Below are 72,089 nucleotides of genomic sequence, written 5' to 3'. Positions count from 1 at the left end.
TTTTAGAATTTTTCTCTCCGTAAGAACCATCCTCGTACTTCAAGGAATATGTTAAAAAAAGAATTAGCGAAATCGGTCCAACCGTTCTCGAGTTTTGCGCTTAGCAACACATTCAGCGACTCATTTTTATATTATAGATGTTCCCCGATATTTATGTATTCGAATTAAATTAGTCTTTTCTTTTAATCCAATCAACTTTTTTGGAATGTAAGCAATTTGATGTAGTACTTACTTCTCCTCGGATGCCTCTTTCGGAGTAGTTTCATCAAAGTTCTTTATCTCCGTATCATAATTGATACTATTTGGATCAAACTTGACATATTCTTTCGAATCGCTCTGGAACAACTTGACCCTCTGAGGTGGTAGAATAGATCTAAAATGGACCAACAAACTTAGAATTGTAGTTCAATTCAACATTTATTAAATTCATCAAAAGAAACCTTTCTAATATCAACTTACGATCTGCGTTCTTCCGATTTAATTTTTATATCTTTTGATTCGATGAACCAATTCGATTTTCGTTGTCTAAAAATGTTAGAAAGTATACAAAATATGATTTCTAAGTTATAAATGACAATTAACTGATCTCTTGCCTTTCCTTTTACAAAATGAATGTCTAAGCTTAAATTTTAAGACAAAAAATAAACATAAAAAAAACTTACAACTACTTTTTAGTATAATTTTTTTGGAATATTTTAATTTTGTTTTTATTTCTATGAACGAACGAGTTTGTCTCATATTCTGTTTTGTTTGCTCTCTTTTCCAAAGAAAATTATTAGTCGATTAATCCTGGATGACTCAAACTCGAGAGATATCGTAATTTCACTTTAATTTTATGGTCGCATCGTAAACTATGTGCATGTGATATTTTAATAACCGTACTGAAAGTTTTACGACTTAATTCAATGTCCAATCATTGGTTTCTTATAACTTTAAAATGTATACAAATATATGTTACTGAATAAGTAATAATTAGTAGACAGACTGCTAAAATTTTCTAAATACAGTTTTTGTTTTTCGTGTTTTTTTTTTGTGACTAACTATTATTAAATGTTCCAAAACCATGTAACTTATTTTATTATTATTCGTGGTCGAAAGAATACTAAAAGTAACCATTATTACCAGACAAATGTAATCGTATTTTTCAACTAATCAATTTTAATTTAAGTGAAAACTTTTGGCGCACTGCACACACATTATTGTCGTAGGTAGTTAGGCTGATCCGTCACGCTCTAAGGTAAAAGCCTCGATCGGGTGAACTCGGGACTTGTTGCGTTATTTGCTTGATTGTGATTGCCAATAAATTTTTCACTTCTGCCGTGCGGTCTTAGGCACACTATTTTTTTATTTTTGTATTTCATTAAAAAGAAGAAGCAAATTTAACTAACGTAGCGTGAGTTGGTGAAGACTCTGGAGTGCCCCATGATTGATAGGTCTTATCAATCGACGACTTCCCAGATGAGATGTATTCGTCGGAAGATGGATGTACCGTACGCTAGAAAAAATTGTGAATAATGTAAAACAACAAATATATACAGATTGAAGAATTGTTTTTATGTATAATTTTGAACTAAGTGTTTTGTGTCAATTTACCGGCACTAAATATTTCTTGGTACCTATTGTATGTTAAGCTACAAAATGAAAAAGATGTATTTATAACAAAAAAAATAAATAAAATTAAGTTGGTAACTTTGCAATTATGGTGGTAAATCAACATAATTTGTCATTGTCAAGCCTAAATAATAGCTTATTACTTAATTTAATATTATGTTTACACGGTGCAAAAAAAATAGTTTTAGTGATAATTGACCTATATACAAAGTTGCTTGCTTTTTTACAACCTTGTTAATGCTTCAAAGAGCAACAAGAAACAGTCCAATATCAATTTTTCTACAAGATTCAGAACCTCTAGCAATATCAAAATATGTTCCATATAGCTCAATGATACACCTAAATATACACCAAAATATGCATCTACACCTAAATATACCTAATACTTTATAAGTACATGTTTTGCGCAGACCATTTTATTAGGCGGTTAATCTAACATGAAATTTAAGGCGTGTAGATCAATCGTGAATTTATGACAACAACAAAAAGATAATAAAACATGTAAGAGGTCTTTTCATAGCACATGGATGATATAACACTTTGACTAAGAATATACTTATAGCTTAGGACGTAGTATAGGACGTAAGTCGTTTATACCGATCTCTTCCTGGCTACTTTATACTGACATTATTTTAAAAGACAGTGCCGAGAAATGTTCGAAAATAACGCAATGAAAACATACGACTTTGATAATTGATACTTATGTTTCATTTATTATTTAATTAAAATTTATTTAAAGCGAAATGATAAATGTGATAAGAGCTATTTTTAAAAGTAAACGTGTAGAAATTGTTTTCCCTTGCAGTTGTTAACACCAATTGAACAACATAAATATATAAGTTTAGGTCCATTCGTCTTTCCTTAATACGATAGTGGTAAATTTTTTGTCATCATCGTCATCATTACAGCCTATACAGTCCACTGCTGCACATAGGCCTCCACAAGTTTACGCCAAAAACAACGTGAACTCATGTGTTTTGCTGTCATAGTCACCCACCACGCTGGGCAGGCGGGTTGGTGACCGTAGGGCTGGCTTTGTCGCACCGAAGACGCTGCTGCCCGTCTTCGGCCTGTGTATTTCAAAGCCAGAAGTTGGATGGTTATCCCGCCACCGGTCGGCTTTTTAAGTTCCAAGGTGGTAGCGGAACTGTGTTATACCTTAATCGCCTCTTACGACACCCACGGGAAGAGAGGGGGTGGCTATATTCTTTAGTACCATAGCCACACAGTACAATTTTTGTGCTGGTTCAAAAAAAAAATTATTTCACTTACACAAGATTTCATATTTTATTTGTGTATTTATGAGACTCGAGACTAAAATCTTATTTAACTTTTTTAATTGTCTATATTTTTATTTTAAATTCAATTATGAGCCGGACAAATCATTTAGGCGAGCCGGAGCTAGCTACTCACCGGTGTAAGAGAAAAGTTGGGAACATAGTTGTCTTTACAACAAAATAGTTAATAATTATATTATTTATACGTAATATTTCTTAAAGTTCGAAGTTTAAAAAACCTTTCCTCGGATGAAATATCCTTGTTTCATATAGACCAGTAAACATAGTCTTTTCTAGTTAAAGGTTCTACTTACTTTAAGTAGTCAGATTATTTTTTTATGCAAAATAAAAAATAATAATAATAATCATAATACATATTTCGACCGAACCGTACCATAGTTTTCACTGTGTAAACTAGGTATTATTTCTACCTATGACGTTTAATATAATATCAAATCTTATGAAAAAAAAGAATTAATTATTTTACATACAACAGAATGACTTATAATAATTGTGTTAGCTCGCAAACGAAAAAACCGACTTCAATTACATTGACAAGTAATACAACAGAAGTAGACGAAAAAAATTAACAAACGCATTAGTCGTCACTACGATTTTCGAGGGTTTTCCTCGATTTCTCTGGGATTCCATCATCAGATCCTGGTTACCTTATCATGACACTTGGGATATCTCCTTGTTTTTCTTCATGCATCGTTAATGCTCTACGTAGCGTACATAGCGATTTATATTGTGTCCCCAAAAAAAATTTCCAAGGTTTATTTCGTGGTATCGAACTTCACTAGAAGTAATTTACGACCTATATGTCTACCGGCAATACGAAATGGTGTTTACACCGCAATAGGAAAGTACAGGCGTAGTTACGTATTCAAATCACACGATGACGGAGGTTAATGGGCCGTCCTTGTTCGTACCTGCCTCGTTGGATCAGATATCTCAATTACTGATTTGAATATTATGATTTTTTTCAAATTTAAATGTATTTTTGTATGCAAAAAAGTACGATAATGTTTTATACATTTTAAAATATTTTAAAGCTTAACCTTATTAAGTACGATTAATTATAGAGTACGTTTATCTCAATTTCGTTGTTAAATTTATAGGTTTGTTATTAAAATATATGCATTTATGTTATTATAGTAATCAAATTAGTGACATTACACGAATATTACATTTTGTAATAGATACGATATTGGGTATCTATTTCGCTAACAGGTACTCCTATGTGTCGTAGGACCCGCCCTGCCCTGCTGCCATGTAAGCGTAGGTAAGTAATTAATTTACTTATCATCTACTAACAGTAAAACAGAACCTTCAAAACTATGTACTATATCTAATTCTGTATTTCCAGTATTAAAAGTTGCTGGCATATTATAGTGTCACAGGAAAATCCAAAAAAACTTAAATCAAATATAATATATAAACATATATTAAAATACATGCCATGATAGGTACTTAAAACTATGAAATAAATTCTCTTTTTGAAATACAATCATTATTCCTTTGCTATTATCAGTATCGGTATAAAAAATTAAAACAAATTAAAAATAATACAAAATTATTTTTGTTAAAGACTTTTTTTTCATAATAATGAAAGAGAATAATTCCAATCTTTTTACTAAAGGACCGCACCTACCGTAATTAGGACAATATATCACCCAATTTTTAAAGCTTAATAAAATTCCTATATAAATTACTGCATAAAATTATTTGTATGTTTAATTTAAAGGTAATCCAATTGAATACAAAAGTCCCTAATTAGTGTTGCGAGACCACTATAGTATTAATGTTGCGTGCCACAGTCGTATAAAACAATAGAGCTTAATTGCGAAGCTAGGCCGCAGATTAGACAATGATTGTTTTTTTTTTTTTCTTTTTAAATTCATAGGAAAACTGTGTAATAAATAAAAAACTAGGAAAACTAGGAAAACTATTTTAGCCTTGAAATTATTAAACTGAGTTTGCATGAGTTTTGATAAATCTGAAAGAGATGTTTTCTATTTTTAGTAAATATTTTTTTAAGTTCCAGATTCATTTCCTATCTACCTTAAGGAATTTCTCTTAACTCCTCCGACTGAAAATCTATACCATATTAAACTTAACTCTTACCTGCCTTTATAATTAAAAAAATAAAAACAAATACATAATGAATATAAAGTCCGACAATTAAGATGCAAACTCAATTGAAATTAGCGTCATTGATTTCAGTCTTTAAAATTCTACGCGTATTAAATACTCATTCGAATAAATGACTTAACCCTTTTAATTATAAATTATATATATTTTAATTAGAGCTTACCACTTCTACTTCTATTTCCATATTAAATAATATATCTACACGGAACTAAAATTTTAAAATGAAAACGTAGGCCGATGGGAAAACAATCGTAATTTTCCGAACGCGTGCGGTCGGCGCGTGCCAACCACTTGACTGTCCCGTAAAGAAAAACTTAAATGCACACAATAGCTTATACTAGGGGTGTCACTCGCAAGGTCTTGTGTAGACAAGACACGTTTAATTACATTTATTTACTAGCTCATCCGGCGAACTTCGTACCACGATGTTGTGTGTTTCTAGTTTTTTTTTTATTTTTTTTTTCATACAAACCTTGATGAAAAGAATGATAATATAATTGAGTTTATTCGCTCGAAAGCTATGCACATAAATAGATGTCGGCGATTCATATTTATTTATATTGATGAGTTCTTTTTTTCATAAAAATTCAGTAACGTTAATTTGTCTCGGCAGAGATAACGTTATTTATGAAATATTACTTATTTACAGTAACGGCACATATCTATACTGTTTATATATAATGTATATCTATACCGTTTCCGTATTACCTGCTGAAATTTCCAAACAAAAAAAGATGATTGTATGGGAAGTTATTGTAAACTATTGTGTGTTTGAAACAGGGATTCCAAAATGTTCATATAATTTTTACTTGTTTTCATCTGGGCTATCTGGTATCCAGATTTTATTTGGAACTTTCAGCTGGGCGTAATTGCTATCGTTACCTATAAAGGTAACGAAATTATTGATTGATTGATTGGTTTAATTATTACGACCGTACAATGTATGAAATTGACAGATTCAATTTATAATTAAGTACCGTTTTTATTAGTTTTTAAATTACTTCTGAATAGTTAGTGTACACATTTGTATTCTATTTTGGAAAACAATAATTAATATGAAATCATCAAAATGAATCAAATATGAATGATCGAACAATAGCTTACTACTGTCCGATGATTACCATTATTTATTTTATTGAAACAATCCTTTTGAATAAATTTTTTTATTACCAACTGAATTAAAGTATTATAATAATTTATTGATGAAAAAATGACGTGTATATTATGTATTATTTTCTTATCAGGGGTCGAATCGGCCCGTCAAATACGTTTGTAAATAAAAGGGAGGGAGGGGGGATCTTGCTAAGTACGATGATATAATTATGATAATTCGAGGAATATTTTTTTTCACTTTTTCCAAACATTACAATTCTTAAAACTTTTTCATGACAACGGAAAGTCATTCTCACGTACTTAAGAAGTCTACTATGTAAATATTTATGAATCATTATCAAAATGGTAAATACAATACTAATGTATAGAAATACATACACTAAGAAACATAAATTTTATTTGATATAAGCGCATATTGTTTTATCTTGTATGTTAAATAAATTATAAAATGACTATTATAACCAGAGTCACTCGCCCAATATTTTATGAGCTCGGCATTAGGCTAGTTAAAATATTGATGATTGTTAATTCTAATTTTATTTATGTTTATTTGTTCGCATATATGTCCTGAAGTGGAGACCGCGTCTTGGCAAACGGAGTGTGGGACTCCCTCCGACTCACTGGACCGACGATCTACGTAAGGTTGCCGACGTAGGCTAGATGAAGGTTGCAGAAAACCGGGATGTCTGGCGTGAACTTGAGGAAGTCTATGTTCAGCAGTGGATTGCGATAAGCTCAAAGAGTATATAAAGGGATAGGCTGAAGTGATGAGTGATGATCGGATAACGCTAAAGTAATGTAATTTAATGTCACGCGCTGTTGCCGCTTTTATCATTCCCCAGCGAGGCGTAGGGCGGTACGGGAATACCCGCACGTCGAGTTAAACAATTTGCACGTAGCGGCAACGCCGAAGAAGTATCGGTCAAAATATCGTTACTTGCTACTTAGTGACATCAGAGGTAACGTTATCGGTATTTTTATAATTCTATTGATCGTTAAAAACGTTTCCGTTGCCTAATTACTGTTAAATATTTTAACGATATAAAAAGTATCAGAAAAAATTAACGCTGTTTAACGGTACTTTATAATGTTAATTGGTAACCTATACCTATGCATAATATACATAATATACATGGGTATACGTTACAATACTTAACTCTACGCTTATACTGATAATAATGCAAATACAAAGTAATGTAGTTAAATGTAGACAGTAAATTACATACAAAGTGGCAAACTAATAATTATAGAGTGTACATTAAAACAATGTATTTTAATAGGTATACGAATTGACGATCGCTTTGGCGTGCATGCCGTGTCGGCGACGACGCCAAAACACCGACGATCGCAGGTTCGATTCCCGCTCGGAGTAGATATTTGTTCATAAAAATATTTATATACTGGTTGTTAGTTCTTGTAAATAAATGAATTTTTATTTTTCATTTTTTTATTTTATTTTATTTCTTGTTGGTCTCCCCAACGTTCGGAGAACACGTTAAGCTGTCTGTCCCGGTTGCTATCATGTACACCTGATAGTGATTACGCTACTCATAGTAGGGAATATATCTGCCAACCCGTAGTAGAGCACTGCTCTAAGAGCAGCGTGATGGATTAAGCTCCAATCTACTACATGGAGAAAGAGGCCTATGCCCAGCTGTAGGAAATTACAGGCTGAAGCGTAGGTATACGAAAACTCCTTGAAATGGTCTTTTTATAACACTGGACTGCGATTCACTTAAGAGTGACTTGAAATATTTTAAAATAGTTGAATAATAATATATTAATATATTATAAAACAATAAGCTATAGATTATAGTTCTATAAAATAATACATAGACAGTTGATATTGTGATAAATTTATTATTGACTAGCGATCCGCCCCGGCTTCGCACGGGTGCAATGCTGATACTAAATATACTACAGAATGTCTTTGTTTATAGTGTGAAGCTAGCTTATAGCATGGTTATTAAGATAAAAACAACAACATTCAAATATGCGTCGTTAGATTACACGTTCCCCGTAGGTGATTGCGTGATATTATGTAGCCTATAGTTGACCCGACTTCTTAATAATATTCGTGCCAAATTTGAAGTAAATCCATGCAGTACTTTTTGAGTTTATCCCGGACATACATACAGACAAACAGACAAAAATTCTAAAAACTATATTTTTGGCTTCGATATCGATTGTAGATAACACCCCGAGTATTCTTTAAAAAAAATATTCAATGTACAGTTTTGACTTTCCTACCATTTTATTATATGTATATTATTTAGATAGGTATACGTATTAGATTTCTTTGGTGCATTTGTGGTAAGAATAAAAAGATTAAGATAAGTGAAAGCCCTAGATATTATATTCTCAGCTGGTGGTTAGAAGAAGGCTTCGTCGCTCGAAAATTGAAGAATAAATCTTTTGGACCGATACGAAACAAAACAATTTCACAGTTTATAGCGCCATTAGATGTTTCAATGCCGAAATACGAGAGCTTTAATTGGAGTAAAGAAAAGCTCTCACCCATTTTCTTATGCCTAGTACTAATAAGTAGGTAGACTAACTTAGAATGTGACGCTGTACTTAAGAGGTGAGAGATTATTTTTTAATAAACTAAACAAAATCGTAAATAACATATGAATGGAAAAAATATTTGAATTATACACAAATTAAAAATTACCTTTCTAAATCTTAACATGTTGTGAAAGTATTTTCGCAATCTGGATAAGGATTTTACTGTCGCAATATATCTCCACCCTTTTTAATCACGACCGACAACACTACATAAACAAACGATATATCAGTAAGAAACATCAATATCACTGCGCTACATGTTCATGTACAAAAACGATTATAACACTTACACGTCTGAAAACACTATTTCACAGTTTCAACGCGAACTTTCCTTGAACATTTCACGTAGTCGTATTATAAGCTAAGGCTGTAAGGGTTCATGTAAATATTTGCTGTGATACCTGTATATAATCAGTGCAGTGATTATATTGGAAGCGACTGGGCTTTAAAGCGGCGAAAGCGCTTACGCTAACTTCATGTCGAGCTATTATACATTTTATAATTTATGATGTTTTGCTGTAAATAGTGTTCTAAAAAGATTACTCCTATATTTTTACTTCATTATATGTAAATTAATTCTTGTTCTTAAAAATAGAATGACGAAAAATACAAACATTCATTAAACAAAATTAAAGCGCTGAAAGAAAAGCGTAAAATGGACAAAATAACCCAGATTTGTGACAATTTTGTATTGCGCGCGCACTAGCAAAAAAGCGTCAACCTTCGATCTAAAACAAAGCCCATTATATTAGATATGCAGTATATTAAAAAAGAACTATTTGATACTGTATGACATTGCATGTTGCTTTTTCTTGTTTTCCCTTTATAACATTAATTATATTTAGTTTTTTATTAGGTTCGCTTTGACATCACAAAGACGACATTCATCAACATATTAAAGCTTTAGCTTATCTGTGGATCTCGCAAGATCTACCCGCCGATTTTGACATAATAAATGGTTTTTGTTTGCGCGGGCCCAGAAGTGGAGTTTGTAATTTGTATTTGGTAAACAAAAAAAGACGGTGCCAATAATAATTATAATAAGTTAATAAAAAGAAATTGATTAAAAATAAAATAAAAATGTATTTAAAGTACAAAAACTCATAATAAAATAAATTTGGTTAACGTTACATATACCTACTAAGTATTTAATAAATTCTATTTAATAGACAAATATCGAAAATGGATTCAGGTGAGATTTAAAACTGGATTATAAGGGTTTGATTGACTTTTGTGATCACACCTAACCCTTTTTGGTTTAAAATATTCTAAAATTCACGACTTATAATACTTAAACAAAAAATAAAGTAATACGTTGTTTCGATACTAATTTATTATGTTATTAGATTTAAAATTAAAAAGGCAAGTTAGTTCGGAACAACTCGACGCATTGGTGCAGTTTCTAAAGGAATACCCGGAGCTAGCGAAGGGTTTGACCAGAGGTCGGCGCGGAAAACTGAACACGTTTAAGTTATGGAATTTGTGCGCTAAAAAACTTAACGTGCTTAAAGATGGCGCTACAAAAGATGGAAAGATGTGGTCAAAGGTAAATCATTTAATACATGTTCAATGAAAATATATTATAAAATTTAAAACAAAAATAATATTATTAAAAAGTCAAACTTAATTGTAAATTTGTAACATGTAAACAGTACTTTGAGTAACTGTTTATCTGATTGTTAGAACAAAAAACTGAAGTTTGAGTAAGATTAAATTATAATAGGTATATAATACTTAAAGTAAAGAAGATAAAGAGTTGGAGCAGGAGCAATAATCATCTAAAAAAATAACGGAAAAAATTTATAATTAATTTTACAAAAATAAGAATCTAGGCTTTCAAAAACTAAAAGAATATTCTTTTCAGTATTGGTGTGATTTGAAGTATAGAGTGCGTCGAAGAGCTCTGGAGCTAAGAGCAGCCGAACAAAGCAACACTCTTCCAGAAAACACTACACCCTTAACAGCATTAGAAGAAGAAATTCTAAGCATAATCGGACAGGGTGCTTTAGACAGCATTATCATAAGAACGGACCCTTTAGCAGATGCAGTAGGTATTGCCTTAGTAATGTATTTAAGGAAATTTTTCTTTTAATTTATTTATTTCAGTTTATTACAAAATATATTGAGGAAATTCGAACTGAGAGCCGTTTTGTCCTGTTAATACTTTAATAAATTTGTATTGAAATACTAATAAAATAGAGTTAAATGTTATACTACAACTGTATCAATATGTTGCTTAATAATGGTATCCTATTTTTTCAGGATATGAATAATATTGAGAATAATGTTGAAAAAAATTCTGAAGCTATATATTCAGGTATATATTATCGCTTATTGTTAATAATTAGTATTTTGTGTCTTAAGATCCCTATAAAAATATAATTGGAATCCCTTCTTTTTGATGTCTTCTTTCTCTGATTTGTGCTTTATTTTTTTGCTTTTAATTTCTACATCATTAAAAATCGAAATAGAAAGAACAAAGCAAGCCACAAGGGCAAAATTTACCTTTTCAGAGGGTAGACTCATACACTTTTTGTCAGTAATTTACTCTTATGTAAATCAAATATAATTACTGACAAATTATTTATAATAGCTCGATTTTTGCTCTAGAGGCCCGTAGCACACATTTGCAATAATGCCTACGTAAAAAATATAATCATACAAAATTTTCATACAAAATTGATACTTGGTACCCATTACCCATTGGTGCAGTTTGTAGTGGCCCTGCTCTCTGTTCCACGGCTTGCAGGTTCGATATACGCCTGAGTCTGGGTGTAATATTTGTATTTATAATTTCAATGTATATTTATCGAAAAAATTGGTTGTCTGTAAAGTTGATTTAGGGACGATATTTTAACGTAACAACGTCATAACAAAACATCGAGTGGAAGAGAGATAGATGCGGCGCAAGCGTACAATGAGCGTAACGCTACAGTGAGTCGTCCTTTTTTGTGCGTTCGCTGGTGTTCATCGATTTATTAGACATTGTAACGTCAAAAAAAAGTTATAACAGTCGGCTGTTTCATATAACACAGGCATTAAGTTGCGTTATAAGATATTTATTTATTTATTAACGCGACGTGGTGTGAGGGGCCAAATTGATTTCATCGCGGTCACGCAACGTCACGTCATGTATGGCAAAAATTTTGTAAGGGGACATAATATTTAAGTTTACAATCGAGTTTGAAAATATATAGTAACAATATAAAGTCTTTACTATAATTAAAATATTTCAGAAACACAGACAAAGATAAAGGCTGGTAAGAAAAGATGTAACATTTCAACTGAAATTGATGATGTGGACAGCCAAGGGGTGAGCTCTTGTGACAAGAAACCTAAACTTACTTATGAGGATGATCCAGGTTCACTTTAATTTTAATATATTTATATAGAGTTACTTCTATCCCTAATAACTACTACTCCGGTGTAGTGGTGCGTGAGCCACCTCCGCGCCTAAACATGACGATGTTTGGTTTGATTTGTGGTTTCCGAGTTCGATTCCCACTCGGGATGGATATTTGTATCTGTACAAATATTTCTTTCCGGTTTCATTGTCGGTCCTTGTGGGTCTCCCCGCCGTACCCCGGAGAGTGGTCCCGGCTGTTATCATAATAATATACATCTGATAGCGATCGTTACTTGTAGTAGGAAATATATTAGTCAACCCGCAGTGGAGAGGTGGTTTAAGTTCCGATTCTTCTCCAACACAGAGAAAGAGTAATCGTGACATAGTGACCGTAACTAATAACAAATAAAATAAACTATAAATGGAAAGACATTACATTACATAAAATAATAATTACATTAATATATAATAATAATTACATTACATAAAATATTTCACTTCAAACCGATCACGTATCCTTAAGTTTTGAATTTTTTGATATTCTTCTTATTTAGCTCTTGTACAAAGTCCTACTTTATGATTAGACTATGTAGCTCAATGATGTGAGTAAATATTTTAGAATACTAAAAACATTCTTAAAGTTATTTTAAGAGAATATTTTTAACGGTTTTTTTTTTAATTTCATCGCAATAAGAAAAACTTCTTTGTAATGAAATGGAATTTTTTTTTTAAACAACTCCAAATAATAGTGTTTGCTCGCAGACGAAAAAAAAAACCGACTTCAATTACATCAACAAGTAATACAACGTACGTCCAACGTAGACAAAATAATAGTCAAGTAAATACTCGTTATCTAAGATGACTTAAAAACTGCTTATCAGATCTCGATCAAATTTAAATCGGACCACAAGACAAGCGCCAGTTTTCGATTAAAATAATAATCATCAAAATCTGTTCATCCAGTGAAAAGTTTTGCGATATAATACAACGTAGATCGACGAAAAAATATCCAAGTAAATACGCATTATTAGATATAATTTGAAAATTACTTGTCAGATTTCAATTAAATTTAAATGGGACCACATGACATGCACCACTTTTCGATTAAAAACGAATTATCAAAATCGGTCCATCCAGTCAAAAGTTCTGGGATAATATACATAAAAAAAGAAAAAATTATACAATCGAATTGAGAACCTCCTCCTGTTTTGGAAGTCGGTTAAAAAAGAGGAGGCTCAATTACTGCTTTTTTTGTTTCATACTCGTAACTATACTGGTCGGACTGATTTTGATGATTATTTTTTTTTTTCTTATTACTATGTTATGTGGTCCTATTTTAATTTAACATAGATAAAAATATAAAATGACACTACATGACAAGCACTAGCCGAAGATATGAGATGACTATCTCCAATCGTATTTAAGACTGTGTTACTTTTCAATGTCAATTGAAGTCGTATTTTTTTTCGTTTGCGAACAAACAATTCTTTAAGATACCTATTTTAACAATTATTTAAGACAAAGGGTTATATTTCAGGACGCGATGAAGCAACGGAGTTTCTCTGTTTGGAAAGAGAAAAATTAGAATATATTAAGAAATCATCAGAATCCTTAGAATTAATTGCACCAGCAATAACGAGGCTAGTTGATGTCATGAGTCATATAAGAGATGTATTAATTAATAATAGAATAAATATGTAGCCACTATTTTTATATGTAAAGATAAAAAATATAAAAATAAAACCTTCGGATTCAGAGCCTGGTCTACCGCATGACAGTAGGGATACAGTGGTAACTGTACTATCGAGGATTTATGTATCGTAACTTGAAATCAAGCATCTAGATTAGATTTATTCCGTTGAAAGCTTTGAAAAAAACTGACTAGCATACTATCTACACCGCTACTAGTTTAGAAGAAAAAAAAGATTAAGAGGTTGGAGAATTTTTATCAAAAATATAAAATAAAAACAAACAGTATTTATTCTTTGTTTTATTTTTCCATTCCATTTGATTTTTTCTGTAAAAAATGTTGGTTTTAAATTGCTAACTAACCCATAACATTTTATAAAACTTTTAAATAAAAGTAAGAAAATATATATATTTATAATAAAACTTTACAATTCTTTAAGTGATGAGTTACATTATTAACCGACTTCCAAAAAAGGAGGAGGTTCTCAATTCGACTGTATTTTTTTTTATGTATGTTACATCAGAACTTTTGACCGGGTAGACCGATTTCGACAAATTTTGTTTTAATCGAAAGGTGGTGTGTGCCAATTGGTCCCATTTAAGTTTATTTGAGATCTAACAACTACTTTTCGAGTTATATCTAATAATGCGTTTTTACTCGACGCTTTTTTCGTCGACCTACGTTGTATTATACCGCATAACTTTCTACTGGATGTACCGATTTTGATAATTCTTTTTTTTTTTTTTTTTTTTTTTTTTTTTACCGTCATAAGGAAACCAGGATCTGATGATGGGATCCTAGAGAAATCGAGGGAAACTCTCGAAAATCCGTAATAACTTTTTACTGGGTGTACTGATTTTGATAATTTTTAATTTAATCGAAAGCTGATGTTTATCATGTGGTGACATATAAATTTTATCGAGATCTGATAATTACTTTTTGAGTAATCTTTGATAACGCGTAGTTGCTTGACTATTTTTTCGTCAATCTACGTTGTATTACTTGTCGATGTAATTGAAGTCGGTTTTTTTTTTCGTTTGCGAGCAAACACAATTATGTCATTGCACTTCAGCCTATCGCAATCCACTGCTAGACTTTGGCCTCCCAAAGTTCGAGCTAAATATCGCCGTTTTCCGCTATCTTCATACACTTACACACTTCAGCATATCGCAGTCCACTGCTGGACATAGACCTCCCCAAGTTTGCGTCAAAAATGACATGAACTCATGTGTTTTTTCCATAGTCACCACGCTGGGCAGGCGGGTTGGTGACTGCAGGGCTGGCTTTGTCGCACCGAAGACGCTGTTGCACTGTGCATTTGAAAGCCAGCAGTTTGTGGTTATCCCGTGACCCGCCATCGGTCGGCTTCACCAGTTCCAAGACGATAATGAAACTGTTATCCCTTAGTCACCTCTTACGACAACCACGGAAAGAGAGGGTGTGGCAATATCCTAAACTGCCGTAGTCACACAGCAAGCCATCCTCATCCAGGCAATATCAGCAATCTAATCGTCGGTCCATCGAACCGGAGGGCGTCCCACACTGTTTGTGCCAACACGTGTTCCCCATTCAGTTACGTCTACTCCAGCGGCCATCGGTCCTGCTACATAGGTGACCAGCCCACTGCCACTTCAAGTTGTTTATTTTACAGGCTATGTCGGTTACTTTCGTTCTCTCGCGGATAGTCTCATTTCTGATCACATCTCTGAGAGAGGCACCTCAATCATAGCCCGTTCCATTGCACGTTGGACGACTCTGAACTTGTGAACTAGTCCTTTCGTCGGTGTCCACGTCTCGGCACCGTATGTGAAAACAGGCTGGACGAATTGTTCAAAGACTGGTTTTCTAGCATTGCGGAATCTTCGAAAGTGAATACTCGATTTTGCTATTACAGTGCTTAGAATTTTGAAAAGGTAGTTACTAAATTATTGGAATCTTTCTTAATATCCTCAATCGCTTCTATAGGTAAGGTTTTTTTTCTGTTACACTGTCACGTTCTTCATCATCATCATCATAATTCCAGCCTATTGCAGTCCACTGCTGAACATAGGCCTCCACAAGTTCGCGCCAAAAATGCGCGAACTCATGTGTTTTGCCTATAGTCACCACGCTGGGCAGGCGGGTTGGTGACCGCAGGGCTGGCTTTGTCGTACCGAAGACGCTGCTTCCCGTCTTCGGCCTGTGTGTTTCAAAGCCAGCAGTTGGATGGTTATCCCGACATCGGTCGGCTTCTTAAGATCCAAGGTGGTAGTGGAACCTTGTTATCCGTTAGTCGCCTCTTACGACACCCACGGGAAGAGAGGGGGTGGCTATATTCTTTGGTGCCGTAGCCACACAGCCACGTTCTTAAAGGCGTTAAAATATACGTATATAAATCATAAATTCGTATATACATAGATGATGTAGAAGTGTGTAACACAACCGAAACATTAACCTAAAACCACACGTTTTGGCTAGTTATATAGGTACATATTAAATAAGGAGTGATTTATACCTCTATATCATATTATTTATATGTTATATTTTCTGGGTATCAAAGGTTGTATCATATCACTGCAGGTTCAATGTAAAATCGGAGTTCGAGTAAGATACCGGTTGTGATAAACCTATTTGACCTTTTATTTATATATTCTATTTTCTAGGAATCAAAGGTTGTTCTAGGTATCAAATCTAATTTCGGATGGGATCTCTCGCTGCCGAGTGTCGTAAAGGCCACGCTTGACAGCGAGAGATCATGGCAGGCGGCGGTCTCTTGCGAAGAGGTAATGACGCAGGAGATCGCAGAGCGGGCCAGAGATGAAGACGCCTCTGCTGGCTCACTCCGGCGCAGACGTACGGGGGCAAGGAGCAGACGGTTTGCTCACCTCCCCCCCCCCTCGTACCGACGACAGTCGGGGGTAGGGACACGATATCGCAACGATAAGTATCGATATCGATATAGTATCGGTATCGAAACAAAAGTATCAAATTAGTAATAGCATCGAAACTCAAGTATCGATATGAGTAAGTATCGAATAAATTTTGAGTTTCCCTATTACTTTAAATTAATTCACATCCACAACAGAGGCGCGCAGACCATGAATGAGACCTGTTGTGATTCATTAATGGACCACAATGAAAATAAAAATAAACAACTTAGATACAAAAAAAGGTTTTATTTCTACTAAACACATTATGGAGAAGAGATAAACATAATAATTGTGTTTGCGGACAAACGAAAAAAAATCGATTTCAATTACATCGACAAGTAATACAACGTAGATCGACGAACAATTAGTCAAATAACTACGCGTTATCAATGATTACTCAAAAAGTAGTTATCAGATCTCGATAAAATTTAAATGTGACCACATGATAAACGTCAGGTTTTGATTAAATTAAAAATTATCAAAATCGGTACATCCAGTAAAAAGTTATTGCGGATTTTCGAGAGTTTCCCTCGATTTCTCAGGGATTCCATCATCAGGGTTTCCTTATCATGGTACTAAACTATGGATATCCCCTTTCCAACAAAAGAAGAATTATCAAAATCGTCAAATCCAGTAGAAAGTATGATGATGTTGATGATGACTGATATATTGACAAATGACAATCGAAAAACAAAATGTCTACCACAGAATGTAAACAGCGCAGCCAAAAGGTCCATGTCCATTCCGTTTCATCGTTTGCCGTCATATTGGCAGTAGTGGAGTGCGTTTATTTATTTTTATGTTTTATTAAATTACGTTCAGTTCAGAAAACCTATTAAGCAGAGGCGTTAAATTGGTATTTACGAGTTAGTTGCTCGTTTATTTTTTCTTTTTATGGAATCGATACTTGATGCTAAGTACTGATATTAGTACTAAGTATCGAAAGGAAGTATCGAATTTCTGAATACTAGTATCGAATCAAAAGGTAGCGATATGAGTAAAGTATCGGATTCGATATCGTGTCCCTAGTCGGGGGACTTCGGTCGGCCGGACGACACGACCCTACACGTCTGAATGCTAGCGCGACCCCATCTCGCCCCGCCGAAGTGGACTGCTCACACGTGGTGGTCTTTAGTCAGTAGGAGTCTGACATAACCCTCTGGCGCCCCCGCGCTGGATCCATGATGGATATTTCCCACGTAAAAAAAACGTATCAAATATAAAATCGGATTTCGAAGTTCAAATAGAGATAACTAAAGATACTATTTGTGATAAATCTATTTGACCCTTTATTAGTCCATTGAAATGTTACATTTTTTTGGGCTTAGCGTGCGTTTGTCAGATAACGCAATTTTATTTTTTAAATATGAAGGGAGGGTTAGTGTAAAATTTAATCCAAGTTTGTGGGGTTGCATCCCTTGTCCCAAGGCCGCCATCTTGGAAAAAAGAGATTTAAATGATTTTTATGGTTTTTCTGCCAAACAATAAGTTTCATAAAAAAAATATTTACCACTTTTTGTTGCAAATAAAATTATCTACAACTTTTGTTCAGTAACTTTTAGTCGTAGAATCATAAATAATAAAGTTATAAGCGAAAATCTATAAAAATTTGAGGAAAAAAATCAATTTGTCGATAAAACTTTTATTCTAATCATTTTACAAAAAAATATTATCAGACCATTTTCATAATCGGTGTTTTAAGGAACAATTTTTATTATATACATTTTTATATTTATTTATTGTGTCGCTGTGCCTGCGACTTAGTCCGCGTAAAATTTAACAAAAAAGTTATTGTTCAGTTCGCAGAGTTATAAAATAAATAAATTTCTAAAATAAAAGTAGCCTAAGTTACTCCTAATTACATCAGCTATCTGCCAGTGAAAGTCTCGTCAAAATCGGTCCAGCTGTTTCAGAGATTAGCCGGAACAAACAGACAGACACAGACAGACAAAAATTGTAAAAAATTACAGCGTTTAGTAATTTTGTAAAGATAGTTACTAAATTATTCGAATATATCTTAATATTCTATCGCTTATAGGTAATAAGAATTTTTTTTTTCGGTTTATTTCCTATAACAAATAAAAAATATACACGGTCACATTCTTAATGGCGTTAAAATATACGTATATACATAGATGACGTAAGTATATATATATAACATAACATTGTGTTATAACACAACCAGAACATAAACCATCGCGCGTATAACCACACGTGTTGGCTAGTTAAATATGTACATATTAAAGAGAGAAAGATTTATATCTCTATATCATATTATTTAAATGTTATATTTTCTGGGTATCAAAGGTTGTATCATATCACTGCAGGTTCAATGTAAAATCGGAGTTCGAATAAGATGCTATTTGTGATTTAACCCCCCGGGAAAAAACGATCAGATCTGATCGATCTAATCATGCCTATTTAACGCCTTTATCTCTATATTAAATTTAAACAATATATAGGTAATGGTAATTTTAATTTTCCTGAAAGTTGCAGTTTCAAATAATTTTATATATCTATAAAATCGGGCATTTTGAATTTCATTAAATATACCATACCATATAATATGTGTTTACCTTTCTGCTATGTGGTTACGGCAGTAGAGAATATAGCCACCCCCTTTCTTCCCGTGGGTGTAGTAAGAGGCGACTAAGTGATAACATAGTTCCACTACCACCTTGGAACTTAAAAAGCCGACTGATGGCGGAATAACCATCCAACTACTGGCTTTGAAATACACTGGCCAAAGACGGGCAGCAGCGTCTGCTGTGTGACAAAGCCAGCTCTGCGGTCGCCAACCCGCCTGCCCAGCGTGGTGACTATGGGCAAAACACATGAGTTCACATGGGACGTACAGATATATTCGTTTTATCCATTTTAGGCTGTTTTGCATGGCACCCGTAACACTACCATTTATTTTTTTTGAACGATTCCCATAGTCGGGAAACGTTTTTTAGTTAGGTTAGTACGTGTAAGATTATATTTGAATTTACGAAATGCGCAGCTCAAGAAATATTTGTTAATTATTTTATTCCGACACCCAGCACATAAAAGCGTATCAGCCATACTTGTGGATATCTATACAAATAAATAAAATTGGAGTGTCTGTTTGTAATATTAAAATAACCGCTTTTTACTAAATGCATATGGAAGTATACACGGTACATATACGAATTTTTTTTTTTTAATTTTTAACTGTCTGTCTGTCTTTTTGGTCCGGCTAATATCTGAAACGGCTGGACTGATTTTGACGGGACTTTCACTGACAAATAGCTGATATAGTAAGGAGTAACTCAGGCTACTTTTGTTTTAAAAAATTATTAATTTTATAACTTTGGGAACTAATAAACTAATAACTTTATTGTTAAATTCTACGCGGACGAAGTCGCGGGTACAGCTAGTTGAATAATAAAAAAACTAGATAGGAAAAATTGTAAGCGGCTAATATCTAATAGGCGGCAAACCTGTATGCAACGATAAAGCAGTGCAAGCGCTTATTTGTACAGTACAATGCGTGTGCGTCTTTTAAAGCGGGCGAGATACGAGTTGATGATTTTAAATTCACTTCATTAATATGTAGTATTCATAAATTTTCGTGCTTTTTATGAATGTGAAAATCGCTTATCGGCCTAGCGGGCCACGGGATGCCCCACGCTGCGTTTCTCAAACACAGTCTCCACACCAGAACATGCCCATTCTTGGGGCAATCGAACCTGCGACACAAGTGAATCAGTCCACTGTCACTTCAAATGTCTTATTCTACGATTTGAGTGTATAAGCTTGTTTCGCTCGCGGATAATGGGCTCCACCACGTTCATTGGCTTCAAATTTGTAGACCATATAGACATCCATCAATCCACAGTCGAGTAGCGTGATGGATTAAGCTCCGACCCTTTCCCTACTCGGGGAAAGAGTCCTATGCCCGGCATTAGGATTTTACAGGCTAAATCGTGATAGACGTGAGTAATAAACATTAGTTTTAGATATATACCAATGCATCCTACATTTTGCTTTACCATAAATCCTGTGTACTATGGCAAAGATTATTGTAACCTCAAGACTAACGATGAAAAATATTCCCTTTGGTATACCGAACCAAAAAAAAACGTGTCAATATATTATGAATAATCGTAATAATAAGAAAACGTGTTAGGTTCAACTAGTTCAAACTGATAATAATATAAATATGTTTATATAATACTGCCATTTAGTCAAGAACGGGGATCGTAATAATAACTACCAAATAAGTACAACGTCAGTATATTGCGTGTAATTACAATAGATTAGTCGGTTACATTAAATTATATTTATATAAATAAATGACCAAATTCATAGGGTGTAAAAATGTTCAAAGCTGTGGTTTTATTTTTAGTTTTAATATACAGGTACGTTATGTTTTTATACTATTTCGTGATCTACTTAAAATTAACATTACATTTTTTGCGTAGTTATAAATTACTAGCTGTGCCAGCGACATGGTCCACGTGGAATTTAACAAAAAAGTTATTGTTCAGTTCGCAGAGTTATACAATAAATAAATTAAAAAAAATTAAAGTAGTCTAAGTTACTCCTTATTACATCAGCTATCTGCCAGTGAAAGTCCCGTCAAAATCAGTCCAGCCGTTTCAGAGATTTTTTTTAATATTACAAACACTCCAATTTTATTTATTTGTATAGATAACTGATTGTTGAATCTGTTCAAATCTAGTGACTAAATTATTTGAAGTTAGCTAGAATCTATCTATCCATACTAATAAATGGAGAGCCGGTTTTTTTTTTGTTTGGTTATACTGCGAAAAACTACTGAACCGATCGGAATAATACTTATGCCATAAGATGTGTTTCGGAGAATTTTTTAGTATATGATATTTTGGTGATAGAGGTCGATAGTAACATATTATTATCAATTTTTCTGTAAACAAAATAAAAAATACCTACTTGTCATGGTCAGCTGAGTGAGATACTCAATTATTATTTGTTGAAAGAGGATGCTTGTAAGAAAAGATAAGTTCAAAATTATTTCTATCTTGACCTATTTAGGAAAATTTTGAAATAAATTTCAGTGTCTATGGAAAAGTTGTTTTGACTGAAGAAGACGTGAAATCGATATCGGATAATTTAATCGTTAAAAATCCAAAACCTATTAACATACACATAGAGTTACCGATTGTTAAAGATGTTTCGAGTATAGTGGCTCCTACAAAAGAAGTCGAATCAAAACCTGAAAAGACAACAATAAATGCTAACGATAGTATAATTGTTGAAAATGAAGGTAAAGTAGAAATTAATACCGAAATCGAAGCAGGCAATATGAAAAAATGTCAATCAGATATAAACGAAAATGTGATCAGTTCAGACGAAAGTATACCCTGCGAAGTTCCTGTCAAGGAAGACAATGGAACTGCACTTATATTAACACCTTTTATAGAAAAAGGCCAAATAGATAAGGCTCGCGATGCCAGTAAAGTAAACTCAAAAGTATTTTTAGGATTTGATAGTTATTCTGGTTTTATAACGGTAAACAAAACGTATAATTCTAATATATTCTTTTGGTATTTCCCCGTGGAAAATAAACCTGTAAATGAAACTCCATGGATTATCTGGCTCCAAGGAGGTCCTGGTGCATCAAGTTTGACTGGACTTTTTGATGAAATAGGACCGTTTAAAATAAGTCCAATTGGAATATTAAAGAGTAGGTCTATAATACAATTTAGTTATTTTTTTGTTATTGATTGAATGTAAAGCTAAATCAATTAAATTTTCTTTACAGAAAATCCGTATACTTGGTTACAAAATCATTCGCTTGTATTTATTGATAACCCTGTGGGCACTGGTTACAGCTTCACCGAGCACAAAGAAGGATTTGTTGAGGATATGGCTACCGTAATTTTAACTTATATTATTAGCTATTTTAGTTTCATTAGGGGTTTCGAGCTTATACAAGTTTATTTTATTTTATTTTCCAGTATGGTGCCCATTTACATGAGGTTGTGTTGCAATTTCTTCAGATATTTCCTGAATTGAAGTCCGCCCCTCTTTATATTGCTGGAGAATCGTATGCTGGCAAATATGTCCCAGCACTCGGAATCGAAATTCATAAACATAAAAATGAATCTGGTTCTGACGTTAATTTGCAGGTACCTGTGTAGAAATTTATTAAATTCAACTCAACATAATTTTTTTTTCTGTGACTCATGCGATCAAACGTTAAAGTAGGTGTTTGGTCGCTAACGAAACAAAAAACGACTTCTATTTAAATCAACAAGTAATACAACGTAGGTAGTCGAAAAACTTGTCGATAAAATATGGATTATTAGGGATAACTCAAAAATTACTACATATCGATCAAATTTAAATGGAGCCACATGATAAGCACCAGCTTTCAGCTACAACAAGATTCATCAAAATCGGTAAACCCAATAAAAATTAAAAGTTACTACACCTTCTCATTTTTTATGCTCGGTTAACAAACCGATATTATTTTAACCTTTTCCATGCTACAAATACTAACCAATTAGAAGATAATTGAACAAGTCATTTGAACACCTATCACTATTGACTGTAAACGCAGTGTGGACATTGATCATTATAGTATACATATATTTTTTACTTTTATTTTCTAGGGTTTAATAATAGGAAACGGCTACGTTGATCCAAAGATGATATCCGAAGTGACTCTTCCATTCTACTACTTCGGAATGCTCAATAAAGAGCAGATTAAAGTAGTGGATCCATTAATAAAATCCTTTCAAAATGACATAGCCAGAAACAACAGTATAGCAGCGAAAAGTGTAAGTTACTTGTATCATTGTGTGTATGTATGTCTTTGTAAAGTTCAAAATGTTTCTTGTCACTAAGTTAACGAAACTAATAATGCAACTTAAAAGAGGCTAAAAATTCGGCCATCTCCAAATTCAAAACGAAACAAGTTTTAACAAAATGTTTCAAATACTTGAGCAATGACACCAATTCCTTTCAAACCAAGCCTAATATTATGTAAATTCCCAAAAAAAATACTACTTCTAATTAAAAAGATACTAATTTAAAAAGTAGTACGAGTTTTCTATCAAATATTTTCGTAGGTGGAACTGTGAAAAAGTGGACATAACTAGTTTTGCAAATAACATCCTGAATTTTCGTCTCTGTCTTATTGTTGTTAAATTGTGAATGATGCAATAAAGTATGTTGACTTTTTTGATTATGTGGTTATTTCCACTATTTAGTGTATCTTAAATTATTATTCATTTGAATGTACATATAAAACAATATTATTGTAATAATTAATATTATCGTAAATCATATTAACCTTTTCTTTATATATTTGCTTGTGTTTTGCATAAGGTCGAGAAATTCCCAATTACAAGTTAAATTATCTTCGGGTCAATTCGAAGCTTGTTACGACAAATCAAAGAATGGGAAGTATGATAAAAATGTATTTTGTTTTAGAAATGGACCAATGTCATCACCGTCTTGTTATTCTTATCGCATCAGAAGCAAGCCTATAATTTCTTAAAAGACGAATTACAAGTAGGCCGCTACGTCAACTTCCTAAAACTATCGGAAGTGAAGCGTGCGTTACACGTGGGGGACATAAAGTTCTCATACGTTAACATGACTGTTAACACGAGAATGTCGCCTGATTTCTTGAGCAGTTCGAAATACATTTTTGAAGAGCTACTCGTTGATTATCGAGTTTTGGCATATTGGTATGTACTTAGTTGACAATTTTATCTTATACTGGGAAATTAAAGAAGTTTTGATTATACTAAGAAAGTGAATTTAAAAAAATACGATCCGCCTGATGGTAAGCAGATACTGTAGCCTCTCCAGGAGTTCTGGCAACCTTACTCACCACAGGAACACAACACTGCTTGGGTCGTCCATTAATCACGTGATGTTTTTTATTATTATTATTTTGTTTGAATCACGTGATATGGAACTCTGCTAAAGTAGATGCGAGGAATATTTATTAAGCTAATATATTCATGACTAACGTATATTTTATAATTTATTTGGAAAAATGTTCTAAATGTGATCCTAAAGGGTAAAAACACTAAGAAAATATATAATATCGTACTTTATGAGCTATGCCTAATTTCGTTTCGTATTTACTTAACTATTTTTTCGTCTACGTACGTTGTATTTACAGTTCGATGTAATTGAAGTTAGTTTAAATAAAATGTCCTAACAGGCTGAAAAGTAAATTACTTTTTTTTGTTTATACTTGATACGAATTACGAATTTTACTTCTGCGAAAGAGTCTAAGATATATATTTAATTTCAGCGGGCAGTTGGACTCGATGTTGCCATGCGTGTTTGCATCTGAAAACTACCGCACTTGGAAATGGAACGGTTCCTCTGAATTTCTGGGAGCAACGCGATATCCTTATATCTATAACAACAAGCTTGCAGGGTGAGTATTTGTAAATAAACAAACGAAACTGCGATTGTTTATTTATTTTATTTATTTATTTGTAGTCTTTCGACTGTTGGAAGGTCCTTTTCTATATTTGAAGGGCGCGGGCGTAGGTTATACTCGCACTCTTTACAATACTATGTAGGTAGTACTTAAAATGATTATAACAAAATTGTAATGCGATCCGATCCAATCTATCGTGTGGCATAGGGAGTAACTCAGAGCAGTGCCTAGGACTTGCGGCCCAGGTGTAGGTTTAAGGAGGCCTCCTTTGTGATACGTATCAACGCTCACCTTCACTGCTCGAGTTATACGTCCCGCCTAGCCAAATTAATCGTAATAGATAACAATTAATTCGTTTGCACAAATTAATTATTGAACGAGTCTAGGTTAAGCTACTAGCAGGATACAACAAGTGTATCGTGTCAAGCCAGAGCCAAGACTGCCTTAGCGGCGATTGCACCGTTCGTTTCGTACACGTCAGAATAACTTGAGTAATATAATAAATGAGGGTAGATGACTTATCGAACGATGTGCTAGGTGGCGCGATCGTTGCATCTGTTGCTTATAAATTCCTTTCTAATTGCGTATGACGGCGCTAGTGTTGACATATTCATAAGTCAACACCAACAAGTAGTAAAACAACAATATACAAAATTAATAAAGTAAACATCGGTATCTAGATAATTGCCTACTTTTTTACAGGTGTTCCTAAATTACTAAGAATATCGTCATCGTGTTGTTTTAAAATTTTGTGGTAAAGCTCTTAATCTCAGTGCTTCATATCTAACTAATAGAATTAAACATGTATCCATGGGTTGCAATCCCACAAAATGTGATTTCGCAATTCCGCCCAGTACCTCTAAAACATGAAACCGCAGATCCCGTAACTTTAAAAATTAGTGCTAATTCTTTCGTCAAGAAATAAAAAGATATATACATATATAAAATAGTAAAAGTAACTGTCAGTCAGTCAGTTAGTCAGTCAGTAGCTTCAGATTAGTCTCATAGCTTCACTTTTAACGATATTTAAAACTTACCTCTTACGATGATGATTCGAAGTAACATAATATCTAACACGTGGTTCAATAAGTCCCGAGACTAAGTACTAAAAAAAGGTCTTTTTATAAAATTAATTTTTATTCATCAACATAGTCTCCTCCAAGAGCGATACAGTTCCTCCAACGCTTTTCTAACTTTTCTATCCCATGTGTGTAGAACGATTTGTCTTTAGCTTCAAAATAAGCCTCCGTTGCTGCGATAACTTCACTATTTGAGTCAAATTTCTTACCCTGAAGCATTTTTTTGAGGTCTGCAAACAGCCAGTAATCGCTGGGGGCCAAGTCTGGCGAATAAGGGGGATGAGGAAGCAATTCGAAGCCCAATTCGTTAATTTTGGCCATCGTTCTCACGGACTTGTGACAAGGCGCGTTATCCTGGTGAAACACCACTTTCTTTTTGTTCATGTGAGGCCGTTTATCCGCAATTTCGTACTTCAATCGCTCCAATAAGCACATGTAATAGTCACTATTTATATTTTGCCCCTTTTCAAGGTAGTCGATGAAAAGTATTCCATGCGCATCCCAAAATATAGACGCCATAACCTTACCGGCCGATTTCTGAGTCTTTGGACGCTTCGGGCGGCTTTCACCAGCCGCTCTCCACTCCGCTGCCTGCCGATTGGATTCCGGAGTGAAATAGTATATCCAGGTTTCATCCATTGTTACATACCGACGTAAAAAATCCTTTTTATTATGATTCATCAGCGCCAAACATCGCTCTGAATCATTGATACGTTGTTCCTTTTGATTAGTTGTAAGCAAACGCGGCACCCACTTAGAAAAAAGCTTTTTCATGGCCAAATTTTTATGTAAAATAGTGAAAACACTACCAGCTGAAATCTTGAAAAAAATGAAATGGAAAATGGAAAAGTGGGTCAAATACCATTTTTTTAAGTCGTAGATAACATATCCAAATCGCATCATCATCAGTATTTCAGCCTATCGCAGTCCACTGTTGGACATAGGCTTCCACAAGTTCGCGCCAAAAATGGCGTGAACCCATGTGTGTTGCCCATAGGCACCACGCTGGGCAGTCGGGTTGGTGACCGCAGGTCTGGCTTTGTTGCACCGAAGACACTGCTACCCGTTTTCGGCCTGTGTATTTCAAAGCCAGCAGCTAGATGGTTATCCCGCCATCGGTCGGCTTTTTAAGTTCCAAGGTGGTAGTGGAACTATGTTGTCCCTTAGTCGCCTCTTACGACATACATGGGAAGAGAGGGGGTGGCTATATTCTTCATTGCCGTAACCACACAGCCGCATAATGAAATATCATTCATTCCTTATCATATAATGAAATACAATTCAATTATATACATTTTTTTCATTGGTTTAATGTAGTGCAAATCGTTAAAATACTTTCTTTTTTATAATATCGCTTCAGCCTATATATCCCGCTGCTGGGCATAGGCCACCCTCCCCATGTAGGAAATGGATCAGAGCATAATCCACCACACTGCTTCAATGTGGGTTGGCAGATATATTCCCTACTATGAGTTACAATCTCTATCAGATCTACATGTTAACAACCAGGACCGACAGCCTTACGTGCTCTCTGAGGCACGGTGGGGAGACCCACAAAGACTGCACAAACACCCAAACCACGGCAAACATCTGTATGACTAATAAAATGTTTCGATGGGTTCGATCCCCGCACATGACAAACATTTTTATTGGTCATACATCGTTACGCCAAAGCGTCGTCTCCTTTCTATTAATTTCATATATTTTTTTTTTGTAGATACCATAAGACGGGCGGTCACCTCACGGAAGCAGTACTACGAGGCGCGGGTCACATGGTGCCGGTGGATGAACCTGCTCCCATACAGAACTTAGTCGCACGCTGGACTCATAACAAGCCTCTCAGCGAACGTTTTGGTCTTCTAGAAGGTTCCTTCGTCCAGGAGTTCGTCAAGAACAATTCGATGATATATTTGTGATTCTTGGGCCATTTTTATTATTATAATATTATATTTTATTGTAATTTTACGTTTTATTTAATCTCCTAAAGTGCCTATTTAACCGATTGTGGATAACTTATTTCACGAATGGCAGTATCCGACAGTAAAAAGTTTATGATTCATTATTTTTTTTTTACCATTGAATTCCACTATGTTTATAAGATATTTCTATTCGCATATATTAATCTTATAGTTGTAATTTATTAGTTGTGGACACATAGCCTACCGGCTTATTCTACCTCCCGCTATCAAAGTATGTCTGTATCGTCATCCACAACTGATTACACTTATTCATATGACGTCACAAACAGACAGACTCTTTGACTTTGAGAAAATTTATTCATGTTGTTATATCACTACATTAATGGTCTTCCACTGACCCTTTTAACTTTGGTGCCATATAGAGATGGCAAAAAATTTCTTTCAGGGTCAGTGACCTCAATGACAGTGTAAAAATATTTTCAGATATATGAAAAAATTATTGTAACCCTTTAAAAGCCATTAATCCTAAACAAAAAGTTGTGTAATCGTTCTTATCCGTAGTTATACATATCTAATACTAGCTGCCTGGATAGACTTCGTTCTGTCAATAGTTAATACTAAAATAAATGTAACATTTTCGGAGTGATAACTAAATTTTTTTTTTTGTCATAAAAACCTTTGTGGGATTTAAGGAGCAAAAAATAAATAAATTAGCAGAATTGGTCCAGTCATTCTCGAGTTATGCGCTTAGCAACATTCATTTTTATTTATATAGATTATTGTAGACTAGCTGTGCTCGCGATTTCGTCCGCGTGGAATTTAACAAAAAAGTTATTGTACAGTTCCCAGTTCTAAAATAAATAAATTTCTAATATAAAAGTAACCTAAGTTACTCCTTATTACATCAGCTATCTGTCAGTGAAAGTTCCGTCAAAAGTGGTCCAGCCGTTTCTGAGATTAGCCGGAACAAACAGGCACACAAAAACTGTAATAAATGGTATTTAGGTATATATACCGTGTGTACATCCATTTAATAAAAAGCGGTTATTTTATTATTACAAACAGACGCACCAATTTTATTTATTCGTATAGATGTATAGATTAATTTGTCGCTTCGAAACGCTATTGAACTGCTAATAATGTTAATTTTGAATTTGAAGCTACATCAGGCTGCGTGCATAATAAATTATCTTATTCAGCCTGTAACATCCCACTGTTGGGTACAGGTCTCTTTCTCCATGTAAGAGAGTATGTAAACTATATAACATTACTATTACATAATATTAAATTACATGTAAGGCAACAATTTTTTAATATTTACCATTTGCAGTAAATAGCATACAGTACGTGATATTAACGTAATAAATTCATAATCATTATTCACTACTAGTTTGCAAATAAATTATAACGATGTTAAATTTAATTAAAGCATTTTACTCTACAATTTTTCGTATAGATTCGTAACTATTTTTAGGTTGTAATCGCATTTTATCATAATGGTAGAAAAACACTTTGAAAGAGGGCAACACACTGATAACAGGCGTCGCGTCGTAAGGCAAGCCCAATAATAATCGTAATTCGTATTTCGTAAGCCGTCAGCCGTGGTCGTAAACAAGACGATTGTTTGTCAAATATATGTCAAATTGTCAATTGATGTTACGTGCAAGGTCTTATTCTTATTCCAAATACCGTGGCTACTGGTTATGTGATATTATAGTACCGTTAAATACTCTTTGGTGTGTAAGATCTAAATGTGTGTGATCAATAAGTTTGCTTTTTGTTGTAAAAGTATTCTACCTGTTTCAATTACAACAGATGTCCAAATAAATCATTTTTATTATGATGTTTTTGAATAGTTTTTGGATTGCTTTTATGTAAGTTTAGAATAAAATTTGTTTCAAATATATTATTATTTGTATTATATCGTAAGAAGTTTCAAAAGGAAACGTGGTAAATTGGTAAACACCTTATAAAAATATAATAATAAATTTTTGACATTTTCTTTCTCTATCTTTTACTTTTTTTTATAAAAATTTACATCCACGGGCTTAAAATGCCCATGCCTTTGTTAATCATGCATGCATTATAATAATACCACTGGCGATTTTTTATGCTTATTATTATGTGCTGTGTGGGCTACGGCACCAAAGAATTTAGCCACCCCCTCTCTTCCCGTGGGTGTCGTAAGAGGCGACTAAGGGATTCCAAGGTTCCACTACCACCTTGGAACTTAAGAAGCCGACCGATGGCGGGATAACCATCTAACCGCTGGCTTAGAAACACACAGGCCGAAGACGGGCAGCAGCGTCTTCGGTGCGACAAAGCCAGCCCTGCGGTCACCAACCCGCCTGCCCAGCGTGGTGACTATGGGCAACACACATGAGTTCATGCACTTTTGGCGCGAACTTGTGGAGGCCTATAAATAAAATATAAATAAATAAATATCTACACAATACACACACGGTCGTCTGTTCCTAAAGTAAGCAACTTAATGCTTGTGTTATAGGTAACAGCCGACTGGTATATAGCTACATATTTTTTTTTCGATAAACATACTTATAAATAATACATATATAAATATATAAATAAATATTTATATTACACCCAGACTCGGGGTGGGAATCGAACCCACAACCCTCGGAACAGAAAGCAGGGTCACTACAAACTGCGCCAACGGGCTAGTCAGCCTATGTCCAGCAGTGGACTGCAATAGGCTGGAATGATGATGATGACGATTTTTTATTATTAAAAATTAGGACGTGGTCCGACAATTTTTATTTTCCTTACAAAATACTGTTTGATGGAAGAGTATACACATCATTCATTTGTAATATCTGAACATTATATTTTAGTTTCAAAAGTATCTTTTACTTTTTAATGATTACATTTTTTAATACCCATTATGCAATTTTTCGTAGTATTCAAAGCAAGAAAATTCCTTAACAACAGTCTCAAATCAATGCTGTGGCCGTTGCGCCAATGCGATGCGGTTGATAAAGATGTGTGGACTTAGTGACGCTGTATTTTATGCAACATGTTTCTAATTTTGTACTAAAACACAGTTTATATATCATTTTTCAAAAGAGTAACTGCGGAGTTTCTTGCCGATTCTTCTCTGCAAAATCTACATTCCGAATCGGTGGTAGATTTACTTCTACAAATATAATAATTTATTTTTAAAGTTTTAATTTGTAAAATGACGATTCGAAAGTGCTCTTGGAGCCTATTTGAATAAAGCTATTTTTGATTTGATTTGATTTGATTCGTCACTTACCACGGGAACACGATATTGCTTGAAAGCAGTACTATTTAGCTGTGATCTTCTGTAAGGTGGAGTTACTTCCCCAGTCGGGCTGCTCCAATTTTGAGCGCTCAAAACGACGGCTCAGACGACTTTTTTACGAGACCATAATCATCGTAGATAGAATAAATCGGAACGGCCTACATTCCTAAAACTTTTCAGAAGTATCACTTCTGCTGTGTGTATGAATTGCAGACACACATACACGCGTTTTTATGTGTGTTACCTTATAACTTTACCGAGTGAACTGATTTTAATGATTCTTTTTTTAATCGAAAGGTGGTAGGTACATACTTCTCATGTGGTCTCCTTTAAATTTGATCGAGATTTGACGAGTACTTTTGAGTTCTTGTCAGTAAACACAATTATCTACACTAATATTATAAAGAGGAAAGATTTGTATTTTTGTATGTATGTTTGTAATGAATAAACTCAAAAACTACTGTGCCTATTTCAAAAAAATTTTCACCATTAGAAAGCTTCCTTCACCCTGAGTAACATAGGCTATATGTATTGCTAAAAAACATTAGAGATCATTACTAAAACTTTAGTAACGTAACCCAAGGTGTATAAAATGCCATAAGACATCTTTCGTCGCATTCGCTGCGGAAACTATTGATGATAGAACAAAAGTATGTTCTACAATATTAAAGGACATATCAATAACTACAAAAAACTTAGCGATACTCTATGTTCAACTATTATCGTTATATGTGATATAATATATAAACACTTTTTACATTTTAAACACGTTATTAAAGCGTGCCTCAAATCATCACCCTTATGGCAATCAATTGAAACTCTTAATTTGCGCACAAATATGAGATCATATTTCAGTAATAACCACAATGAAAATTTCTCACAAAAATACTTCAACTTAGAGATGGAAAATTACCATCGACAGTTGCAAATAACCCCAAAGTATTGTTGGACAATAAATTGGCTCAAACTGTTAGCGGTCTAGAAAATCTTATAGGCACAATCTATTCCGACATCGAAAATCTCACAGAAAGAAATTTAAATTGGTTCTTTTCGAGGGTGATAGTGTCACAGAGAAACGACGCAGTAAATGAAATAAATAGAATGATTATGGAAAAAGTACCAGTGATTTTAAATGTTACAAATCTATTGACACCGTGTGCAACATCTAAGATACAGTGCACTACCCACAAGAATGCTAAATTACCTCAATCCTGCCAGCTTGCCACCCCACGAACTAAAATTAAAAGGAGGTACTCTCATCACGCTATTGAGAAATGGAGCCCTCCCAGTATGTGTAATGGCACAAGTGATAAAGGAATTAGATACGAGACAATGTGATTCACACACATTCACATTCCGCGAATCCCGATGATTCCGACGATTTGCCTATATCCTTTAAAAGGTTACAGTTCCTATGAAGATATCGCTTGCCCTTACGATAAATAAATCACAAGGACAAACTTTTTCGATTGTTGACATCGACCTAAGAAAACATTGCTTCTCTTAAGGGCAATTATATGTTGCCCTTTCTCGAGTAGGATCTCCTGAAAATCTATACTTTGTTTTGTTATCACCTACAAACACCACTGCCAACATACTGTACAGTGAAGTTTTAAGGTAAAAGTTTCGTAAAATAAGAGTAACAACCAATAGAATTAAATAAAGCTTTAAAATAAAAATGTACAGAAATGTAAAAATTACAATGAGGTAGAAAAACTTAAAAAAATAAATACAACTAAAATAAGCCTAAAACACCTAAAACAAATATAAAAAATATAAAATAACTATGTGGTATCATAGGAGGAAGTTCCTTCGGATAGTATAGAAGCAACACAATTTTTAAAAAAATGTTGAATTTTATATATATTTTCTAGTTCGTTTTTTTTTTTTTTTTAATTTTGCTGATTGTTTTTTAATTAAGTACATAAAAGTATTTAGGAAATTTAGTATTTTAGAAAATAACAAATACCGTAAAATAAAATAAATCTAACAAAATAATAATAATAATAATTCAAACTATTAAGTGAAATAAAAAAACCATGTGTATTTATTTTTGTCGACAGTATAAAATTACAAAAATAATTTTAAAAAAAGTTCACTAGTAATATTTTAGTTTAACAAACGTCATATTATACAGTCGTGTGATTGATATTACGTCACTTCCGTTATATATTTTTCTTACGGTTTTAGTATCACATTTTTTTCAGTTCGCTCGCCCAGTCAAATGTCAAGCCTGCCGTAAGGAACTTCGTTCCAAAACTTCGTTCCAAAAACAACAAAGTAATATAAATAAAACATGTAAATATATAAAAAAAAACCTGGGAAATTTAATTAAGTAAGGTCAAAATGTAAAATATAAAAATACAAATAAAAAAATACTAAATACCTAAGATGTTTCACTTAAGATTAAATAAGTTACTTAAATAAAAAAACGATGAACAAATTCGGATTGTAAGCGTACATAAATAATGTGAGTCTACGAAAAAAAAAAAAATGTAACAACAAAAAAAAGGTCAAAAATATATAAAAAATCTTATGTCCACCCGTGCGAAGCCGGGACGGACCGCTAGTTGTATACAAAATCATAAAGTAATTTTAAATTAAATCTCTTAGAACTGCACGTATTAAAATTCCCATTATTTTTAAATCTTGCCAGCAATTGCAGTAATAATGGTAATAATCTTACAATTGCAACGGCATGCATAAATGTGTTTGATACGCCAAAAGCGTTAAATACGATTAACTTACTATGATACTTTAATATATAAAAAAACCTACTTGCTAAACAAACATTAATTTTGTATTGTAAAACAATTTTTTATAGATTTACCTAACTTCAAAGAGATCTGGTCATGGCCCCGACGATAGAATACGTGAAATGTTTTTTACTATATACCAACCAGTCCGTCAATCCAGACGCAGATTCAAATTTGTTACCTCCCTGTTTTCAAGTGAAGTTTAGTTTACCTAGATATATCATCAACTCCCTCATATTTTCTTATCTACGAACTTATATTAATTTAATTTGTCAATAGTTCTAATATTATTCCAGCATTGCTACCGTATCGTTGTCATCGGTCAAGTCATCAGCCTTATTCTTGACACCATTAATTAAGCAGAACAAGACAAATGAAGCAAGGAACTTATCACTTGTCGATCCAAGACTCTTTCTCAACGTGACTAGTTATTCTGGCTTCCTCACTGTAGACGAGAGATATAATTCTAATCTATTCTTTTGGTACTTTCCGAAGCCTAACCAGAAAGAGCCAAAGAATGTGGGAAATTCAACGACGCCGTGGATTATTTGGCTGCAGGGCGGACCGGGTGCTACCAGTCTAGTAGGACTTTTCTCAGAAATGGGACCCTTTGAATACATTGATAATCAATTAAAATGTACGTGTAAATATTTTATAATCGAATATTTTACTTTAGCTTGTATTGGTTGTGATGATGATGAACGATGGTGATACTGAGCTTTAATAATCTCGAATTTCGCCAAACAGCAGAAAAATAACAATTGATTTGGAAACAATCATAGATGTCTATCTGAAGTAAACCACAGAAAAAACAACTTTGTATATTATATAAATAATAATTTATCTTATTTTGTCATATAGCGATAACATTGCTTATTTACATTGAAGCTGTTCTTGATTAGAAATATTTTAATTATAATGTATTCATTAATTTATTCATTTAATTTCAGTGAGAGAATTCTCATGGTCTAAACATTTTTCGATGGTTTTCATCGATAACCCTGTGGGCGCCGGTTTCAGTTTTACGAATAGTAGAGATGGCTATTCTAGAAATATGGATATGGTATTTATAACCCCAATGTAATTTAATACCCAACAATTTATTATTTTAAAACTTATATAATATATCAAATATTATTCAAATACTTTGAAAACTTTCTTCAAATAATTTTCGCTACATTTATAAATGCAGCAGTAAATTAAAAATAATAATAATTAATACAACAACGGCATGATAATCTTTAACCTTTTTTAGTTCCTAAAACAAAAATAACATACATAAATATTAATTAATGATTAATTAGCGTTAACTCCGCAGGGTTCATTATAATATATTCGTTGTGGTATACAATAAAAAATAAAAATTAAAACTGACGCAGTACTCGGAGAACTTGTACCGAGCTGTGAAGCAGCTGGTGGCGCTGTGGCCCGAGCTGGGCGCCGCGCCGCTGTTCGTGGCGGGCGAATCGTACGCCGGCCGGTACGTGCCCGCACTCGCACGCGACATACTGCACGGGGCAGCCGCCGGCGACTCCATCAACTTACAGGTACGTTCTTTTTTTATTCTATGGCACTCAGAGCTCGTCCGTTAATCACATACGGCTCGAAAGGCTATGCGGTTTAAAAAAAAAATCACGAAACATCATAAGAGAACTCGAATTTCACGAACGCGCGATTTCAAATCTTCAAAAAAAAATTTTGTTTTTAATTTCCAAAATAAAAACAAAAAAATGTTTGTAACCTTTAATCTGTCCGGAAATTTTTATCAAAATTAATTTCACATAATATTCAGAAAATTACAATATAATTTGCACAAAAAAAAACTTGCGATTGTTATGTAGTCTAAAAACTCACTACAAAGCACTGATTCATGAAACGTTGCTAAAAACATCAAGTGATTAACGGACAACTCCTATCCTACTCCACCCGCTAGTGTCATTTTGAAACTTTAAATTTTTTGGCGACTTTGCAGTCGCCATAATCCCGGGTGATTCACCTAACTAATTTATGTGACTCACAATCAAAACAGCATACCATAAAAGTTTAAAAAATTAAACATTTTTTTTTAATATAAAGATGACAAGCAAGCGCACCACTTTGTCAACTTATAAGTACATTTCAAATAAAGGTGACAAACATACCATACATCATATCTGTCGGTCTTTATGATGGTAAGCGGGCACCGTATCGTATGGAGCATTGTAAGCGCGTTGCCGATCCTAACCTTAATTGCCAAATTTTTGAGCAAAATGTTGCCTGCTACTACCTCAATGTACATTTATAGACATGTACAATTTCTTTATTTTCAGAAGATTGAGATGGTCTCAGTTTGAAAAACAAAAATCTCTGATTAATACTTATGATAAGCTGTCGATATTTTAAAGGGAGAAAATGGAACAAAAATCGTGTATCCACGTAGTCAAAGCCGCGGGTAGAAAGCTAGTATATAATAAAATAACATAATGATTCAGCCTGTAATAGCCCACTGCTGGGCATAGGCCTCTTTTTCCAAATACGAGAAGGGTTGGCGGCTATGTGTATCTATGAGTACCTTTTATATGAGTAATGATCGCTATCAGATGTCTATGATAACAACCGGGTCCGACTGCTAAACGTGCTCTCTGGGTCACGGCGGGGAGACCCACAAGGTTAAACAACCAGACTGAAAATAAATATTCGTACAAATACAAATATCCATCCCGATCGGGAATCGTATCCGCAATCGCCGATGTGTGCGCGCGTACCTATATATTATTTTATCATATCATAATATGTATACATATAATATATACACTATACACACACAGGTATCACTACACGAGAGAGATGATAAAATAACATATATATATATTTAATTATATTTCAGGGTATTATAATGGGCAACCCTATACTAGACCGTGACAGTGTAGTGGACTACACTCGAGTATTCTATAACTGGGGTTTGGTCGATTCTCAAGGAGCGCTCGCCGTGAAATCCTTGCAAGAAAAATTTGACCAAGCAATTAAAAATGGAGACTCTTTAGATGCATATAGTGTAAGTATTTATAGATGTTATTTAAATTCAAAAATAAATAATCTGTAAATTGTCAAACTTTATTTATGCTCTGAGAGTTGTGAGTTCGATTCTCACTCCCAGTCTAGGTGTAATATACTCGTATGTACATGTATATTTACATATGTTCTATTTATTTGAACTTTTACGACAAAAAATGTAATATGTATCTGCTGTTATCTAAAACAGAAGCATAAAGTTGCTTTTCTTAAAACAGATGGCCCTGTGTGTGCGTTAAATCTATAAAATAATATTTAAAAAAAAATATTTTGTTGCAATAGATAAATTTTTTCTATTACCCTAACATTTTAGCTTCGAGATGATGTCCTGAATAAGTTACAAGAAATAGCCTATAAGTCTGAAACCTACAACTTGTTGAAGGACAACGCGATACCAAATGTTAAAAATTTCATACCTTTCGTAACTTCAACGAAAATCAGAGAAGCTATTCACGTCGGCGACGCTGTGTTCGACTATAGCAATGCAGATGTCCACATTTATCTTAAAACTGATTTTATTGCTCCTGTGTCGACTAAAATTGATGAATTGTTAGAAAAATACAGAGTATTGATTTATTGGTAAGTAGGTGTGTTATTATTTGTTATATAAGATGTAAAAGATTATCTAGATGTCGTACTTACATAGTACATTGATTGTACTTTGATATTATATTATGTACTATTTTATAAAAAAAAATACATAGCTATGACAACATTACGAATATAAAATACAGAGATCACTTATCTATAGTGATATCTATATCTATATCTATAATCTATAATATATATAAACGCGAAAGGTCACTCATCACGAAATCTCCAAAACTATAACACCTAAAAACTTGAAATTTGGCAGGTAGGCTCCTTATAAGACGTAGGCATCCGCTAAGAACGGATTTTATGAAAAACGACCCCTAAGGGGGTAAAATGGGGGTTGGAAGTTTGTATGAAAGTCCTATGTTTTTGAAGTAAGAGACTTGAAATTTCAAATGTAAGCTCTATAGATGGTAATAGGTGTCCAAATAATGTATCTTTAGAAATCAACCCCTTTTTGGGGTTAAAACGGAGGATAGTAGGTTGGCTCACTGATCACGAAATCTCCGAAACTATAACAGTTACAAACTTGAAATTTGGCAGAAAAGCTAGTAGTAGACATCCGCTAAGAACAAATTTTACGAAACTCGATCCTTAAGGGGGTGAAACGGCGGTTTGAAGTTTGTATGAAAGTCCCATGTTTTTGAAGTAAGAGACTTGAAATTTAAAATGTATGCTCTATAGATGATGAAAAGGTGTCCAGATAATGTATCTTTAGAAATCAACTCCTTTTTGGCTTGGCTTCTTATTGGGCGTAAACTACTGCTAAGAATGGATTTTACGAAACTCGACACCTAAGGGGATAAAACGGGGGTTGGAAGTTTGTATGAAAGTCCTATGTTTTAGAAGTAAGAGACTTGAAATTTAAAATGTAAGCTCTATAAATGTTATGAAGGTATCCAAATAATGTATCTTTAGAAATACATTTCTTTTTGGCGTTAAAACGGGGGATGGTAGGTTGACTCACTCATCACGAAATCTCCGAAATTGTAACAGTTACAAATTTGAAACTTGGCAAGTAGCTTCCTTATAAGGCGTAGACATCCGTTAAGAACGGATTTTACGAAACTCGATCCCTAAGGGGATAAAACGGGGGTTGGAAGTTTGTATGAAAGTCCCATGTTTTTGAAGTAAAAGACTTGAAATTTAAAATGTATGCTCTATAGATAATGAAAAGGTGTCCAAATAATGTATCTTTAGAAATCAACTCCTTTTTGGGGTTAAAACGGGGGATTGTAGTTTGACTCACTGATCACGAAATCTCCGAAACTATAACACCTAAAAACTTGAAATTTAGCCGGTAGGCTTCTTATAGGGCGTAAACTACCGCTAAGGATGGATTTTACAAAACTCGACACCTAAGGGGATAAAACGGGGGTGGGAAGTTTGTATGAAAGTCCTATGTTTTAGAAGTAAGAGACTTGAAATTTAAAATGTATGCTCTATAGGTGGTGAAAAGGTGTCCAAATAATGCATCGTAATATATATAAAAGAGAAAGGTCACTGTTTCACTCTTCTCGAGAACTCAAAAACCGCTGGATGGTCCATCCATCCAGGATAGACATAGATCAAATTTGGCAGGGAGGTAGATTATAGTTAGTAGACATCCGCTAAGAACGAATTTTGCGATATTTCACCGCTAAGGGGGTTTAATTGGGGTTGATAGTTTCTATGAAACATATACAGCAGGGTCGGCTTAAAGGAAAATAACCGCGTTTGCAACTCTATGTGTTCAAGAAACATTTATATTAATCACCTTTAAGTAGTACAAAAAAAAAATATTTTTTACAATATCCAACCTTTAGGTTACTAGAATACTTTTTTATTCACCCCTGTCGTCACGGAGTCCCGGAGGAGCGTGCGTTACGCTATTCCGTGGCATATATTTACGTAGAACTATATTAAAAACTAAATTGCATGCAGTATATTTTAAACATATTTACACTACAATACTATAGTATTATTATTATTATTATTACATTATTTCATACCACAATTCTGACGAATTCAACGAACCATTTTGTTCGACGCGACGCGCGCTTCACGCGGACTATTCGCAGGCAACAGTTAGTGTATTATAAAACAAAGTCCCCAAAAGTGTATGTGATCGATTCCCTCAAAATCTACGGAACGGATTTTCATGCGGTTTCACCGACGGAGACAGGGCTTCAAGAGGAAGGTTTACGGAACGTCTAAGCCGATTTTGATGAGAGGTTCACTGGAAGTTCACAGGGAAAACGCTGTAACACACTGATTTAAACGCGGGCGAAGCCGCGGGCACAGCTAGTTAATATTATAAAGCTGAAGAGTTTGTTCGTTTGTTTGTTTGTTTGAACGCGCTAATCTCAGAAACTACTGGTCCGATTTGAAAAATTCTTCTAGTGTTAGATAGCCCATTTATCGGGAAAGGTTATAGGCTATATATCATCACGCTAAGACCAAAAGGAGCGGAACACCAATGAAGAATGTTTCAAAATCGCGGGTGTTTTTTTCCTTTTGAGAGCTTCCGCTGCGTGTGCTGTGAAAACAGTTAAAGTTTCACAAAAATCATATATGACAGAATTGATCCTCTTTAAAAGTTCTAAAAAAAAGTCCGCGACAGCATATATCTATCTTTTAAGGTTGGCTCACTATAACCTTTTTTATGCTAACCAAGTTTGTTCTATAATAATGCAGATGTTTTTATAAACATATTAATCCTTATCTAAATAAATACGTTATTCATTACAAGTATTTAATTTAAAACAAAATAGCCTTTTACATAATTCGATTTCAATGAGTATCTCAGGAGATATCGCAGTTTTAAAATAACATCGCAGCAAGATAATGATCAAGTATTGCGCGCGCCTCTGTTCCACGCGGACAAAGTCGCGCGCAGAAGCTAGTTACATAAAGCTGGAAAGTTATTTTTTTAAATGCGCTAGTCTTATGAAATACTGGTTCGAATTGTACAATTATTTTTATGTTGGATAGCCTATTTATAAAGGAAGTGTTTAGGCTATTTTCTTCAAATTAGCCCGTGTGGAACCACGGGGCACAACTAGTTAGTCATAAGACCGGTTCTGCACTTTGTAAAGTAAAATACCTACTGTTATTTTCTTTAGTGTAATTTTAAACGGGTTTAAGTGTTACATAAAAAAATACAAATATAAAATATAAATAATAGCCCTCCCCCCCTCTGTTCCCATGGGTGTCGTAAGAGGTCGCTAAGGGATAACACAGTTCCACTACCACCTTGGAACTTATAAAGCCGACCGATAGCGGGATAACAGTCTAACTGCTGACTTTGAAACACAGGCCGAAGACGGGTAGCAGCGTCTTCGCAGCGACAAAGCCAGCCCTGCGGTCACTAACCCGCCTGCCCAGCGTGGTGACTATGGACAAAACACATGAGTTCACGCCATTTTTGACGTGAACTTGGCGAGGCCTATGCCCAGCAGTGGAATGCGATAGGCTGAAGTGATGTGATGATAAAATATAAACATATCTATAATCTATAATCTATAATCTATAATCTATAATATATATAAAAGCGAAAGGTCACTCACTCATCACGAAATCTCCGAAACTATAACACCTACAAACTTGAAATTTGGCAAGTAGGTTCCTTATACGACGTAAGCATCCGCTAAGAAGGATTTTACGAAACTCGCCCCCTAAGGGGGTAAAACGGGGGGTGGAAGTTTGTATGAAAGTCCTATGTTTTTGAAGTTAGAGACTTGAAATTTAAAATGTAAGCTCTATATATGGTGAAAAGGTGTCCAAATAACATATCTTTAGAAATCAACCCCCTTTTGGGGTTAAAACGGGGGATGGTACGCTGACTCACTCATCGCGAAATCTCCGAAACTATAACACCTAAAAACTTGAGATTTGGCAGGTAGGCTCCTTATAAGACGTAGGCAACCGCTAAGAACGGATTTTACGAAACTCGACCCCAAAGGGGGTAAAACGGGGGTTGGAAGTTTGTGTGAAAGTCCCATGTTTTTGAAGTAAGAGACTTCAAATTTAAAATGTATGCCTTATAGATGATGAGAAGGCGTCCAAATAATGAATCTTTAGAAATCAACTCCCTTTTGGGGTTAAAACGGGGGATGGTAGGTTTACTCGCTCATCACGAAATCTCCGAAACTATAACACCTACAAACTTGAAATTTGACAGATAGGCTCCTTTTAGGGCTTAAACATACGCTAAGAATGAGTTTTACGAAATTCGACCTCTAAGGGGGTAAAACGGGGGTTGGAAGTTTGTATGAAAGTCCTATGTTTTTGAAGTAAGAGACTTGAAATTTAAAATGTACTTTCTTTAGATAGTGAGAAGGTGTCCAAATAATGTATCTTTAGAAATCAACTCCTTCTTGGGGTTAAAACGGGGAATGGTAGGTTGACTCCCTCATTACAAAATCTTCGAAACTATAACAGCTACAAACTTGAAATTTGGCAAGTAGGTTCCTTATAGGGCGTAAATATTCGCTAAGAGTTGATTTTATGAAACTCGACCCTTAAAGGGCTAAAACGGGGGTCGGAAGTTTGAATGAAAGTCTTATGTTTTTGAAGTAAGAGACTTGAAATTTAAAATATATGCTCTATAGATGGTGAGGTGTCCAAATAATGCATAGTAATCTATATATATAAAAGAGAAAGGTCAGTGACTCACTCATCACGAGAACTCAAAAACCGCTGGATGGTCTATCCATCCAGGTTGGACAAAGATAAAGTTTGGCAGGGATGTAGATTATAGTTAGCAGACGTCCGCTAAGAACGGATTTTACGATATTCCATCGCTAAGGGGGTTTAATTGGGGTTGATAGTTTGTATGAAACATATACAGCCTGAAAATAAAACCAAAAATGTGGTGTATGAGGTGAGATGTGGTGAGAGGTTTTATAAAAATAACTATTAAATTATACTAAACTGTGCCTTTTAAAAAGTTACTCAGTTTGATAAGCATTTCAAGTGACTGAAATAAAAAATAATTTGCGTTAAACATCTTAATAGTAATACATATCTTCATAACCACGAGGACGTAATCGCGGGCAACAGTTAGTGTATTTATTATAAGTCCCCAAAAGTGTATGTGATCGATTCGCTCAAAATTTACTGAACGGATTTTCATGCGGTTTCAACATTGTAGAGAGGGCTCCACCACTGGCAAGAGGAAGGTTTACGGAACGGCTAAGCCGATTTTGATGAGAGTTTCACTGGAAGTTTGCCGGCAAAACTTTGTGACACACTAATTTCAACGCGGGCGAAGCCGCGGGCACAGCTAGTACAGATATAAATGTGATACCCTTGCCCTTGATGTCTTAAGGACTGTTCAACTGGTCAATATGAACATGGCGTTCTAATTTACTTTAATTTACTTAGTCTAGTTGTTTGGCTAAGTGACAGCGATTATTCCTTTTTTAGCCGAATTTAAAAAAGGAGTACGTTCTGCATTTTCTATACCTCACAACTTTTTACTGATTTTGATGATGTTTTATTTATGGGCTGGTACCTCTCGTGGGGTCTCAGTAGTTTTTGAGTTATACCTGTTGTAAATTGAATTTTTTTTTTTAGAAATAACAATTATTCGTAGCGCAAATATAATAAATGTGCTTGATATACTTATTTAATTATTTATAACATTGTCGTTTACAGCGGTCAATTAGACCTAACAACCCCTTGTGTGCTGAATGCAGAGGCTCGTCGCAGGAAGTGGCGATGGAGTAGAAGAGACGAGTTCCTTAAAGCTCCGAGGACTCCGTGGTGGCTTAATAACTCTGTTGTGGGGTAAGGAGACATAAAATTACGCCCAATAGAATATTCTTTAACACTATTTTTTTTATATTTATTTTCTATACATCTTAACTTATTTGAGGTAAGTTAAAACTATATTCAACTGTTTCATATTTAGGTGTAAGTTATTCATTAAGTATTTTGGTGATAATATATTTACTAATCGATTTCATAATTTTTATCGATAAGCTATCATATATTACATATATTACAGGTTTAAAAAATATATATTAATAATTTTTTTTAAATCCTTCTTTCATCTTTTGAAATATGTAATATTTGCTATAGAATTTCCCAATTTGACTAAACACTAAACAGTAAAAATCTACTAGATAGGTACATTGAAAATAAATGTTTTCAGATACGTCAAATCAGGTGGAGGTTTCACAGAAATACAAGTCAATGGTGCCGGTCATCTTGTACCCATAGACAAACCTGTAGAAGCAGTAAATATCATCTACAATTTCATCACCGAACGCGAATTTACTAGGCCATCAGCATTCGAAATAAAGGCAGACGATACTCCCAATTATGAAGAATATACTGATTTGAGTCATTATGTTAAGAATTCAGACTATAAATCTGGTTTCATTGCTAGTGTGGTGGTAAATGTTTTATTGATGGTAGCTCTTGCAGCTGGAGTTGTGATGTTTGTGAGATGGAGGAGACAAAACGATGTCTTCTATTCGCCTTTAAATGATGGCATATTGACGATGTCGTGATAAATTATAAATAATAATAAACGGCTCACATACAACAGCTAAGACGAGAAACTTGGTAACATATCGTATATATAGTCGAATTTGGTAACCAAATATATTTTACCACATTTAATACCTAAATACGTACTGTGTGGTTACGGTACTAAAGAATATAGCCACCCCCTCTCTTCCCGTGGGTGTCGTAAGAGGCGACTAAGGGATAAGTTCACAGTTCCACTACCACCTTGGAACTTAAAAAGCCGACCGGTGGCGGGATAACCATCCAACTGCTGGTTTTGAAATACACAGGCCGAAGACGGGCAGCAGCGTCTTCGGTGCGACAAAGTCAGTACTGCGGTCACCAACCCGCCTGCCCAGCGTGGTGACTATGGGCAATGCACATGAGTTCACGTTATTTTTGGCGTAAACTTGTGGAGGCCTGTGTCCAGCAGTGGACTGCATAGGCTGTAATGATGAATACCTAATACATTTTTTGTTAAAAAGCATAAATATCAAAATAATACTACTTGTGTTAGTTGTTTGTAATTATTTTAATATGTTAGAAAGCATAATTTTTAAGTACTGAAACTTGTTAATTAATGGGCTACCCCTACTTATTTTTACCGATATCATTATTTTTTACTATACAAATTATAAAAGACAATGCAATAAGTATGTCGGTTTGCTGAAGGCATGTCAAGGCATAGGATAATTACAATTATCACTTGTGGTCTACAATCTTACATTTTTTATTTATTTATAATTTAATTTAATATCTTTATAGCTTCAAACTTTTTAGGTTTTAACACTTAACTTTTCAGCTTTTATATGAAGATAATTTTACTGATATTATATCAGAGTACCTATTTATCTAGAGATCCAGAGATAACTTTTTTTTTCGCATTATATAGTCATTATGGTGTAAGGAATTATTTGTTAAGCTTAAAAAAATTATATTTTTTTAATAAATATTCTAGAACGTATTATATATAGGTGCCTAAATAACGGTTAACATGTTACTTAATACTTTTGTATTTTAAATTTTTACACTGTTTTACAGTTACATTTGTAATAGATATTAAGATATAATAACACAGGAGATAATTTTCATAAACTGTCATGTTCTACTGAGGATTAGAACGAATATAATTAATTCCTTTCAAACCGCGTCTAATATAGTGTAAATTACTAAAACATAATTTTTAAATTGTTCCTATTAAAAAAAGTAGTCTTTTTTTAAATGACTACATCTAAATTTTGCCATAGGTGAAATTGTCTGAAAGTGGACTTGATTATTTTTGAAAACTACCTCCTAAGTTATATATATGCGTTATTGAACGAAACTAGATTATTACTGTTAAAATAAAGTGCTTTATAATTATGTATATCAACAATGTTGTGATAAAATAAAAACATTCACTTCAGTGTGATCTAACCTGATTAATGTGATAAAAATAACATAAAATTTAACTTTATATTTATCGATCAGATTATTATGAAGTATTTCTATTTCTAATAGAGTATGGTAAAAAAAATATACTTTGTTTTTTTTTTCATAAAAATTATACAACATTTGGAAGCATACATATTTTTACACAGATTATCAATGTAGCATGAGTTCAATGAAATTGGACTAAAATATTTAAAAACTTTTTAGGTTTATTGATAAGAATATTAAAATTAAAATCGATAATTGTACTTTTGAAAATAAAATTTGTGATATAAAACTTAATTAATTTATGATTTTTTTATGTGTTCTTTTTGGGCTTATCTACATACTTTAGCCAGTTATGACTAAATAATTTGTGAAATATAATAAAAATATAAATACTTTTGCACTATACATTACTCCCAACAATTTGTAATGTAATATTTGTAAGTTGTTTCAGTACACGTAAGGTAGCAAAAGAGTACTTTAGGTGGGTATACTTAAACATAAGGAGTAAAACATGAGCAATGCAAGAAAAATTCGTGATTTTCTATATCGCTATAGTTATTATTTTATTTATATGATAACAGAACGTTATTCTTAAAATATTGTATGAAAAGTTGTTTAATTTTTTACATTTATTATACAAAAAAATTATAAAAAAATCAAATACGTCTTTTATTTCGGCAATGTTTTACTATTCATAGATTGAAACTTGAAATAAATCTGATTTATTTATGAAAGTTTATTTCGAAATAATCCAAAAAGTTTGTTATAGTCCGGTTTGAATGACGTACTTCAATTTGTCAATTTGAACACGGGGTTCTAATTGAATATTACTGAATTGCTCAAAAGGGGCGTGGCTAAGTTAAGTGACAGCTATGACTCGCTATTTTGTTATAGCATGTTAAAGCTAATAGGTTGATATGCCCCTTATTAAATATTTTTTCATTATTTTAAGAGCGAAATTTTTTTTTACAGAATTTCTAAATTGATATGACGAGAGAAATGCTATCAATTTTCTTAGAGCGTAAATAATTGTAATTCGACAAAAAATTGAGTTGCAAATTAGAATGGACCTTGATTATTTGAATTCGTCAATAAAATTATTGATTATGAACTTCGTAGCCTCCGGTTGTTCGACCATTGTAGCATGTCCTGCGTTACGAATCAGCACCTCGACGAAGTTACCGCCGCTTTTCTTATACCTAACAATAAAAAACCCATTAATAGCTCAATCAAATGTATTAAGCCCAAATTTTCTAAAAAAAATCGTATGTGTATATTAAACATTAAAAAATAAAAAGGAAATATTATTACGAATCATTATCATTATTGGAAAGCCAGAAAGTTTAACGAATGTACATACATATTATTTTAAGTTTAAATAATTTCTGTTGTAAAAAAAGTCTGTAATTACCACATACCCAATAACAGCGTCATTAATTGTCTTGCGTATTTGACGCCGCGGTGCTCTGTCATACTCTAAGCGACGCGACCAATCTAATAAGGAGTAAGTGTGCTTCGATAAACTGTAGGCAAGGATCACATCCAGTTGACCACTACGATAAGTATAACTTTATCATTAATGTATGTATAGCGAAACAAAAAAAAATAACTACCGTTGTTCAACATTATAGCAGATACATATGAGCCTAGGATTTATATAAACGGGACTTGTTACGCAATTAAATTTTAAGATTATCAATATTTCTGCGACGTGGCAGATATCATAATCACGGGACATTAAGACCCTTCTAAATGAAAAGTTCAATAATAATCGTGACAATAATAATTGAGAATATTGAATTAGAGCACGGCAGAAAGTATCCAGCTTAAAATCTGGAAAAGTCTGTCTGGGGATGTACTTCAACGTTATAGAAAATCACAGCCAAATAATACTGTTCTCAAGTAGTGTTGTGTTCCTGTGGTGAATAAGATGTCCAGAGCTCCTGGAGAGGATTAGGGATGGGGTTGACAACGCGTTTTTTATGTCTTTGGTGTTGCATGCGTCTATAGGCTACGGTAATCCACTTAGGAGGTGGGCCGTAAGCTTGTTTGTCAACCTAGTCGTATAAAAAAAAACTTAAAACACTCGAGATTTTTAATGTAAAAGACGCTATCAATAGCGTAAACAAGTATTTTTGAATATGATATCAAAAATTGACCGCTCCAGCGGGATTCGAACCCGCGTCTCCGACTGACCGTGTCGGCGCTCTAGCCAATTAAGCTATGGAACGATATACCCGCTAGATCGAAATTTTTGATATGATGATTTTTTATATTCGGTTTAAGCAAACCGTGGCGCCGTCTATAGCGAGCTCTTTACAGAAACCCGTAACTATTCAAAGTTTCATATTACAATCATAGATCAAGTAATGAAAATCTTTGACAGGAGACGACACTATGCTATGGTATGGTATGGTATGGTTTACACGGGCTGGTTTCCGCAACTCGACGACTTTGCGCCTATTTTGCGTGTGTGGGAGTGATTCGGTTCACTCTTGCCACCCAAGCTCCTCCAGAAACTTCAGAAGCTTTTTTGACACTATGCTATTAGATATTCAAAAATGTTTAGAATTCCTAATGTGGGGGAAACACAAAAATAAAATCGTAGATATGCGTAAACAAGTAGTTTTTTAACGATATGACGGTTTATTTCCGAAAAGACAAGTTAACAAACAATAAGGCTTAACACTTTATAATGCCTCTTAAACACTCACTTATAGCATAAAACCGCATAATACTCCAACAACTCCTCAAGCCAAGGTTTTGTTGAGTTCATAATATCTGGCAACATTTTCTCATAGACCACTTGATTGTTAAAATTGAAACTCGCATTGCCAACATGGATCAACTCCCTTACTTTGGGATTGGATAGAAATCTTTCGAAATATGGCGCAGAATTATCTGGGTTTTTCTCAATATTATACACGCTGACTCCGCTTTCTTTTTTTATCATTTCTATCGTAGCGTTAAATAGCTGATGATGATAAATGTGTGATGAAAGGTGAATTATTTATAATATAATCTACACTAATATCATAAAGCATTTTTTTTAATTATTGAGCAGTTTTTATTAATTCTATTTAATCTGTGGCAATATAACATTTTGATTACACTTAAAATATTAGGCAAGTATATAATTATGTACTTAGTCAAACTTTATTTCGGTCGTCCCAAGCGGCTGACATAGTTATGATGATATACATGCATATTCTATGTACATATACTATAATTCCTTTGCATTCATTAAAAAGTAATTTTAAGGATTTTTTACGTTACGTCCCTTAAGTCGAAGGACCTGGCTTCATTGGTAGGGCCTCGATATTGCGAGGCAGAGTGCCTTCATTTATTTATTTAGAATTAGTAAATATTCTGTTTTCTTAGTGCAACAGCAAAAGTTCATTAAGTTCATTCGCTAGGGGCTTTTAATTTATATGCTAAAAAATATTTTTTTAAATATTATAAAAAATAAAAATAGCAACGAAATCTTACATTTGCAGCGTTGATCATATCTTTCGTGTCGATCAAATAAACGATATCCTTTTCCATTTGCTGTATCATATGAATCTTCTCATCGCTTATAATCCCTAAAGCTCTGCAAAGATCGCTATAATGCATCATAGATCGCGGATCGATCAAACCGTTACCGATTATTATGCCCTAGAAACAAAATAGACACAACTGCATAAAAAATAACTAATAATTTTAAAAAAATCAGTTGACTTAAAAAAACGAATTAATTTTCAAAAAATAGGTTCTTCTTATTCATTCTAACTGATTAACGGTTCTTTAATTATTTATTTTTTTTTAAAAATCTTACACAATGTAATTCGTGCCTATACTGAGCTCCGCTACTGAAAACATCAAATGCCTAATTTTTTTTAATGAAACTCTAATCTGTTAAGTAATAAGTAGATAAAATTGTATAAGTCAATTTGTATATTAATCTCAACTTTGATTAAATAACTACCTTTAAGTTAATAGGATCGATATTCCTTTGTCGATGAATTTGTATGCCTAATGCTGGAACGTATTTTCCGGCATAGGATTCGCCAGCTATGAATAATGGTGTTTGTCGCAACTCTGGGAACATTTGCAGGAATTGCTGCAAAAACTCGTACATTTGCTTGCCAACCTTAGAAAATATTAAGCATTATTCATATAGAGGAATTATTATTTTTCTAATCGATAATAATTTTTCGTTCAATTATAATCAGTTATAGCATCGAAAATTAATTAGAAATAAAAGTAATAAGCTTGTCGCGAGATAATATCACAAGTAATACTACTATGACATATAATATATGACATAAGTGAGTACTCGTACTTACTGAGTTTGAAAATTTTAAAAATTTAAATCTATCAGATCAAATTAATATTTATTTTCCTTGTTCTAAAAAAGGTCAATCTTAAGGTTAATCTTTATCTATACATCTATACAAATAAATAAAACAGAAGTGTGTGTTTTTAATATTAAAATAACCGCTTTTTACTATTATATATGTGAATGTATACACGGTAAATATACCAAAATACCATTTTTTCAATTCCGACTAATCTCTGAAACGACTGGGTCAATTTTGACGGGACTTTCACTGGCAGATAGCTGATGTAATAAGGAGTAGCTTAGGCTACTTTTATTTTAGAAATTTATTTATTTTATAACACTGCGAACTGAACAATAACATTTTTGTTAAAATTCCACGTCGAAGTCGCGGGCACAGCTAGTATCACATAAATTAAGGTAAGTGATACAAATAAGGCCTACCTAATTTAAAACACTTATATATTGATAAATTATTCGAAACATCTGATAAATAAAAGCAAGGCATTATTCTTTGGTTTATATATTTTAACTAATAAAGAGAACATACTGTAATATTTTATCAAAAATCACTTAAAAAAAGGTAATTCTGGAATCTTAGCCTTAGGCTTTTATAAAACACAGTGATTGAACAAAGCCTATATTCTTAAATTAGAGGAATATTGTCATCAGAGTATTAACTATATAAAAATATATATTTCTGAGCCTTTTTTTTTCCATTGTTTCTATGAAACTGTTTAACAATTTTCTAAGTTATTTTACTAAATACTATGCTTAAAGTGCTAGTCAGACTTGAAGTCGCATATTAACAAGAAATAAAGAATAAATTAAAAAAAAATGTATCCAAAAAAACAAAAATTTGAAAATTTACATATCTTCTTAAAAATATTATTAAATATTAAAAAATAAAATTATTTTGACAGGCCTTAATTAAACAAGGTAACTAAATAAGGCCTTGGAACTTAATAAGTAGCATAATTTGCTTAGGAACATTAATCAGTCTTACTGATAATAAGTAAATACTAGTAGAGGTATAAGTACTAGTAGAAGTAGATATAATTAATTTTCCTGACAACTGGGACATACAAATGCGTCTAGATCACTTTTTGTCAAGCCGACGCAATCCTCGTGGTACCACTGATGACACTCTACGCATTGTCTCATATCTGCAATTCTCTCCTCTTTACATGCAAGACAGTACCATTGTTCTCTATCTTCAGTTAGCTTTGGTTTAATCGAACGTTTCTTGTTTTGTATGTAGGTTTTTTCTGTAGTTTTCCATATAGGTTTCTTTCCTTTCTTTGTGTTATTCGAATCATTCTTTTTTGGTTTTTTATCTGTATTAAATAAATCTTTGGTTACTATCTGTCCTTTATAATTCAAAGCTTTTCTGCGTGGACGGTTCTTAGAAACACTGTAGTCAGGTGTAGGCATAAATTTTTGGAAATCAGTCTTCTTACCTACTTCTAGCAATTTTAGCCAAAGGTTCGTCATCTTCAGTGTCTTCGCCATCAGACTTAGGTAAAGTAACGTTACTGGGATTTACATTTTCGATGTCAAGCTCGGTGTCTGAAGAAGAATAAATTCTTAAGCGTTTCGGTGGAATAAACCTGTTTATAAATGCGTAGATATTGTCTTCTTCAGATGCTGTACTGTCCTGCTCATTTGATGTATCACTATATTCTACTAGTCGATCGGTAATCTGTAAGCCGCTGGGCCCGGGAAGATTTATGAGACTATTTTGGTCATTAATACTTCTTCGAGGTGGTGTACTGTGTTCTATGGGGGAGACAGATGAAAATACTTGAAGGTCAGGTGTGGCGGGAGATAATGGTAAGACGTTTTCGGCATCGATCAGATTTTGCAAATGCTGAATGTTCCCGATCGGTGACGTCTCACGTTCTCTTCTTACATTTGCATTGATGAGTTGTGAAGATACACCGCAGTCGTTTGAATTACTTTCACTAAAACGACGCTCTGTCAAGATGGAAGAAGCGAAAGCGATTTCAGGTATTGCATCAGCGTTTAATGGATAAAGTCCAGTAGCTTTGAATCCACTCGTTTTATTTGCATAGGTCATGGTCTTTGACCAGACCTTAGATAAAATTACGTTAAATCGTGCTTTAGTGATCTGTTTGGCACGTGTTTGGTACATATATTGCAGAACTTCTTGATCCCAATATGATTCAAAAGGTTTGTAACAAGTTTTGTCAAGAGGCTGCAATTCATGCGTCGTATTGGATGGTAAACAATAAAGCACTATGTCATGTTTTTCAGCTGTTTCGGCAATACGAAAATCCAAATGACATTTGGCCCCGTCAAATATGAGGAGGCATTTTCCAGGGGTTTTATACTTTGCTAAATGATTAATAAAAACAGTAAACAATTCTGTTGTCATACTCCCTTTTGGTGCCATGTGGACAATTGATCCCGCAGGCAAATTATCGTCATACTCCGGCTTCTTCCTTTTTCCTTTAAAAAGAATCATGGGTGGTATCGGATTACCTATTGCATTAACACATCCAACTACAGTGACGTTCTCACCATGCTCAGAGCCTAGCATGTGCACCCTTTTAATACCCTTCTGAGCAATCACTGTTTGTTGGTGATGTAATGTAAGCCGACAGCCCTTCTCGTCCATATTATAAATTTTTTCAGGATGGTAATGAAGATCTAATTTATCATAAAGCTTACGAACTTTATTGAAATGATGAGCGACAATAGTTTTATTTAATTTCTGGGCTCGAGCTGGGTTTAGGAATTGTGCTTTTCGTTTTGCTAAGTTTGGGTTTCGTTTTAAAAATAATCTCAACCAGCCTTTTCCGGCAAGTCCTGTTTCTTTATTGAAATTATTGGGAATGTTATATTTTTCACAAAAAGCAAATGCTTGAATCCGAATCATTTTTGGTGTAAGCGGTATTCCTATTTCAGCAAACTTTATTATACGGCTGACGAAATCTTTTTCTTGCTCTTTCGTAAATATAGCGTTTCTGCCTAAGCTCTTATGTAAAATACCACTTTTTATATGATTTCTAATAGTTCTTCTCGGAACGCCATATTGTGCCGAAGCTTTATAAGTTGACAATCGCCCACAGAACACATCATTAACTGCCGCTCTCAAACTTTCTTCGGACCACGTAGCCCGTTTTCGTTTTGGAGGAGACATACTAAAATAATCAATCTGTAAATAAACATAATAAAGTTAAAATTCAACAGAATCCCTATTAAGGCCTGGGGTTAGTAATAAGGCCTATATTAAAAGTAGGCTTTATTTAGTACATTATACTTCATAAATGTTATAAGCAGTATTTAATTCGTATATTCTAAAAATTACAATTTAAAGTCATAGTTACGTTTTTAATGATATATATTTTGATCCGTATTCATAACTTCAAAAAAAGCTTTATACAACAACGTGTTAAAATTCGATGGAAATTACCAGAAATTAATAACGCGCAATTATAAAGTCAGTCCGTCACAAACGACCGGCCACTACTGTCGCTGTGAGCGCAAGCGAGCCTCTCGCGCACTTTGTGCCAAGTAGTGGGGCTGTTGTCTATGCGTGTGTGAAGTATTTTTAATGTAAATATATTGTTAGAATCTTTCCCACGACCCGGCTCCTCTACTCAGTGACGTCGTGCGACGGAGCGCGGAGGGCGGGGCAATAACGCCGCGTGCGCCATGTTGCATCATGCGGTAGCATCGCTCTCTTTGCTTCGAGCTCGCGGCAGCGACGGACGTACTCTCTAGTGCTAATAGGACGCGTACTTGTACTTATGCTGATAAACATTTAGTTGATGTAAATGAATAAATCTTGTAAAGTTACTCCGTGTGTTATTCTTTTTTTTAAAATAAAATTCTCTTTCACTTCTGATTTCTAAGATCAGAAGTGGGATAGATACACGCGCGTTTCGACCGTTCGCCATTGTTATAAATCAACAATAGTGATTGTGTAACATTTCTTTTCTTCTTTCATACGAAAAAAATAACCTCGTGTTGCTCGTTATATGTGTCTCGAGTGTGGTATTTTGTTTAAAATCAACAATAGTGATTGCGTAATATTTTTTGTTTTATTTAAAAAAAAAAGCTTTGTGTTGTTCGTTACGTTATTTGTGTCAAGTGTGGTATTCAGCTATTTAGTTAGAAATAGACTTGCGCAAAACAGTGCTTCAAAATGTAATGTAATATTACATTACATTTCGTACTGAGTAATATGGCATCACACCATCACACCGAACATTACCCGAAATGTGTACTGTTCGGCGTGAGATATTTCTTATGAAATGCTATATATCACGTAATTGTCATCACACCAAACATTCCATGAGATTTTGTACTTATAGTATGTTTAAGTGTACGGTGTTCGGTGTATTACATAGCAGACCAAACATCACTTTAGCATAAAAATGGTAAATGAGAGGTGGAAACTGGCTAAAAATTCATAATATTTGTTTTGTTTTTTTTTTTTTTGTTTGGTTTTCTAAAAGTTTATTCTAAAATTAGCTTTGATTTGTAAAAAAAGGCGAACTACGCGAGTGAAACCGCGGGACGCAACTAGTTTATAATATAAGTTAGAAATAAACTAATGACCATGAATACTGGCGTATTTAAAAATCAACTTTATATACATACAATGATTACTTTTTTTATGTCAATACTTCATTTATAATTTTATTTTCACAAGCAACATAAACAAACAAAACATTTTAATAAATGCAAAAGCAGAAATTTGAACTCGAATTTTAGCGGTAGTCAAGTGCGTAACGCATTATTAAAAAGTATTACGTACAGTGTTGTGCTATAATATGCCTTAGCATTCTTAAATACGATTCATATTTCACTTAAAAAAATGACGGAAACTCGCCACGGCTCAGTAGCTCGCTCTTACTCATACTAACGAAAATAATGTAGAGCTAGAGAGTGAGGTTATGACTGGTTGCAAAAGTGCGCCGCGCATCACCGTGTCTCACTCAGTAAGTGAAGTTAGACAGAGCAAATAGATAAGAAATCCAACATTCCGACCGAACAGAGCGCGTAATGTCAAGTGTGATGTGTAATACTTCATTTCGTCGCGTAATGTGTGATGCCATATTTCATGTTCGAGTAATATCACGCGTAATGTATCAATTGCATTACTTACACATGTCTAGTTAGAAATGTCTGATCGTGAGTCTGGGTCTACGGGTTGACACACTCCGTCTGAAGAACGATATAAAAAGCAGAATTCTTGTAGACGTCGTGGTAATTCACGCAGTAATAATTACGACCGTTTGGATATACAAACTCGTTCCTGTCACAATTGTAGTAAATCTCCCTATGAAAGTACGAGGGATAGGCGCCGCGATAGTTCGTATGGCCGTCGCGATAGTGTACGACGTGATGATCCTTTTAATCGAATACTCGAGTGGTTAAATGCACTAGAGAGTAGGTTGCCTACTACGGCGCCATTGACGTCAAGTACGATACCGCATCCCAGCGCCGGGCGTGCATCCCAATTTTCGTACCAGGAACCAACTAGGTCTCTGTTGCCGATGCGGAGTCTCACGCGACAGGTCAAGCGTCCGAGGCGCTTCGCGATGACAGCGCAGGGACAGCGGACAGGATTGTTGACGCGTTTTTCATTCAAGTAAGATCTAAGCATTACTATATATCGAACTTCGACGCCAGTGTTCATGATTCTGACCTGTGGTGCGCAGAACTAGATCGCGCTCGGAAATTGAATAACTGGGACTATCGAGAATGTCTGGGACACATAGGCGGTTGCTTACGTGTGATGCTAAATGCTAATGCATGACTGGATGGCTGGACTGCATGTATACGAATTTTTTAAACTGAATTTCGATTGTTGTGGCCATGTGAGGTGAATTAAAAACTGCTTCAGTGATCGGAGGCATTTCTGATCTTCAGATTAAAGCCGTGTCAACGAACGCTAGGTTACAGATAATAACATGGTCGAATTTCTGTCCGTATGTGTAAAACCTAAGAACGCGCCTTCAGCGAATAATCCTGTTCGTTCGTCAAGCGATAGTAGTACGTTAAATCCACGTAAACGTGATGCTATTAGGTACGATTGATTGTCATGCTACAGACGTGGAAAAATACGTGTAACGCCGGAACGATTTCCGAATCGGTGGTAGCTTTACTTTTAAAAATAATAATCACTTTAAAATTTTAATTAATGACGATTCTATAGTGCTTTTGAAGGTTATTTGAATAAAGTTTTTTGATAGACAGTGATTTGGTAACTAATCCGAGTTCTAATATCAATCATTAGGAATGTTTTTTTTTAATCAACTGAGATAGTATTGAACGTAACATAAGTCAAGGTCAGGTATGACCGAGCGAACAAAAGGCGAAGCTTTTGTTGATATTTCTCTTGAGTTAATTCTTTCGTAATAAAAGCATTGCACTCATTTTGAAAAGAAACATTAACTCAGACGCGTTATATCTTAATCTGACAAAACTGTAACTGATGTTTTTATTTAAAAATGTGAGTTCTCTGGTTGGTTACTCCCATACGAATTATAGTACACATCAACACTTGTTTTAGAGTCCAGAATTTTGAAAATAAGTTTTATGTTGTGCATCACATTGCAATACGTAATATCTGATATTGGACGAAAAAAAGTTGAGCGTTACTGCTGGATAATATAAAACAGTGCTACATACTGTTACCAACGACATAAGATGTGGTTTGAAGCTTAGCCTAAACATGACTACGTATGATTAGATGTTTGTTGCCTATTTTTTTAAATGTTACAGCTGTGACCACTAGCGACCAACTTCACGTGTAACATGGCGTGGCCAGAGGTGCGAAGAGTATGTGCTGCCTGCCTGAGCTACGTTGAGTACTGCTGCGCGTGACATACTCAGCTGAGCGTTCCATCCTGCGACCTGAGCTGCGTCGGGTGTGCGCAACGCGTGACATACTCAGCTGAGCGTCGCACCGTACAGCCTGCTGATGAGCGGCGAATTGCTTGGCCTGTGCTGCAGTGCTGGGCCTGTGCTGCAGTGCTGGGCCTGTGCTGCAGTGCTGGGCCTGTGCTGCAGTGCTGGGCAGAGAAGAGTGAGCTGCGTGTGACGCTTCGCAGAGGGATTAATATTGTTGTCCCGACATTGTGGCTGTAGTTTGCCCCGACATTGTGGCAATTGTTCGCCCCGACATTGTGGCGTTTGTAAGCCCCGACATTGTGGCTGTAGTTTGCCCCGACATTGTGGCAATTGTTCGCCCCGACATTGTGGCGTTTGTTAGCCCCGACATTGTGGCTGTAGTTTGCCCCGACATTGTGGCAATTATTCACCCCGACATTGTGGTGTTTGTTAGCCCCGACATTGTGGCTATAGTTTGTGAATACGAGTTGTAGCTACCTATTTTAATCTGATCGCTTGAAATGAACACTTGTGATTATTTTACAATGGGTGGTTGTCAACGACAACAAAGTATGAAACAACAACCAAAAGATTTCTTTTGCTTTAGATGACGGTGATTTGAAGAGCAGAGCCAAGCCGAGGGGAATTAAGCTGACGAGGACGTTCAGCTGTCAGGAGAGGCCGTGTTAGAATCTTTCCCACGACCCGGCTCCTCTACTCAGTGACGTCGTGCGACGGAGCGCGGAGGGCGGGGCAATAACGCCGCGTGCGCCATGTTGCATCATGCGGTAGCATCGCTCTCTTTGCTTCGAGCTCGCGGCAGCGACGGACGTACTCTCTAGTGCTAATAGGACGCGTACTTGTACTTATGCTGATAAACATTTAGTTGATGTAAATGAATAAATCTTGTAAAGTTACTCCGTGTGTTATTCTTTTTTTTAAAATAAAATTCTCTTTCACTTCTGATTTCTAAGAATATTTTAACTGACTTTTCCGCACTACAGGCCTTATTTGAGCATAGGCCTTATTTGTATCACTTACCTTATGTAAAGACGTTTATGTTGATAGGAAAAGTTTTAAAGGAAAAGATTATTTTATTATTTTTTGCGCATTTAAAATAAAGTTTGTTTTTCGAGAACATTTTTACGCTTAATTTATTTTTGAAATTTTAGCTATCGCTGGACGGCTTCCCAGTGTAGTTTTCTCAGCAAACTCTTTCATTTAATATTTATCTTTAGAAGTCTACCATACTGAATTTAGCGTAACGTCATATTTTTTAGACCTTTCATTTGATACCAATGTTATAGGAGAGTTCCACCATGTTGGATTTAGAATGATGTCACATAGCTGATAATCTATTGTCATCGTAAGTAAACGCTTCAGCCTGTAATATCCCACTTCTGGGCATAGGTCTCTTCCCCGTGTAGGAGAAGGATCAGAGCTTAATCCACCACGCTGCTCTAATGCGCGTTGCCGGATATATTCCCCACTATGAATAACGATCGCTATCAGGTGTACATGATAACAACCGGGACTGACGACTTAACGTGCTCTCCGAGGCACGGTGGGGAGACCCACAAGGACTGCACAAACACAAAAGTAAACGTGTATATAAAATTTTAGGTCAAGTACTTGAAGATACATGCTTTAAAATTAAGTTGCAAGATTCCACTCTAACAAACATACATACCTACTTACATATATACATACATTGAAAGTTAAATAAAAGCTTTTAAAATACTCACATCATCCTCATTATTAGTATAACCACGATCATCATCAGTAAAACTGAATCCTGCCCCCACTGGGTTGTCCAAGAACAGTAACGAATAATCTTTTGCCCATGTTACGTTTCTAGGTGTGACTGAAAATTATTTACATATTTAATAATATCAAAAACATGACTCACAGTTAGTCACTTAGTAAATTCATCATCTTTAGTAACATTTTAAATTATAAAATTTAAGCTAGGTACTTTCGAAACTAAATTGACGGCCAACTGTTCTCTTCAATAAATTATAGAGATAGTATTATCTACACAGTTATTTTCCATTCTAAAACTATTGAGATTGGTATAAGGACAGCTATGATTTCACCTACCTCTACCGTCTACGATCTGAAACGGCCCAATAAGATCGAATAAACCTTTCATTGAAGAGAACCCTGGACCACCTTGAAGCCAAATAATCCAAGGAACAGATTCGGTTGGCAGGCTAGCTTTTGGGAAGAACCAGAAGAAAAGGTTGGAATTATGTTGTGGCTTGACCGTAATAAAGCCTGCGTAGCTCTTAACTCCAAGGAAATATGCATCATTTACTATAGAAAGCTCACGGGCTCTTTCTGCGTATCCATGCTTTATTAAACGTGTTAATATTTTACAATTCTGGCAATTTGGTTCAACGATGAAGACGCTGAAATATAAATTTATATTATAACAAATTAAATTAAATGACGCCTATTAGGTGTATATAATCGTTGTTTGCTGATTAAGAAGCAGTTGGTTCGACAAAGTTTTTTTTGAGTTCTGTATTTAGAACCGTAGAATTTCAAAGTCGTAAGTCGTTTAGTTATTAGAGATCTTAGTCATAGATAATATATACGGTAATAATACATAATAAAATACTGTTTTTACTTCAAAATCTTTGATTCAAACATTATTTTAGGTAGATATGTACGTACTACAAATTGGTACGCGTGTGAAAATAAACTAGTTAGGATTTTTTTTTTGTTTTGTAGACTGTAGAGGCCTGTTCTGTATGAAGGGAAATAGAGTTTTTGCTAATTTGCTTAGTAACTTCCAGCATCAATAATTTTATTATGACGTTTTTACGTGGGTAAATAGATTCATTTCTTGAATTGATTAATTAAGCAAGCCCACAAAAAAAGTTTTCTGTATCTTTGACTACACTCGTCTAGAGTAGATACTTTTGGTACGGTGAATCCGAATTTTGGTCTGTTTGGTTCCTACACCTCCTAATCAGTGGCGTAGCATACCTTGGGGCCCTGTATCAAAATTAGTTGGGGGACCCAAATGAAGGGTAAAGATTTATCACAAAAGTAACAAAATGCTTGCATTAAATTAAAATAAATATTTATTGATTAAAACTGATTACTTCCTCCTAGAATAGACAATAAAGTCTTCCTAAGTATTAATAATGACAAGTTCCTGTTCCATCGAAGTCTTTAGGTATTTTTTAATCAGTTTTATTTTTGAAAAACTTCTTCAGCTGTTGCGGTTGTAACGGAAAGGGTCAAGAATAGAAAGCAAGCTTTACTACCTCCGGAAAACTGGATGCAAGGCTATTGAATTTTTTCAGCCATATAATTCCATGAGTTTCTTAATGGAATGAATTTTTTGAATTTCGGATTTTAGGCTAATTTAAAAAGCTTGTAGTTCCAAGCTGGAGTGTTATCACGTTTGAGCTGCAGCAACAGATGCGAGGGATCCTTCGCTTCAGCCTGTAAGGTTAATAATAGATGCGGGAGATTTACAGGCGCATAACCTGAAGAAGATATTCAACGCTGCCTCTTGGTCTTAAAGAAAGCAAATCACTAGCGCAAAGTTCAAACACTTTAGCAAAATTTGCGAAAGACTTTTGGGCTTTCCAAATGGAACCCTTGCAGTTCGGTTTCTCGCCAAAGCTGTCGAAGGTATCTTTCAGTCTTCACTTCCATCATTGCGCGAACCCATGGCTCTCTGGCACATTCTGCGAAAGAAAAAGCGAAAATTCTTTCCACTCTTTTTGCGTTGAATTCAACTCTTAACGATGAGGAGAAAGCACCATCGAGCATTTCACGGTGCGAGTACGCGATGCGTAATATGCGCTTTGAGCAAAGTACCGTTCGTCGTGTTCTGCATTTCCTCGACGTCAAGATGTCCAGTGATCCTGATGGTATCCATACCACTTGGATGCATGGTTTGCAACCAATGTGCGAGCTTTGCGCGCATTCTTTCCGCGTACATGCAAACTGTGGAATGACCTTCTTTATGAGGTCGAGTGTAGACATCATTTCTCTAAAGGCCATGGGCGACGGTAGCCATTCAACATCAGATAGCTTCGTCTGCTCGTTTTCCCGCATTGTTATAAAAAAAGATTAATTAATTGTACATAATGATTAACTGAATTCCGCAATAAGCGATGCAGGATGTTATCAACTTTAGGCGCACGCTTAACTCAGAAAAAGGGGGATTGCTATTTTGATTTTCATTTCTGAACTGAAAACTCTATAGGCACGTATGACAGTTTTTTTAATGTTTTTTCCCAGAAAGTACGAGATTAAGTGACATCGTAAATAAAATTTTACTAATTTTTGCTTACGCAAGCTAGGGGGCCCCATATCATTAATACGGCTGATACGGCGGTACATACGCACCTGCTCCTAATTATGAGTGAATTAAAAAAAAACACCAAAATTGGCTAAAAGACGCAAAAATTCATTTATACAAATGAACTAATCGGGGAACAAGAGTACCCCTCATTTCAAATTAGCTAATTTTTGTTTCACGATAGATACCTAGGTACTAAATCGGCACTAAATGGGAAACCATATTCGCTTAGCGTCCTTGATTTTAGTTAATATTAAAAATAATATCTTAAAACACTGAAATTCTCAAAAACTATAAAAGTTGCAGTTAAAGTATTAGTTAAAGGTATACCTGCATACATAAAAAGTATTAGGTACAACCGTAGTAAAATTTAAGTAGGATTGTAAAATGTATTACGAACCTGACAAATAAACATAATAATTGGAAAATGATTCTCATTTCGTATAATACGTTAAATGATGATGATGATTTTGTAAAACTACGATTACTATTAACTAACATAATCGTCGTTTAGAAACGTCATTGATTACATTTTATAATAACCGTTGAGATAAAATCATTTCTTAAGAAATAAACTTGCCAACCACGAGAGGGTTCCGTACAGTTGAAATGTTAAATTCGTAATTTTTTTTAAATACCTGAAAAGGAGTCCATATCTGTTCTTTAGTTATTTTAGTTTTTTTATGAAAATCTACCTAGCTGTAATTATGGTAGTACATTAGAACATATTCTGTATAAATTTCAAGTGTCTAATCATTACTGTAGAAAAATCCTTTTAACAGACGTACGACACAACATTTTTAGAAATATGGTTCCGCTTTCACCCAAACTTCGAGAACGTATCTTAAAAAATTAAAACATAATAATAATTATTATGGCGTGTATCGAATTGTAACATATTATTACAAGTTTTATTGCGTTCAAATTCGATTCTTTATAATTTCTTGGTAATAAAATATACTTATTAGTTAATTTCTATAAACAAAATAGAAGAAAATGACATAATCTACAGAATATGACAAAAACTAATCGTTGTAGTACATAAGTTATAAAACTAACAGCAAAATATGATAACGGAATTATCACGGAGACATAAACAATAACTTATAAAATAACGCTTTCATTCACTATACCTTTTGATTAATTGATTCAGTCTGTAACATCCCACTGCTAGGCATAATCCTCTTTTTTAACCGACTTCCAAAAAAGGAGGATGTTCTCAATTCGACTGTATTTTTTTTATGTATGTTACTTCAGAATTCTTTACTGGGTGGACCGATTTGGACGAATTCTTTTTTTAATCGAAAGGTGGCGTGTGTCATTTGGTCCCACTTAAATTTATTTGAAAGAGATCTAACAACTACTTTTCGAATTATATCTAATAATGCGTTTTTATTTGACTATTTTTTCGTCGACCAACGCTGTATTATACCCGTGATTATACCGCATAACTTTTTACTGGATGTACCGATTTTGATGATTTTTAATTTAATCGAAAGCGGATGTTTATCATGTGGTCACATTTAAATTTCATCGAGATCTGATAATAACTTTTTGAGTATTACTTGTCGATGTAATTGAAGTCGGTTTTTATTTTCGTTTGCGAGCAATTACAATTATCAATGCAGGAGAAGGATCGGAGCATAATCTACGACGCAGGTGCGCTGCGGGTTTTTACAATTCATAGATATATTTTATTTTCCCACGAAAGAAGACCAACACATTACATTTAGTTTTTTTAATCTCTAAATTATGTGATAATCTACTGTCTATAGTATTTTTCAACTCCATTGAATCCTGAAATGCTACACGCATAAAGGTTTTTAGGGTGAACATAATTCACATTTATTCTCCACAGGTAATGTGTTCCTCAAAAAAAAAAAAAATGTACGTTTAAATATATAAAGTTGGTAGTCAGCGAAGTCCTATTTAATTATACTCGTAAATCGCGTGATTCATTTGAGTGCCGGATATGTTTTAGAATTGACTACGAGACGTGCAAGTTTTATTTAAGTAATTTAGATTAGTTCTCACAATTAAGAAGTCATTTTATGTACGGTGTCAGATTTACGTTTCTTATATTAAAATATCCCTCCGCTCCTAATATAAATTTTATGTCTTTTTTGCGTTATTTTGTAAAAGACGAAACAACTTTTCAGAGTAATTTAATTATTAAAGCTTCACGTACACGTACTTTTCCAATATAAAAAATATTCAGACTTTTTAAACACAATTTGATAAATAAAAAAATTAAAAGCAATCTACGTAACATGAAGCAATAATATTTAAGATGCTGCTGAGTAATGAAAAACATTTTTTATTCCGAACATCGAATAGTAGAGGACTCTCAACCAAGCCTACTATTATCGAGATGATCGCTGATATCTCGGAAACATAATTTGAATGTATAATTTATGTTCAGAAAAAAACACTAACCGTGGGAATATCTCGCTACGGGCCGGCCAGCAACTCGGCGGTGACTCGAGACCGATTACAGACAATTATAAAAACTCTCACGTAGCAAGTGTAACGCATCGATGTTTGTTTTACTATCAACATCCTAAATATAGAGCAAATCACATTTTAAGAGCGTGCAAGAATCTATCGCAAATGTCGGGAGCGTGGGAGCCGTTTTATGCTAAACAGGTCATTGGTACCCCATACCTGTTCGATCGCCGTATACAGCCTGTTCTAGCGTGGAAAGATTCATCTCAATTTTGATTTACAATTTGATAAACATCTTTAATGAATTACATGGCTTTTGTAAAATAATTATTGTTTATTATTGTTGTTGCAGTTTCTTGTAGTTTTCATCCAAAAAAAAATTTATGTGAGGTATGGTTTAAAATTTTACAAGGAGTAAATATCTGTTAGGTGTTATTTTTTGATTAAAATAGTGTTAAAAATTAAATTTTAATAGCTAAAGAAATCGAAAAATATGGTACCTAGTTACCTACGTATTGCTAATAAATCCCATGAAATATCTCCATTTAATGGAATTAACCGTTGAATAAAACAAAAACAAAAAAAAGAGTAATAGTAGATTAATTGACAACATCTCTCCCTGAGAATCCCTCTCCTAAAGATGTAACAGGCTGTATCGTATCGTTATATAATATCAAGATACGACAATTTCGTACACATTATTCGCCATAAATGAGGAATAAACGGTCAAATGTTGAAAGTTATCGCTGCTAAAATTGCTAACGGTGTCTAGTACTTATCTAAAAGTACTAGGGTAATAAGTAATAAAATTTAATAGCGAAAATCTTAAACAAGTTTCTGTGGACACGCTGTACAAGAGATCGAGATAAATCCAAGTTCAAGCGCAAGTGTAGAGCGAAAGACGCGAGTATACAAGGTTCCTGTCGCGAGTACTACGGTTCCATTCCGACTCCATCCCGCAGGAGGAACGCTGCCTATCTCTAGTTTAAGCAACATGCTTCTAAAGAGCCTGATCTTTACGATGTAAGTAAACTTTTTTATTTTAAGGTCAAGTGTCAAAGTGAATTTTTATTGGAAGCTCAACATTCTATTACAATTTTCTTTGCGTTTTTAAAGCTTACACTACGATTATTATGTATTATTTTCTAACAATGAATTATATTAATTTAGAAATGTTTGAATAACAAATTGACTTGAGTTCGTGGGAATATAGTCGCTTTTGAAACATCTACTACTTTACGTATTTGCGGTACAGTGAGCAACCATAAATTAATTTACTTATCTATCATAAAATATTAACTTTCATCTATAGATATTCCTATTTACTGCATAATATTTTGTTTTTATTAACAAAATAATTAGCAGCTAAATATCTATGTAATTTAAAAACATTTCTTAGTTAAAATTTCATAAGACTTCTAAGTTTAGGTGTCTTAATAAACCATTTTATGAAAATTTTATACACTGACCTTTTTAAATAAAACCAATTATTTTCATCAAAATCTTGTGTTTAATTTATTTCAACTCCACTTTTAATTTATACTAATAATAATAATCAGCAGTGTCATTTAATAGATATAACTTGTGCCATTTAATTTTTTTCCAGATGCATTCAACAATCTTTAACTTTAGACCAGTACTCCCTCCCAGAATTACCTCCCGGGGAGGCGCCGGAACCAATAGTGACCTTCATGGAGAGGACATACCGACCTGCCCGTAGTCGGACAGGATTTGATGCCGGTGAACCTTTACTCCTGACACCTTTGATAGAAGCAAAAAAAATTGAAGAAGCAAGACGCGCCGCTTATGTTGACCCAGATTCTGTGCTGCCCGGGATGGACAGCTATGCTGGTTATTTGACTGTAAGTTTATTTTATTTTATACTTTATTGTACACCACCAATATATTGCAAACAAAGCATAAAGATAGTTACAGACAGTGAAGTACAATGGGCGGACTTGTGGCTAATTAGCCATTTCTTCCAGACAACCCATTTACGTTTATGACAACCCATTTTAGTTTACTTATGTTTTTTAACTATTTCTACTTGTAGTTTTAAATCGGTAATAATTTTGAAACCCTTTCCTTTTATTTCCAATCACCTATACATTTCGAATGTTTAAGTGTAACATAACTTTATGTCTGTTTTTACATGCAGTTGCAGTAGTAGGGTTTTTAATGTACCTACCTGAAGTGATTTTAATGAATTACCTATGTTTTAAATGAGGATATTGTGGCCATATTAACTGTTACATTGTACACTTAGTAAAAATAAACTAAGTATTTTATTAGCGTTTTAATAGTAAGACTAGTGATGATATTAGTTTTTATACTCGTGTATTAATTCCACAATTATTTAACGAAATATGCGAACCGTAGATATACTGGTATTATGTTTATAATCTTAAGGGTCACCATTATTTAGTACTTTACTGAATCTTAGTAGTAGATTTTAAACTAGATCCGCCAGATCTTTGTAAATAAGCAAAAACTTGCAACAAAGCTTTTGGCGTACCGGATCTCTAAGATAGAGACGATAGTAGATACAATTTTTGTTGAACAATGAAATTCCTGTATTCTTAACATTTACTTTCATAATCCGCATTTTTTTTTTTTGTATTGCAACGTAAATACATATTTTCTTACAGGTAAACAAAGAATACAATGCGAACCTCTGGTTTTGGTACTTCCCAGTAGCCGACAAATCAGTCGAAGAAACTCCGTGGATTATTTGGCTTCAAGGCGGTCCAGGAGCATCATCACTGTACGGCCTTTTTACTGAAATAGGACCTTTCATTGTCAATAACGAGAACCGTATTGAAGGTAAAGATTGTATAAATATAATTATTTAAATCGCGAATAAAAATGAACAATTAAAATAATGTAAAAAAAAAGTTGTGGTGACTAAAATATTACATTGTATCTATCTACACAATATAGAAGTAATAAGACATATTAATTATATATATTAACATTAATTAAACTACTTCTTGGACTCTGCATAAAAAAGCAGCTCATAAGTTCTCAGCTATTATGTTTTCGAAATATAAAAATGTACCATCGATCACTACTTAGTTTTACAACGAAAGGAAAATTTTTGAGACATGTCAGTGAGGCCACACTTTAAGTGAAAAAAAAAACTATTCCCTTTAATGAATAATCAAAAAATACGTTTCTAAATTGTTATTTTTATTATTATTTTTTCGTAGAACTAAAATATTCGTGGGGCAAGAATCATTCACTGCTGTTTATCGACAACCCCGTTGGTACTGGCTTTAGTTTTACTGATGACGACCGCGGCTTCGCGACTAACCAGACAACGGTAACGAAATGAAAATTCTTATAATGAGTATAAATATGAAATATATAAAAAAATGTAGATAATCAATAATATCGAAATTACTTTAAATCTAATTTTAATCCTCTTATAAACATATTTTGTGTTTACATTAAATGGTGGTTATATATTCTATCAGGTTCTGGTTATTACTGGATCAAAAAAGACATATTGTTGAATATACAAAGCGATTAATGTCTTTCATTTTATACGCGGCAAGTAAATAAAACAGTGCACAATAATCTTTGAATTCAAATTTTACTTTTTTTAAGATCGGAGAGAACCTCTACACAGCTCTACAACAGTTCCTGACGATGTTCCCGGAATTACGGAAAGCGCCTTTGACTATAGCGGGTGAATCGTACGCTGGGAAACATATTCCTTCGCTTGGCGTGCAAATACTATGGAACAGATATCAAGACGAGCCTATTAATTTAAATGTACGAAAAAAACTTTACTAATTATAAACATTCCAATTAAAAATATGTATGGTAAATGCTGCTAACGACGATTCATCATAAATCAAAAAGTTTTGTCGTTGCAGGATATAGGATAAAATTTAAAAAAAAAAAAATACATCATTTTTAAACAAATTCACGAATTGCATCATGAAACAGTTTTGTAAAAAAGGGTAAATTATGAAAAATTGGTGGGTACCTAATGTATGATTTAAAATAGAGATTTTTGATTGATCATAATTTTTATTAGATGACAGATATCAATAAAAACAATAAGTTGTTTCAAATAAATAGTTTTCAAATATTGTATTCTAGGGTCTTGCAATAGGAAATGGGTTCATTGACCCGCAGTCCTTGCAAAGATACAGCTACTTCGTGCGCGAAGCCGGTCTCGTTGACGATAAAGTTGCCAATTCTATGAACCAACTCGAGACAGCTGTCGTGCAGTTCATAAGCTCCGGTGAAATGTTAAAAGCTTATGCTGTAAGTATTGTTTATTTCATCTGTGAAACTTAACAGATTGTAAAATAGAAGTTTTTAAAGTTTCCATTCAATAGAAAAAAATATATATTAAAGGAAACAAACGAAGAAATACCTTTTTTTTTGTTTCGAGAAACGTGAAATTTGTAACTGAAAAAATAAAAAATTAAAAGTTTAATCTTTTTCCTATTGGAAATTTTCAGTACTACAACTACCTGTTACAATTATTTCTTTCGGAATCAAGACTGAGTAACTTGTACAACTATCTCCAAGATGATATTAGTCTGGATGGCGCGTATCTCGACTACATACAAAGGGACGAAGTGAGGCGCGCATTACATGTAGGAAATACAAACTTTACGTCAATTGGTGTCGTGTATAGGAAACTGGTACCCGACTTCATGGCTAGCGCGAAGCCTTGGGTCGAAGAACTGCTGGAAAATTACAAAGTTATGCTATACAAGTAAGGATTGATGTTTAAGTGTCGGATATTACTGTAATTTGAAAAATGGGTTTTTAGGATTAATCATAAATAACCATTTCAAAGTGCTGTATATTTCAGTAGTAATTATGACTATATCTATCTGTATCATAAACTAGCTATATCCGTGCAAATAATTTGTACTAAATAAGTATAATAATTATCACTTTACAAAATACAAATACTTGAGTTGATTTGAAATGGAACAAAAAAATTACTAACCGTCAATCATGTTGTCGTTGTTTTAAAATTAAAGCCGTCTTTTCAAATTAATTAATTTAATAATTGTGTTTGCAGACAAACGAAAAAAAACCGACTTCAATTACATCGACAAGTAATACAACGTAGATCGACGAAAAAATAGTCAAGTAACTACGCGTTATCAAAGATTACTCAAAAAGTAGTTATCAGATCTGGATAAAATTTAAATTTGACCACATGATGAACATCAACTTTGTATTAAATTAAAAGTTATCAAAATCGGTACACCCAGTAAAAAGTTATGCGGATTTACGAGAGTTTCCCTTTATTTCTCTGGGATCCCATCATCAAATCAATGGTATAATACAACGTAGGTCGACGAAAAAAGCGTCAAGTAAAAACGCATTATTAAATATAACTCGAAAAGTAGTTGTTAGATCTCAAATAAATTTAAATGGGACCAATTGACACACACCACCTTTCGATTAAAAAAAAATTGTCGAAATCGGTCCACCCAGTCAAAAGTTCTGAAGTAACATACATAAAAAAAATACAGTCGAATTGAGAACCTCCTCCTTTTTTGGAAGTCGGTTAAAAAGCAATATCAATAATGTATTTTTTTTGAGGATGCCAGTAGAGCAAGCAATTATTAATTTATATGGAGTAATTGTGAGACTTTTTTAAAAAGGAAGGCAAACATCTTAATCTTAGCGTATTAATATCTATATATGATGAAAAAAAATTGTTGTATTGTGTGAAAAATAATTTTTATTAGAGATGAAACGGATAGCTGTTTAGCCGGATACCTTAATTAATTTAAAATAATTTTATTTTATGAACATTACCAATTATATTTTATGAGGTAGTAAATGAAAACAATAATAGCCAGGTTCAACGTGAAGATAGAATCGCGATATCATGTGAGCTTGATTGTTATCTTAAGCCAATGTGATTTGATCACAGCTATCAATACTGAAATTTAAAATAGTTAGCGGAAACTAACCTTTCAACACCTTGCTAACCCTTCTTGTTTTCATATGAGGCTTTTATATGTATGCGGTAGTATGTATTAATATTTCACTTTATCAACCTTTGTAGGGCTAAAAAATATAGTGTTGGATAGTTATGTAGTAGTACGTTGTCAGAGTAGCCTGTATATTGAGACAAAGTAAAATTTAAAAAATCGCTAGGATTTTTTTTTCGCTCGAAACGTAATCTATATATAATACCTGCAGAACCCCCCATTTGAAGGAACGCAATTAGGAGTCGAACAATATAAAATAGCCTAATCATATCTTTTGCAGTGGACATTTAGATATCATCGTTGCCTACCATCCTTCAGTAAACACATACGACTCTTTGTCATTTTCTGGAACATCAGAATTCAGAAGTGCTAAGCGAAGACCTTGGTACCACAACGGAAACTTGGCTGGGTAAATATTAGCATACGTAGAGTACATGTAGGTTCTTTCTAAAACACCACAATATGCGTGTATTAAAAGGAATATTATAAATTCGTTAAAAGTTATATAAAAGTCATAATTTTACTGATGAAATAAAAATTATTATCACCTTTTTTATTAGGTATTTCAAAATGGCCGGTAACCTGACAGAGGTAATGATCCGTGGAGCCGGACACATGGTACCCGCTGACAAACCAGCAGCTAGTCTCGGTCTCATATCAGCCTTCGCCCGTGGTATCTCTCTCCACGAAGACACTGGAAACCTTGTAGACGTCGAAAAAAAGTCGCGAAGTCATCGGCAGCCCTAGAGAAATCGACGAAGAGAAATCTCTTGCAAACGACTATTATTTTGAATATACTTAAGTTAATGGCTATCGTTTAGTATTTTTCGTGTAAATACATTTTTTATAGACTATGTAGTTTTCTTAATAAAAAGGTCTAAAAGAAATTACATTGTTTCCTTAAACATTCGATAAACATAAATAGTCTTATGCATATGAATGTAATCAATTTTATTTATTTTTAACCGACTTCCAAAAAAGGAGGAGGTTCTCAATTCGACTGTATTTTTTTTTTTTTTTTTTTTATGTATGTTACATCAGAACTTTTGACCGGGTAGACCGATTTCGACAAAATTTATTTTAATCGAAAGGTGGTGTGTGCCAATTGGTCCCATTTAAATTTATTTGAGATCTAATCACTACTTTTCGAGTTATATCTAATAATGCGTTTTTACTTGACGCTTTTTTCGTCGACCTACGTTGTATTATACCGCATAACTTTCTACTGGATGTACTGGCTTTTTTTGTTGGAAAGGGGATATCCCTAGTTTGGTACCATGATAAAGAAACCATCTGATGATGGAATCCCAGAGAAATCGAGAAAAACTCTCGAAAATCCGCAATAACTTTTTACTGGGTGTACCGATTTTGATAATTTTTAATTTAATCGAAAGCTGATGTTTGTCATGTGGTCACATTTAAATTTCATCGAGATCTGATAACAACTTTTTGATTAATCTTTGATAACGCGTAGTGGCTTGACTATTTTTTCGTCGATCTACGTTGTATTACTTGTCGATGTAATTGAAGTCGGTTTTTTTTTCGTTTGCGAGCAAACACAATTATTGAACGCACAGCAAAGGTGTGTCTCAAACAAAAACAATTTCAAAGTCAGAAAACAAAAAAAATGTAATAACCTATCAGTGTTACTGCATCTCTTTGACCATTTAAATCATAGTTAGAACGTCTTTCAACTGAAAATTTAGAAAAATTCCATTTTTTTTTTCACATTTGTGGGCATCACGTCTGCTATTTCAGGCCTAGATCCTAGATCGATTTTTTTTTCTTTAGAGGGTTCCCTAATAATGTTGTTCCTAAATTATGTTTCAAAAAACTCAACTACTTAGAATAGTAGTTTACAAGAAGTCCGCTAAACATAAATTTTATTTTTGAAATTTACTTAACTGCTAAGTTTGAGCACCGGTGGTGTAAAAAAAATGTATCGGCGTTGTGTTAGCCAACCACCTAAAAAATAGGCTACTTCATAAAGATTCTAAAACAACAACATAATATCTACTTTATATCGTAAATTTATTGAGCTATAGCCATTAATATGTAAAAGTAGGCATTTTATTACAGCTGTCGACCTTAAAAATTAGACTTTACTACCTGCTCTACTTATTTAGATGAATTCTAAACTGTGTGAGAAAGACAAAAAATGCTTGGGAAATTTTTCTGAATAAATCTTGATCTTCTTCGATTCTTCTTAACATTTCTCTGAAGAAAAGCATTCGTGCTCGGCAGTCGCGTTGTTGCAGCGTTTGTATACGTGTAACGTGATAACTGATACGGATGAAGTTTAAATTTTTTGGCAATGCGACGTGCTTGATAGTTTTTTTTTTGTGTTGTAGCCCACCTCCCCCTCCGCACATGCATGAGCAAAATTATCCACCAATTCTGAGAAACCCTGTATACACAAGCATAACGAGTACTAGTAGACGGGCACAGTTACCCATGTT

At 34.0% G+C, this 72,089-nt stretch overlaps 5 protein-coding genes across 6 annotated transcripts; 4 read left to right on the top strand and 1 right to left on the bottom strand.

Moving 5' to 3' along the window:
* Window positions 1-10,043: 10,043 nt before the first annotated feature.
* Window positions 10,044-14,050, top strand: LOC123669229. Of its 2 annotated transcripts, XM_045602854.1 has the most exons (5): window positions 10,044-10,269; window positions 10,588-10,770; window positions 10,986-11,040; window positions 11,960-12,085; window positions 13,607-14,050. In XM_045602854.1, exons 1-5 carry the CDS (start codon window positions 10,060-10,062, stop codon window positions 13,768-13,770), a joined length of 738 nt encoding a protein of 245 aa, XP_045458810.1. In that variant the 5' UTR covers window positions 10,044-10,059; the 3' UTR covers window positions 13,771-14,050. The 2 variants fall into 2 exon arrangements, 1 of the variants encoding a protein (XP_045458810.1); XR_006745713.1 differs by lacking the exons at window positions 10,044-10,269; window positions 10,588-10,770; window positions 10,986-11,040; window positions 13,607-14,050 and adding an exon at window positions 11,779-11,871 and having other exon boundaries at window positions 11,960-12,046.
* A 7,705-nt stretch (window positions 14,051-21,755) lies between these two features.
* On the top strand, window positions 21,756-28,126 carry LOC123669611 (venom serine carboxypeptidase-like). Its single transcript, XM_045603207.1, has 7 exons — window positions 21,756-22,360; window positions 22,439-22,551; window positions 22,635-22,805; window positions 23,292-23,459; window positions 24,115-24,374; window positions 24,953-25,081; window positions 27,884-28,126. Exons 1-7 carry the CDS (start codon window positions 21,979-21,981, stop codon window positions 28,080-28,082), a joined length of 1,422 nt encoding a protein of 473 aa, XP_045459163.1. The 5' UTR covers window positions 21,756-21,978; the 3' UTR covers window positions 28,083-28,126.
* Window positions 28,127-32,469: 4,343 nt separating this feature from the next.
* Window positions 32,470-44,269, top strand: LOC123668085 (venom serine carboxypeptidase-like). Its single transcript, XM_045601881.1, has 8 exons — window positions 32,470-32,618; window positions 34,421-34,761; window positions 35,075-35,187; window positions 35,504-35,671; window positions 36,991-37,158; window positions 37,489-37,754; window positions 43,410-43,541; window positions 43,909-44,269. The coding sequence occupies exons 1-8, from the start codon at window positions 32,470-32,472 to the stop codon at window positions 44,267-44,269; spliced, it is 1,698 nt and encodes a 565-aa protein (XP_045457837.1).
* A 1,936-nt stretch (window positions 44,270-46,205) lies between these two features.
* Window positions 46,206-60,957, bottom strand: LOC123668074 (probable serine carboxypeptidase CPVL). Its single transcript, XM_045601871.1, has 8 exons — window positions 60,848-60,957; window positions 58,978-59,288; window positions 58,623-58,741; window positions 49,654-49,818; window positions 49,176-49,343; window positions 48,401-48,660; window positions 47,105-47,239; window positions 46,206-46,885 (listed from the first exon to the last, which is right to left on the bottom strand). The coding sequence occupies exons 1-8, from the start codon at window positions 60,955-60,957 to the stop codon at window positions 46,762-46,764; spliced, it is 1,392 nt and encodes a 463-aa protein (XP_045457827.1). The 3' UTR covers window positions 46,206-46,761.
* A 3,637-nt stretch (window positions 60,958-64,594) lies between these two features.
* On the top strand, window positions 64,595-70,518 carry LOC123669610 (venom serine carboxypeptidase-like). Its single transcript, XM_045603206.1, has 9 exons — window positions 64,595-64,672; window positions 65,256-65,511; window positions 66,298-66,472; window positions 66,859-66,971; window positions 67,259-67,426; window positions 67,760-67,927; window positions 68,128-68,387; window positions 69,911-70,039; window positions 70,191-70,518. The coding sequence occupies exons 1-9, from the start codon at window positions 64,644-64,646 to the stop codon at window positions 70,375-70,377; spliced, it is 1,485 nt and encodes a 494-aa protein (XP_045459162.1). The 5' UTR covers window positions 64,595-64,643; the 3' UTR covers window positions 70,378-70,518.
* Window positions 70,519-72,089: the final 1,571 nt, after the last annotated feature.

Source organism: Melitaea cinxia, chromosome 3, assembly GCF_905220565.1.
Source record: "Melitaea cinxia chromosome 3, ilMelCinx1.1, whole genome shotgun sequence".
Classification (NCBI taxonomy): domain Eukaryota; kingdom Metazoa; phylum Arthropoda; class Insecta; order Lepidoptera; family Nymphalidae; genus Melitaea; species Melitaea cinxia.
This window is presented reverse-complemented; position numbering and strand designations above follow the sequence as displayed.

Coding starts and splice junctions, on each gene's coding strand:
- LOC123669229 (XM_045602854.1), top strand. CDS start 10,060: ATGTTATTAGATTTAAAATTAAAAAGGCAAGTTAGTTCGGAACAACTC. Junction 10,771..10,985: donor CGGACCCTTTAGCAGATGCA/GTAGGTATTGCC, acceptor CTATTTTTTCAG/GATATGAATAATATTGAGAA. Junction 11,041..11,959: donor TTCTGAAGCTATATATTCAG/GTATATATTATC, acceptor AAAATATTTCAG/AAACACAGACAAAGATAAAG.
- LOC123669611 (XM_045603207.1), top strand. CDS start 21,979: ATGAAAAAATGTCAATCAGATATAAACGAAAATGTGATCAGTTCAGAC. Junction 22,552..22,634: donor TTGTTGAGGATATGGCTACC/GTAATTTTAACT, acceptor TTTATTTTCCAG/TATGGTGCCCATTTACATGA. Junction 25,082..27,883: donor TATAACAACAAGCTTGCAGG/GTGAGTATTTGT, acceptor TTTTTTTTGTAG/ATACCATAAGACGGGCGGTC.
- LOC123668085 (XM_045601881.1), top strand. CDS start 32,470: ATGATTATGGAAAAAGTACCAGTGATTTTAAATGTTACAAATCTATTG. Junction 35,188..35,503: donor ATTCTAGAAATATGGATATG/GTATTTATAACC, acceptor AAACTGACGCAG/TACTCGGAGAACTTGTACCG. Junction 37,159..37,488: donor ACTCTTTAGATGCATATAGT/GTAAGTATTTAT, acceptor CTAACATTTTAG/CTTCGAGATGATGTCCTGAA.
- LOC123668074 (XM_045601871.1), bottom strand. CDS start 60,957: ATGCGGGAAAACGAGCAGACGAAGCTATCTGATGTTGAATGGCTACCG. Junction 49,344..49,653: donor TCGATCCTATTAACTTAAAG/GTAGTTATTTAA, acceptor TTTTGTTTCTAG/GGCATAATAATCGGTAACGG. Junction 48,661..49,175: donor ATATGATCAACGCTGCAAAT/GTAAGATTTCGT, acceptor TATCATCATCAG/CTATTTAACGCTACGATAGA.
- LOC123669610 (XM_045603206.1), top strand. CDS start 64,644: ATGCTTCTAAAGAGCCTGATCTTTACGAT. Junction 66,473..66,858: donor TAACGAGAACCGTATTGAAG/GTAAAGATTGTA, acceptor ATTTTTTCGTAG/AACTAAAATATTCGTGGGGC. Junction 67,928..68,127: donor AAATGTTAAAAGCTTATGCT/GTAAGTATTGTT, acceptor GGAAATTTTCAG/TACTACAACTACCTGTTACA.